This window comes from Parambassis ranga, chromosome 1 (assembly GCF_900634625.1).
Source record: "Parambassis ranga chromosome 1, fParRan2.1, whole genome shotgun sequence".
Lineage (NCBI taxonomy): Eukaryota > Metazoa > Chordata > Actinopteri > Ambassidae > Parambassis > Parambassis ranga.
Window position 1 is genome coordinate 2,345,974 of NC_041022.1, and position 71,396 is coordinate 2,417,369.

A 71,396-nucleotide genomic window follows, 5' to 3' on the forward strand; every position below is an offset into this window, starting at 1 on the left:
CAGCTCCAACACCCAATCAAAAACAACACAGCAGAGCCCTCTAAGTATTTGTGGAGAACTTAGACCCTGTTTCCACACAGGTGGGTATCTGTACAAATTTTCCCTTCGTTTGTGTATTTACACATAAACGGAGTTTTCGCCTCTGAAAATGAATCTTTCTAAAAAAAACTCCGGCAAAAGTGGAGATTCTGGAAAACCCTGCATTGTGTTTGAATGTGAACTGAGAAGAACGGAGTTTGCGGCAGTCTGCGCGTCAGTTGGTGCGACCTTTTTTGTGTAGTACGGCTGCCAGAGCAGCTGTAATCTAGTAATGGAAGTATTCCGGATAGTGTTTGCATTTCTGCTGGTGTCAGCACTTTTTACGTGTTTGCATTTGATACAGCTCCTCCTCTGTAGAGGAGCAGAGAGAACCTGGAGACATGTCAGGTCTCCAGGTTCAGCAACTTTGGAACAACTTCTGACTCAAAGACCGCATCGATGAGGCTTCTGATTGGCTTGCACGGCTTTCTCCTTCTGCCTACACTGCCACCCACAGGCCTGGCGTAGTTATGACGGCTCTTGGGAGCGTATTTAAGCGGGTTAATGTAAACGGAAACTTTTTTGAAAACTATGATGGTGCACGATGTTATTTTGGAAAACGGAGGGAAGGAAATATTCGTTTTTCAAAACACCCGGCTATGTATGAACATAGCCTTAATGTGCTGTTGTCTAAAAGCTGCACAAAGCGAGCAGGACGAGCTCCCCCCTTTAATCAGGACCTTAGCCGCCTCACCAACATGTTACTGATGATAATTCCAGCCACAAGTATGACGATCATGATTACGAGCGTCAGACCGCGCCGCACCACCAGCTGTGCACCTGAGAGGACCTCCCCCACCGTGGCAGTGCTGAACTCACGTGCCTGGCCTGGATCAGGGTCACGCTCCTGGTCTCCGAATGTGTTTGAATCTGGACGTTAGAGAAGAAAGCGTTCAGCATTCATGTGTTGGAGGATTTAATCAGGTAAAAAAACAGCAACCACCTGTGCTCACCTGTCTGTTCCAACTCAACCATGTGTTTGTCTTCTGTGTGATGGACGCCCGCTCTCACCAGAGCCTGATCAGACACAGAGTGAGGATTGCTGGATTTAACCTCAGGTATGTTCAAAAACACAGAGGAACCTGCGACCACTCACCTCCTCTACGGCCTTTTTCCAATCAAGTTTACACAAACATATGATAAAAGCTAACGCTTGAAGGGACACAAATATGGTGAGCCCTGTCCAGAGTCCTGTCATGTGGGAAAAGATGAGCTTTAATGGCATTCTGGGATCAATAACAGAAGCACAAGGCTCATAGTTAATAGTCTGACTTTACCCACAATCCCCATGTTAGCTGCAAACATGAGGGAAGCACCGATGGGGAAGCCGATGACGTACAGTCCCACCAAATTACACAGAGCACCAATCAGCTGCTTTCCTGCTCCTCTGAGGACGCCTGCAGCCGCACCCTGAGGGCATCAAACACACACACCATCAGATTCACCGTCCGTTAACGGGTCTGGAAGCTTTATGGGAAGAATAGTTATTATCTCACCGCAGCGGCATCACCGACATGCATGAAGCAGAATATCGCCATGACATCAGCAACCCTCTGAATGATCTCTCTGTGAAGGTAGAGACACAGATTGTAAGAAGCTTTTTAAAATATAGACTTGTCTGCAGACCATATTTGACATCAAGTACAACAAGGCAAAGTGGTAACAAGTTAATCTCTGTATGTGTCAGCAAGTGGCAACATCCAGGGCTCAGAACCGTTATAAAAATCGCAGTTCCCCCTGCTGCCTCTAGGGGCTGCAGGGCTGTGCAGAGAGAAGATGTGAAACTAGGGTCTGTGCAGTAGAAGTTAAAAGGTGAGTGCCCAAACATTCATCCACTTCTATGTCGACCATGTAGCTGCTCCACAACAAAAGTACAAATTCACTTCCTTTGTTTTTTAGCCAACAATAACGAATAACTTAAAAGAATGAAAAAATAAACACTTGGGCACAGATCAAAGTGATAAAGCTGTGGTTAAAATACTTTAAGTTTTTAGTTTGGTGGCAAAATGTATCGCTCACATTGTGAGCACATGTAAAGAACCAGCAAGGGTTAATTTGGAGTCTTTACTGCTTAAAAAGCCTCATAATAGTCTATATAAATATATATGATGCCCCCAAAGACAGTTCTGTTTCTCTGAGAATCAGATGTTACACCTGCTGTCAAAGCATGTTGGTGTAGCCTTAACACAGTGTCTGCACTGTCCTCTATTCCTTCATGTCTAATCATGTCCCTGCATATTTCTCTTGGTGGGTGTATTGTTTGTATTTTTGGCTCAGAGAACATTTGGAGACACCGTAAGTGATATGATGTCGATGAAGATTCTCCGTCATCCTTGCTATTCTCCATCAAGGTTGAAGTGAGGCAGCTGGGCTTGTAGAGTTTTCATGAGGTCCAGTTGCCTCACTTCAACCTATTTATAAATTTTAACTAATCTTACACACAGAATTAAGAATCCACACATTCCAGAGGTCGAACGGTGTCTGACAGACCTATTGATCCGTCTATTGTCATGCTATGAGCCCTGACACACCCACCTCCCTGAACATTATCACCTTGTTATCATGGCCCATTCAGAAAACAGATATTTGGGACTGCACTATATATATATATATATATATATATATATATATATATATATATATATATATATATATATATATATATATATATATATATATATATATATATATATATATTTAAATAATGCTACAAATATCTATCAATCCATCCTCAAATAGATAAATTAAACATTCCATTTTGACTCAAAATTGTAACAGAGGAGACATTTAAGACCTGATGAATAATCAAAATCAAAACAGAAAGTTTTCTTTCTGTATTTTCCTAACAAGCAGGTAAAAAGTAAAGAATGGTCAGAATGAGCTGCCGACAGGGAAAATCTGTTGCCACCCAATGTTGTAAGTTCATGGCCATGTGACCACCCTGTTTACACAATCTATCATTAAACGACATTGTAAACATGAACAATAGAATTCATTAGTGGTGTTAAAGTGGTTTTAAAAGAGGAAACAATATGTTTTATGAGGGTACATGTGATGTAATACAGCCGGCCTGTGGGGGTTCAAACTCACTGCGGCCTGGTTAAATGGTCACACTTCGCTGTAAATGATGATCTCAGTTAATGTCTGACCGTCGGTATACTCACTGATCTGAGGTGAAAATGCGTCCGATGACGTGTCTGGAGATGCCGAGAGCAGCGCCGACACAGCAGGCGACTGTGACTGTGTCAAACAGAGACAAACAGAGAAGATGTTGGCAACAAACCTGAGGAAGGTAAAGCCCCTCTCAGACCATTTATTCAGACATACTGCAGGTCTCTGCCCATGATATTCCTGGCTTTGATACTGAGAGGGAGAATATGAGAACAATATCTGGGGGAAGCCTGATACTGAAGTTTGTCCAAAGCCTCCTTTATCCTCCTCCTCTCCTCTGTCTGCCTCACTGTGAACTCTCCTCCTGCATTCCCACAGACTCTCTTCTGCTGTTTTTAATAAAGTTTTTATCCAGGGTCCTCATCAACCTTCTGATTCTGGGATTGTTTTTTAATCTGTTTGTAATCTGCTGTGATGAACATGTACAGACTGCATCAAACCCATTGACAATAAAAACTATGGACAGAGCTTCCATGATGTCACCTGTTTGTTTCTGAAGAGCCGTTCTGAGGCTCGGTGGGAGGTTCCAGGATGTTGATGACCGCCGCCATGTTGGCAGCGTCACGTCCACCAAAACTCCAAATATGGACAAAGAGGGGGAGCACGAGCGGGGTTTAGGGGGGCGGGCGATCGTGGAAGCAGGAAACTCACGCTGTGATACGTCAACTGTCTGTCACTCAAGCGGCAACGCCCATAATTAGGCGTAATTTTAAGTCCGAATACAATTGAAACGAGTGAGTTGTAAAAAAAATTCACCCCCTGTACAATTGACACTAGAAGAGTGAAGAGAGAGATCATCTGAGACCAGAGTGGTTTTTTGTACCAGGCTGGACACAATTTCTGCTGTGAAGTCGGCCATTTTAACATGGGAGTCTATGGGAAATTACTCGCTTTTGGAGCCAGCCCCCAGCAGTTGCGGCGTGAATTACAAGTTTTGACACTTCCACATGGGCTTCAACTTTGAGCCCCGAAGGTTGCCGCTTGGTCAAACCACTAAGGTCAAACTGTATAAAGAGATGGACAATATGACAGTGAGGCCAAACATGTGGGTAGCCCCTGGTGGCTGGCTGCGGCATAGGTCATAAACCCCGCCTCCTCCATGTCAGTGGAAAGGACTTGTTGGCTAGTTCTTATTACACTGACTGTAGACAGATGCATTATCCATCTAAAAATAACATTATCAGTAAAGCAGGAGGGAGCTGTGTCTGACGTCAGAGTCATCAGAGTGATTTCCAACCCACCTATCCACACTATGCTTATTTACACTGCCCAGATAACAAAACAGGTGTGGCCCAAACCCGGCTCACTTTAACATTCTTATCGGGCCCACTTATGGCATGGAGCGACGGCATTCGAGTGATCCACATCTGTTTGCCACAAGCAGGCCAGACCAGAGCCACAGCTCCACTAACTCATGAACCAAATATTTCATGTTGGCCACTTTAGGGCCACATACAGAACCCAGTGTAAACACATGTTATACATCTTAGCCAAGAGAGGCCCACAGTAAATGTGAGCCACATTTGTAATTTTACATGTGGGCCTCTAAAGGCTCACATGCATTTTATCGGGGCCAGCTGAAGCCACCAGTGCTGTATCATTCCAGAACTTGGCCACATTGGCTTGCTTGGAGTGCTAAGCTAACACCAGCTACTGGCAGGCTTCCACACCCAACAGGATCACTGTCTTCACAAGGACAAGATGGCGTTTACACATGTTGGGAAATGTGTAAAGGAAACCGTGCTTATTTTGATCCTGCCTTACTGACAGTAGTGAACTCCATCATCACCGAGCTGGAAGCCAACAGGACCGCATCATTTAACACCCACGGCTCTCCGTCTGTCCCTCTAAAGCTTGTGTCTGTGCTATTAAACCACGACTATGGTTATGTGTGTGTTCTTACATGCACACATGATGGGGACTTTGCAGGACAGCTTGGCCTGTTCTATGTTTCCTGCACCAAGAGCATTCCCAACTCGAACGCTGGCAGCAACGGAGAATCCCAGAGGACTCTGTGGATGAAAACAACATCATGATATGGATCAGTACTGAGGAACTATGTTCAGAACTAATGGCTTCATGGCCCGTTTTATTTCACACATGTGTTTTTCAGACTCCTGTTGATCCCGCTGATCATTAAGATACAATTACATGAAATAAATCATAAAGTTTAAAAACTTGGAGTGAAGACAGAGAACTTCAAAGGCCTTTAGTACGTAATCTTAATCAGCTTATCAGATTATTCGTTCTTTGTACTCATTAGTACAATAGCAGATTAGAGGTCATATTCTTTTTCTATTTTTGAAATACAGGTGGAGACAAAATTATTAGCCACCTTTGAAAATGTCATTCTTTCTGACTATTTCCCACGTTTTAATACAGAAACTCAGTTTTTCGTTTGGACAGACACTGACTTCCAGTCTGTGTGCTCTGTCTCCAGGTGGTCTCTAGCAGACTTCAGTCTGTGTGCTCTGTCTCCAGGTGGTCTCAAGCAGACTTCAGTCTGTGTGCTCTGTCACCAGGTGGTCTCTAGCAGTCTTCAGTCTGTGTGCTCTGTCTCCAGGTGGTCTCTAGCAGACCTCAGTCTGGTTTGAAGGTGTTTCCTCTGCAGTCTGGCAGTCCATTCCTGTGCAGGACTCTAGTGACGGTCTTCTCTGACTCTTCAGGTCCAGATCTGGTTAAATCCTTCACTAGTGTCTCTGCAGCTGTTCTCGGCTCTTCCGACTCATCTCTCACTGGTTTTCTTTCCAGAACCTTCCACGTGTTTCTCTTCCTGTCTCTGTCTGGTTCTGTTGGACTCTCTGTGAACTTCTTGATGAACAGCTGCTCTTCAGACTTGAATCTCTCTGATGAACTTGTAGACATTCTTCTACTTTATAGACGTTAACAATCCTCACCTTCACATTTGGGAGATATTTAAAAAAAAGAATGGAATTTCATAGGGGGGCTAATAATTTAGTCTCCGTCTTCTTTCAAACCACGTGAGCAATGATGAACACAACATCACCATTAAGCCAGGAGACGTGCAGTTACCATGTAAGCTATGATGCACAGCTGGTACGCTATGGACTGAGCTCCCAGCTCCACCTCACTGATCAAACCGGCCAGGAAGCCTCCGATTTCAAATACCCACCACGACAGGCAGATCATCAACATACTGGGGACGGCCAGCTTGACGAAGGGACCCCACTCCTGCAGGCAGTCCATGGACCAGCCTGTGGGTTGAAGTCAGGAGTGAACATGCTGTCCGCCTGATGTGAATCAAACTCATGTCGAGCTCTGAGAGGAGAACTGACCTCCCCAGGTGGCTTTGTGCAGACCCCTGCAGCAGATGTACACACACAGGAACACGGCCAGCAAGTACTGAGAGATGGCATTGGCTGCTGCTGATCCACTTCAGTGTCGTCATGACAACAGCGGGAAAAACAGAAATACAAGGATTTTAAGTTGTCGTTTTCGGCATCAGAGGATAATTAGAATATTCATTACCCAGATTAATGTTTTAAAATCAAACAGTTAACAGGACAGCCAACCCTTTGTGTGCATGCATTATGAGTCATGAGTGTGAGAGCATGCAGGAGGGCTTCTGCTTTGAACGCCAATCACACTCTTGCACAAATGTGCAAGTGATAGAGTTACTCTGTGTGCATGCTTCTCAGGTATCCTTGTGCAAGCAGCCAAGTCACCCTTATGCAACTGTCTCACTGTTGGAGACAAAATGATTAACCCCCATCTGAACACATTTCCCAAATGATGTTTGGTCTGGTGAGAGATGAGTCTGAAGAGCCAAGAACACCTGCAGAGACACTAGTGAAGGATTCAACCAGGTCTGGACCTGAAGAGTCAGAGACCGTCACTAGAGTCCTGCACAGGAATGGACTGCCAGACTGCAGAGAAGACACCTCCAAACCAGACTGGAGTCTGCTAGAGACCACCTGGAGACAGAGCACCCAGACTGAAGTCTGCTAGAGACCACCTGGAGACAGAGCACACAGACTGAAGTCTGCTAGAGACCACCTGGAGACAGAGCACACAGACTGAAGTCTGCTAGAGACCACCTGGAGACAGAGCACCCAGACTGAAGTCTGCTAGAGACCACCTGGAGACAGAGCACACAGACTGAAGTCTGCTAGAGACCACCTGGAGACAGAGCACCCAGACTGAAGTCTGCTAGAGACCACCTGGAGACAGAGCACACAGACTGAAGTCTGCTAGAGACCACCTGGAGACAGAGCACACAGACTGAAGTCTGCTAGAGACCACCTGGAGACAGAGCACACAGACTGAAGTCTGCTAGAGACCACCTGGAGACAGAGCACACAGACTAAAGTCTGTGTCTGTCCAAACAAAAAACTGAGTTTCTGTATTAAAACGTGGGAAATAGTCAGAAAGCCTAAAGACTAAAGCTGGATCCATACTCCACGAGAACAGAGAACTCACTCCTCGCTGCCGACGTTACGCCCACAAAATGACGTCATTTTTCTCTTGGAGAGCCTGCTCTGCAGCTCTCTTGGACACATGGCCCGGGAGAACTTTTTCTCTCAGTGGTGTGCGAGAACAATTCTGTGATTGGTCGGAATTTAGTGGGCGTGATGAATGTGGAGAAGTGCAAGAGCTTCTTCAGGTGCAGAACACACAGACAGAAGGAGGAAGCACAGCGACGATGGACAGGTTAGATGAGCAGCTGGCAAACTCCTCTGGAAGGAGAAACACGGCGCACAGAAGAGAGCGTCTGTCCAAAAGGTGGCGATAAAAACTAATCCCAGTATTGATCACGGCTGGACACGCACATTAAACACCGGCAGACAGTCATCCACACATTCACAGAATTAAGACCAGGGTCCATGCGAGAAGACCATCACATCTGGAGGAGCGTCAGAGATTCACCCCAGAAATATGAGCTATGGACTCCTCAGGAGTCGAGACTCATACTTATTGAAAAATAACTACACCAGGTGACTCCACTCCAAGAAACACTACTGAGTGTTAACATCATCTACTTATTGTTAGGATTTACGAAATCATTTTGTTAAATAATGTAAGCTCCTACACACAGGGGGTAATCATTTTGTCTCCAACTGTAACTTTGTGCACACAGTTACTTGTGTTGATGCCAATGACGGCCTCTGTTTTTCCTCAAAGCGTATCCAGACCTCACCTGGAGATTACTGCTTAGTTTAGTGACTAAAGGGAGCCAGCTTCCAGAGCAGGCAGTGATCGACCGACAAACTAAAACTGTGACTACAACTGAAACTACATAATAAACTCACGCAACTCCCATGTCCAGGGCATAGAGGAAGACGTAGTTGATGACGGCATTGAGGACATTTCCGATGGCTGCTGTTATAACTTGAGGCCACATGATTCCCTAAATAAAAAAAAAAACAAGAAACCACACAGCAGGTTATTGTGCGATTCTTAAACTCTGCTTCAGGTTACACACCACCAGTCTGATGTTCAAGCACTCAGCACCTGGTTCTGTAGATACTTCCCCTGCAGCTGGTACATAAAGGCCGCCTGGAGGCACAGAACAAACAGTTGGTCTCAATATAAACTGTACGTCTTAAACAAAAAAGTTAAATCCAGAATACAGGTTGCATTAAACTCACTGGTAGAGCAGGCATGAAGATCTTCACATACAGCTGAGAGAGGCTACAGGACGGACAGACAGACGGCCTGTGTTATGGATTTGTAGCAGGGCTCATAATCAATAGTTGCAAACATAAGTATGAAAATCTGCTAATAGAGATCCAGAGCTGGATGTTAAAATACCTGTGAGAGCAGGTTATGAGTATAAATATTTAGCCATACTAGCAGAAAATAAAAGCACATCGTTTCCCCCTTCTGGCCGGGAGAAGAATTGCAGTCAATGATGATTTAGCTGCTATAAACGGACCTGGCGACCTCTGGACTCTGTCTGACAGCCAGCAGCAGGGGCTCTGTGTTGATGAGGACGGCCCAGCAGGGGAAACAGGCCAGCAGCAGGATCAGAACCCCCCTCTGGAGGATCACGCCCACACGCTTCAGGTTACCGCTCCCATACGTCTGTGTGAAACAGGCGGGTGGACCGTTACTGATCACACCGATCAAACTAACACAACAAAACAAAGCTCATTGTTGAGCTGTTTGTAGAGTAAACTTTGCCGAGGGCAGCACCTGAGATATGAGGGTATCACAAGCTGACGACAAACCAGTGCCAATGGAAATCCCGCTGATGTTCACCACCTGGGAATGAAAACATTTAAAAAAAAACACACACACACACAAATGATAGAAACCTGATGTGTCTCCTCACCGCAGCGGCCAGTGAAACTCCTGCTAGTTCCGTTTTCCCCAGGTGACCACAGAACATCACGCTGACGGTGCTGATCATGAAGACCATCAGCTGGCTGATGAACTGGGGAAACAACAACAACCATTAGGTTTCAGAGTTAAACTTTATTCATGACACGAAGAGTCAAAAGTCAGATACAATTCAGAACCTGCCTAAGAGTTAACAGATGATTCAGCACACTTCATTTTCTAAAGTAAAAACAAACATATAAACAAATATCATACTCTATGTACCTCACTGTTCACATGCCCTGGGAGATACGGGGATGTTTCAGTACTTGCCTAAAAACTATGAATATTTCTTTGATATCGAAGCATTTTCACGAGAGGTTTCAGTTCATCCCTTAAAGGTAGGAGAGTTCATTCTGATGCACTTTTTGTTAAATTAGTGTAACTTCTCTTTACAATCCGATAGCAACCGATTAGTTCGGCAGTTTCGCTTTAAAACGAAGAATATGAATCATCTGAAGCTATAAAACACTAAAAACATCAGCCAATCCTCCGGGTGGACCCTGTAGGAGTATTGGCTGGTTGTCACTCTCTTCCTGCTCTGTGCACCAGAGAGGTACGTGCATGATGGCCGAAGTCACAGACCGCAGCTCGTCTTCAGGTGATGCGCGTCCATGTGATTGGGAGGCGTGGCTTCAGGGTGAGCTCAGAGAGAAAGGGGCGTGTGTTTACTTTCAACATCTGGCTGACTCTCACTGAGTTTTTTTTTAAAATCTCCTATCCTACCTTTAAAGCAAAGAAAATAAAAATAATTCATTTTCCAAACCAACACAGAGCCACACATGCTGTAGGCTGTAAAAGGAAACACTTCAGAACTCTGGGGCAGGAGTCCAATAACCAGAGGGTCGGTGGTTCGGTCCCAGCTCCTCCCTAGTCATTGTTGTGTGTCCTTGGGCAAGGGACTTTACCTGCACTGCCTCCAGTTCACTCACTGGTCCCAGAATCCTTCTGGGATTATTAAAGTGTAAAAAAAGCTTCAGATTTTTACAGATTTCTTTAGTTTTTAAGTAATAAACTCAAAGATATTACGTTTAAATTGTGACTTATTAATGAACTCGGCGCATTTCCTTTTCTAAAGTATGGACAAACTAAAATAAGGCTCTCAGGCAGTCCGGGGGCAGCAGGGGGGTCCTTCAGACTTCAGAATAATGACGTTTGTAGTTTTTCTTCATTATCACAGTAACAGTGACGTGTGTGAGGAAATGTAACCGCACACAGTCACAGTTATGTTCCGCTTCCTTAATTTAAACAAATAAACACAATATAACACTTTCTATTCCAGGGAGGACGCGCTCGGTCTTACCACCGGCCCGGCGAGATTAACGACCTGCAGCAGCTCTCCCCGGTACTCCGGGGGGACGAACCGGCGGCGGACGCTCCGCAGACAGGCGGGGGTCTGAACGCCTTCACCGGGGGTCTGAACAGCGGCGGCGGCGGACGCTTCCTCCACCTCCAGGTCTCCGTCCTCGTCTGTTGGTGCCAGTAAAGGAGTCTCCATGACCGGGGAAACTAAACCGGTGCTTTACATGAAGCAGAGCCCGTCCTCCATGGACACGCGTCCCCTGCAGTCACACACAGAGGACACACAGGTTTGGTCTTCGGGGACACTAAAGTGCGCGGGGACCGGGTCCACAAAAACCTCCTGGCGTCCTCCGACCGTCCGGGGTGTCATGTGATACTCTGACGTCATAAGGAAATTGAACAAAATAAAGTAAAAACTGCTCAAGTAAAAAAAAAATTAAAGAAAACAAACAAAAAAATAATAAAAAAAAAACTGCTCACGTGATCAATCACGTGCTGTGGTTATTTTTACTACTAAATTCTAAACGTTATTTCTGTATTTTAAAGAGGAACGAGATTATTGATACCCAAATATCAATAACCAGACGTAGTTTTGATCTTTAAAATAATATAAATATCTGATGTGCCTCACTCCAGATGATAGCAGTGGAGTTTCTATTTTCCATTCATTCTGATTGTTGCAGCTTTAGAGCATATAATGAGGATGCTTCTGAAGAGTGCAGGCACTTTGCTGCTCTTGCCAGCCTTACTGTGCTTTTTTTTTAGTCACTGAATGTTTGGATGGGAACGGACCTGCTGCACCTCAGTTTATTCTTCAGCCAGGTGGAGAAATGTCTGGAGTAAACACCACAACAAACCCACGCTGCAGAAGAAGCTGCTGGAGACATCTTAAAGAAATCACCGAGCTCCAGCCAAAGAGTTTTTGCTCTGGAAGCTGAAAAGGGACATTACAAGACTCTCCTGATCACCCACCTGGTGGTAAGAAGGAGAAATCTACATGTTAATTATCATGCTGCTGATAAGCTAAACCTGGATGTCCTTTACAAAATGTATGAAAGTGCCAAGCCAGAGAGACGCAGAAAAAGACAAATAAATGCTGATATCAGTGGAGTATGTGCTGCATCACCAGGCATACAGCTCAGACACAAATACCAACCACTGTCTGAGCTGACTGTAAACAAGCCAGTACACACTGAAGAAGATAAGAAACAGGACAAGTGAGGAAGAAACATCGGGCACACAGACATGAGGAATCTGTGCCAAAAGTGAAGGACAGAGATATTTTGCTGCTTGGGGACGGCGCTGTCAGTGATGTAGCCTAAAGAATGAACGAATCCTCACATGCAGCTATCCAACCCCTGACCCCTGACCCCTGACCCCCGCCACAACACCTCCGTCCTTCAACTGGAAGAACTGCTGGCAAAGCAGGCAATTTCCAGGGTTCTGCGGGGACAGGAAACTCTGGGTTTTTACTCCCGTTATTTCCTGGTTCCGAAGAAGACAGGGGGGATGAGGCCCATTCTCAACCTGTCATACTTCAACAAATCAATAATAAAAAGACAGTTTCACATGCTGACTGTGAATCAGGTGCTGGAATGTGTGCGTCAGGGAGACTGGCTCACATCCATAGACCTGAAAGACGCGTCCCCGTTGTTCCCAAACACAGGAGATACCTGCGTTTCTCTTTTCTGGGGATCCAGTACGAGTACAATCGCCTTCCATTCGGCTATTCTCTGGCTCCCCGGGCTTTTTCAAAGTGTGTGGAGACGGCTCAGACGATGGGCGTGTCAGACAGGTGTACGCCCGCTTTCAGAGCGTTACTCAGAGTGTTCCCTGGACAGATGGATGGACAGGCTGATCAGCAGAAGTAAAATCATTCATCAGCGGGCCGCTCCCAATCATTGATAGGAGAAATACATGGCTCTCTAAGTGTGAGAAGCAAGAAATTAACAGAAAAGTATGGTGCCTAATTAGAAAACAAGATAAAAAAAAACATATTGGGTAATTGTGAATAAATATTTGCAGCTGTCATAGTTATTTTTAAATAAAAATAATAATTACAACTACTTGTTTTTAGTTTGAGGCTCTGAAAGGGTCAGTGCTTTTTGTTTTGAAATGTTTCCGCCCTCTAGTGGTAAAATCATTTAATGCAGCAGTGATCAGTGAGATCAGTGGCTTTAAACACTGATCTATTCTGCAACAAAGGAATCCAGAAGTTTCTGATGTTTTTTTTTTAATGGTGGGAGTTTGAGCATTACAAAGCGAGAGCAGACATCATCATTCAGTCATTCACAGATAAAATCCCTGATGAAACAACAATGCATTTTATGGCTTATAACAGCATGCTTGGTGAGCACAGAAGATGATTCAAAAAAGAAGGTTTGTTTCTCCGCTGCAAACTGGGAATAAAATACAGGAAATTATAATGATGTGAATAAATAAAGTGTTTCGACGGCCTTTATAAATATAGATAGAAACACTGTCTGCGATGCATGGTGTTCCCTGTACTGACGTGGGGAGGTTACTCCTGACCATATCGATTTCTGCAGTGAACATGCAGGTCTTTTTAAACATTTCAGGTGAAAACGCCACACAAACATGGTGGCTTATCCACAATAAGCAAATCAGTGTTGAGTACAGTGACTGTAATCCTGTCACTGGATTCCTTCCATCGGAACAATAATGCACTTAGTGTCAGAGGACGGGGTTAATCAGTCTTTAAACAGAGGTGTGCAGGTTTTCATTTACCATAAATATATAATGGTAAGCATCATTTTGTAGTAAAAAGAAAAATAATTAAATGTATGAGAGGGGGGAAATAAACAGGGCTGACCATGCACCAGGCTTTTTAACTGCAAGTGGAGACAAAGAAACGTGCTGCATTTCCATATTAAACCATAACATCTGTGCAAAACGAAGGTGTAACGGCCTCATCCAAACTGTTGTTGTTTCATAAAACCAGTCTCTAAATACGCATACGTCAGCATTCCACTACTATAAAATGGCTTCAGGCTGGATTTCATCACATCACTTCTCACAGCAGCTTTTTTTTTTTTTTTGGTTTTTGTAAACTTAAAAAAGTCAGCCATGGACAGCCTGGAGAGAGAGAGAGTGTAGATACAGGATAAAAGTATCAGTCAGACACTGAAGCTGAATTAAAGACCCGTGTATCTCTCTGATGTGTGTGTGTGTGTAAAGGCCGGCTACTCCTGTATAAAGCTACGCCTGTAAACATTCCCAAACTTCCTCTTCCTTCCTTGACATTCCTTGCTTCTTCAGACACACATTATTTAAATAAATCAATAATCAATAGTTAATACATTCATCAGTTCTCCTGCTTCTGCAGCTTGCACCACTTTGTGCACAAAAAAAGTGCAAAAACTCCCGTACTAAAACATGCCGACTGTTCCGGGCCGCTTCCACTTCTATCAGCAGCTGTGGGACCTGACGGATGTAGCTCCGCCCACCACATGTTGGTTTAAAAAGTCACCCGAGGTTGGGGGGTCAAAGTGCAGTCAGGGTGCGGAACAGCTGAGTGAGGCAGAAGACGGAGGCGGTGAGCGCCGTGCACTGCTTGGCCAGCAGCTTGGTGCTCAGGTCCTGGCAGCTGCGCTTGCTGCTGGCGCGCTCCGCCGCCAGACAGAAGTCCCTGAACGACCGCGCCACGTCCGCCAGACCTGCCACCGCCTCTGCGTTCCTCCGGTCACACCGGTCACAGCCGGAGAACCAGAGGCAGATACCTGCCAGCTCCACCAGGGTCCGGAAACTGTCAGCCAGAGAGTGAAGCATCTCCTCCGGGCTCTGTCCGATCCCCACCACTTTCTGGCAGCCAGACATCAGCCGCCGGGCCTCTATCTGTAGCACCCTCTTGTTTTCTGTGAAGTGGGCGGGGCAGGTGTCCCTCAGGTGGCGACCTCCGTGGCTTGCCACAGATCGGTCAGTACTTTCCAGGATGGAGAGCAGCTGGTCTATGTCCACACGGAGCACCTGAAAACCTGCAGGAGGTTCTGGGTAGCGCTGCTGCCCGAGCCGGCTGATGGTGTCCTTCTGTGTCTGTGCCACAAAAGAGTCCGTGGTGTCCGACAGCGGTGAGAGGAGGGGGCTGAGCTCAGAGGTGGAGGTGGAGAAGAGGATGGAGCGTGGAAAGGAGGGAGAGTGGGAGGAGGAGGTGGAGAGGAAGGATGGGACAGGTGGGGAGGTGATAAGAGGAAGAGCAGCTCCTGACATCTGGGTGACGCCGCTGCTTTGCGTCCGGCAGGAGAACTCGTAGACCGTCAGCTCATCGTCAAAGCTGTCCCCGCCGCTGAAGCAGTTTGTGTAAACCGCCGGACAGTCGCAGGCGTCCAGCGGCGCCTGCATGCCCTCTACCACCGACTCACACCCAGAAGCAAGCACAGAGCCGCAGCCAAACTCTGACTTCAAGGGCGGAGTTGAGGACACCTCAGCTGGTGTTTCAGTCTGATCCTCACAGATGGTGAACACTCTGCAGCCTGAGGACAGTGTGTTTGGTGAATTAGTCTCTGATGGCTGGCAAAGACCCACCAGAGGCCTGTCACTGCTGGTCCTTACTTTCTGTGACGGCCCATGAAAAGGAAGTCCAGGACCATTTAGATTCTGCGTGGTCACGACTATCGGAGCTGGATTTACTCTATAACCTGGAACATCTTCATCTGGATTCATGGCTTTGATTTTTGGTTCTGGAGGTTCTTTGACCGGACCAGGAGTGTCTGTGCTAAAACCTGTGGTGTTTCTTTGGAGGTGGCTCACAATGGAGGCCGGCGGCTCAGTGATTGGCCCTGGGGAGTTTGATCCAGACAGCAGCTGAGTTCGTTGTTGGGGTTTGGGTTCAGTCTGGACTGGCAAAGGAGAGGTCACTTCCTTTACCTCTGACCCTGAGGGAAGACACTTCGTAGAGGTCACGTCCACAAAAAACTCTCTGTCCACCTCTGATCCGGTGATCGTTGTGTCCGAATCATCTGACTCCACAAATTCAGCTGTCAGCTCCATTTCTAAGTTGATCGTCTGCGTGACATCATGAACGTCCGTAACTTTGATGGTGATCTCTGTGTTGTCCTTGCTGTTGCCCTCAGCAGGACTCTGGGCGACGGTTCCAGCTCCAGCTTGATGCAGAGTCTCCTGCGACCGCGATAAATAAAGGGGCAACTTTTGTATCTTCCCTCTGAGTGTTGAGGCAGACAGTCGGCCCATGAAGTTCGGGGAACAGCTTTGAAAGAGGAAGTGAGTCGGAGATGGAGGCTTTTTGGAAAGATTGTGGACTTTCGGACCAACTAAACTTTCCTTAGCTTCAGCTGTTGGCACGGTGGAATCACTTTCTGGTTTGTCTTGAAGCGTGACGTCACTTTTCAAACCTGAAGTGAAAGTGGGAGACGTGATGCTCGTTGCAGCTCCGAGTTTTGCTGTGATCGAGTTTATCGCCCGTGTATAATCAGAACTGACCGAATGACTTCTCGGAGGAGACATAGCGCTGATTTTGGAGTCACCATTAGCATCGATGCTAGCTTTTCTATCCAACGTCCTGTCAGCAAAACTCTGAGAATTACTGACTTCATCAACTTCGTCGTCAAAAACGTTGTCTGAGTTGGTGCTGTCTGTGACTTCATCGCTGGCGTTCGCGGTGGAAGCAGCTTCATCGTCATCGATGACGGGCGATGTGTCTGCTTTGTGAGTGTGATTGCCAGCTTCTGGATCATGATCCTTAAAATGTAAACCACTGATCATGTCTGAGGTTTTTTCACCTTCCTCCTGGGACTTCTGAGGAGCTGGAGGAAGAGGGGATGAAGGTGGAGGTGGAGGTGGTGAAAATATCGGAAAGTTTGACTTTTCAAGCACATCTTCGACCACGTATTCATCTACATATGTGTTTATATGAGACAGAAGGCCGTTGCTCCCCTTTTTGCTCCCCTCTGTCAGACTCGCTTGCAGGGTGTGTCTTGTGACTCCTTTATCCTCCTCTGGTAAAAACATGTGACTGGTGAACGGCCCATTTCCCGTCACAACGGTCGGCTCCTCCGTCTCCTTGTTACACTCCCCTTCCTCCTTTCCGTCTCCCCTTCGATCGGCGCTCTCCTTCCCATCCGGATCCACCCTGCAGCGGATGACAGTGATGGTCGGAGATGCCGCCTTCACCAGATCTGTGACCGATTTGGATTCCATGGCGTCGGGCTCCATCTCCATGTCCTGCTTCTGGGCTCTGGAAGGAGACTTTATGTTTCTAGCCTGCTCGTGAGAGCCTCCTGGTCCAAGTGAACACATTTTGGACAGGATGGGTTTGGACTCAAGTTGAGATGGCTCCCCTTCAGAGTGAGTGAGCGAGGAGACGGTAGGACTGGGATTCCGGGTTTGCTCTGAAGGTTCTGGATCTGAGCTCAGCATCTGTGCGTCACTGCCTTCTGTCAGGAGGATTTTATGAAGCCTGATAGAGGTCTGGTCTGGTTTTGGTTCTAAATCAGGTCCTGGGTACGACACCCTGGAGGTGTGATCCGTTTCCAGGAAGGAGCGACGTTTCCGGGATCTTTTCCTGAGCTGGAACAACGTCTCTCGGCCTCCTCCTTCGCTGACTTCTCCTCGTCTGTCCGCCTCTGATTTTCCACTGCTGTCTGAGTCCGGCACGGAGACGCTGATGTCACTGAGGCTAAGGAAGTCCAGCCTCATCTCTGTGCACATATCTGCAACATAAAACACACGATCACTAGACGATCATTGAGTAAATAAAACTAACAAATAATCATGTCTCAGTAAAGCTACACATGATTTTGAAGTAAATAATTTTAGAAAACAAAAAGCTGCTTTGACACCCTTATTTGTTTGCTCTGGTCTGAATCGTTTTACACAATCGCTACGGTAACACACAGTGTTAGTGAGAATGTCCTCTCTGCTTATTGATCATTGGTCAGATGAGTTGACATGGAAACAAAGAAAGTAAACGCAGGAAGAAGATCCTGGTTGAGGACTACTGCAAGTTTCTGTGATTTACAATTCGTTTGTCTGCGATTCATCCTGAAATAAAAACCAAACCAAATTTAACTTTAAACCCAATCCAAAGCTCTCACGTCATATAGATTCATAGTTTTTGATACTGCTTGGTTTAGGGCTGTGTTCAAGTCCTCCTTGATTAACATTTGTGAATAAGAAGATGTTATTACAGTAATGTATACACTAGGGATGTCCTGATCCGATCACGTGATTGGAAATTGGGCCCGATTACGTGATTACAGACTCGATCGGAATCGGACGTTACCTCCCGATCAGGACTCGGATATATATTTATTAGGGCTGTCAAAGTTAGTGCCTTCTGTGCAGGGTGGCTCTGTGTCTTGTAGTGTAGGGGTATGACAGTTGCCTTTGGTGCGAGAGGTCCTGGGTTTGAGACCTCGATGAGCTGCTGCTTGTGTGAAATCTCCCAGCTTGGGAAGCCTGAAGCAATTTAAAGTTGCCACACTGCCCGCAACACATTGCATTCATGTGGCGAAGCAGTGCACATGTGGAAATCCACAGTTGATGTGACAGCGATTAACAGTCAGCGTGAAGTGCTCTGGACACACACACACACACACACAAGGGTTTTGCTGCAACGGGTGACTTGCTATTTGCCTTTATAGAGAACCCTAAAAGTATCGGATCGGGTCGGGACTCGGCAGATACTCAAAATCAAATGACTCTGACTTTGACTCGAGGGCAAAAAAATCGGGATTGGGACATCCCTACTATACACTGCTTTTAACTTTTATAGGTGATGGAGGGGAAAATAACTGAAACTACTTAAATGTAATTAAATTTAAACACACTTGGATCACATTCAATCCCTTTCTGGGCCTGTTAGGTGTGGTCCATACTTAAAATGTATCACTTGTGTGAAGTTATTGCTTCAGCCACTAGATGGCAGTAAAGAAAGAACACACAGTCTTGGTAATGGCAGTGAACTTCACCTCTTGGCACGGCCCCTGCCGTCGGGTCGTCAGGGGACGTGAAGCGATCCCTGGCATCAAAGAACTCCTCATCAGAGCTGCTGTCTCCAAAGCCGGGTGGAGGCTGGAGGATGGGGATCGGCTCCAGGTCTTCAGCCGTGGGCTCACCTCGCTCCGCCTCCTCAAAGTGTTCTTCATCATTGTGGTGCATCGGCTGTAGAAGGCTGCGTGCGCTGTCGGGGGTGATGTTGGAGCAGATGTTGTAGTAGCAGCGGGCGTCGCTTTGGTCGAAGTTAAACACAAAGGAGGGGGAGGACATGGAGGGAGACAGTGAGTGTTCTTTGGTTCCTCCCTCTCCTACCTTCCTCATGGCCTCATCTATTTCTTCCAGCATCTTCCTCCTCCTCCTCCTCAGCTCGTCTTCATCATCATCTTCCTCGCTGGCCTCTGGAGGGCTCGGCAGGAAGTCCACGAGGCGGGAGAGATCAGCAAAACACAGCGAGCTTTCATCAGAGCAGAGGTCACCTGAGTATTTCCGGCTCGGGGAGAAGGTGGAGTCGGGCTGGGGATCAGCGCCGTCACCTGACCCCCTGCGACACCGCCCTTCTCTTCCTCCTCCTCCTTTTCTGTCCTGAGCCTCAAGGTGGATGAGAGGATGGGAGTGAGCTGGTGGAGGAGTGAGGAGGTGAGATTGAGCGAGGTGGTAGGAGAAGGGGTGGAGCTGTAGGTGAGTGTGTGAAGGATGGACGGAGGAGGAGGAACAAGAAATCAGGTCATCTTCCTCGAGGGCGTCCAAGGAGTCACTGGAGGGGCTGGTGAGGACACGAGAGTCAGTCTGATATGAATCGGATGCTTCGGACACTGACGGCTGCTCCTCGGCCGCCCGCACCTCCTCCCCCCCTGCTGAGTTTGTGATCTGGATTTGTACCTGTCCACCGTCCGCCGCTGCCTCCTCATTGTGCTCTTCACTCCTTTTTTCCTTCTCTGTGTCTGCATCCTTCTCTTCTCCCATTTTTTTATCCTCCCACAGTTTATCCACCTTTTCTTTCCCATCCTTACTCCTCCTTCTGTCTTTCCTTTTCCTTCCATCTGGGTCTGATGAGGATCGAATACGAGGGCGGGGCTTCTCATCCACAGACACCAGGCTGACCAGCGGCTCCATGTCCAAGTCTGAAGAGTCGTCTGAGTCGCTGCCACGTCGCGACACGTAACCTGTGAACAAAACGCTGTGTCAAACATACAGCTGTGATGCACACTGACGTGTTTTTCAGTCTTCTCTGTACCTTCCTCTGCAGAGACTCGGTGCTTCTTGGAGTCTTCTATCCAGGGAAAGATGTTGAGGTTGGGGTCGACGAACACTCGACAGTAGCCTGCTATCAGGCAGGACATGTCCTTAGCTGCTGCTGACTCCAGTAATAACGTGATGGGCTGTGAGAGAAGATGAGACGCTGTGAGATGAGAGCCGCAGAAAAGAAACATATAGCTCTGAACACCTGTGGGTAAAAATGGCGGCCATGTTAACTTTGGAACCTAATCAAAACAGAAGTTCAGCACTTATAATTTAGTTTTTAACACCACAGAAGAGACTGAGGCCAAAGATGCTAACCTTTAGCCTTAATTATGGTTTTTTATTCAGGACTGTGTTTGGATGTAGAGCCACGCTGATATCGGAGGCAGTGTGACGTGTTTGCTTGTGTAGCATGTCCTGGCTTGTGTCATCTCACCTTGATGTCCTGCAGGTAGATCTTCACCAGGCTGACTTTCTCTGATTCTGGCAGCAGCTCGATGCGTGTGATACTGCTGAACTCTGTGAGCGAGGACAGGATGCTCAGTTTGTAGTTGACCACCTGACTCACGCCGTAACGCGCCCCCACCAGCAGGGTCACCATCGACTCCCGGTCCTGGAGCTGAAAGAGGAGCAGGGGGTTAAAAAAACACCATCAATCAAATCTGGACTGAACACGACGCTGTGCAGAGGAAGCCGCACCATCATGGTGGCACCGAAGGATTTTCCTCCAAAGGACTTGAGGTCGCTCAGCTCCTCCAGGTAGTTGATGCGTGCCTGATCCGCGGACAGGCCGCGCTGTGATTGGCTCTTCTTCATGTGGTAGCCGATGGCCTTCCTCAGATCTTTCTCCCTCATGTTCCTCAGCAAAGTGGACGACACAAAGTTCTCAATTCCCCAAGTCTTCCTGGAGAAAACCACGCATACACAGAATCACGGTGTGTGTTTGTTTGTTTGTGTATATGTGTGTGTGTGTGTGTGTGTTTGTCGTACGTGATCATCTTCAGGTTGGTCTTGGGCGACTGTCCACAGCTCGCCAGCCTCTCCTGGATGTGCAGCGCGGCGAGTCTCAAGGCAGTGTTACACCTCATCTCCACCGCAAAGCGCTCCTGCAGCACATCGTTCACCCCCTAACGCACACACACACACACACAAAACACATTTACTGTAGTATATTATGATTATGTTTATGATTATGTATGATGTAAAATAACATTTTATTCATCTATTTTTTAGCTCATATCTCTTTTTAACTTCTTTTTTTAGTGTTACCATGTAGTATTTTAGCCTTTGCCTTTATCACTGTTTCAAAAAATGTTTACACTGTTGTGTGTGTGTGCATACATAGACATGTGTTTAGGGGCACAATCTCTGGAAAGCTCTGGAAAGGTTTCTTATATAAAAGTGTTATGTACAGACCGATCGAGTGATTGATTTACAGGTAAAAATGGAACACAGCTGATCTACCTGCAGGTAGAGGTACTCGAACGCAGTGGGATCCTCCTGCAGCAGCGTCTGGAAGTTTTTGGGCATGAAGCAAACACGGAACAGACACCTGAAGCTGTGGGCCTCTTTCTTCTGGACCACCTACAGACATACACACATTTGCACTGTGGGAATATTCTGTAGGATTAAACGTACATATAGAGAGAGTGTGTGTGTGTGTACCTGCTGGATCCTCTCCTCTTCATGGAGCAGCAGCAGTTTGCTGATGCTGTGCTGCTGCTCCAGCACCAGGGAAAAGTGTTCAATGCGGCTCAGAGAGAGTTTTTCCTTCAGTGTCATCACAATGTCCTGATGTGCACAGAAATCACATTGTTAGAGACGATATTTTACAACATCAGGAAACAGCGTGCTGAGGCCAGCCGACGCTTGGAGGTCGACAAATCAGAGCACGTGATGCACGGGTGTGATTGAGAAGTGTGTGGCCTGAGGTAGAAGGTGGTGCTGCTACCCGAGGCCACAAACTTATCAATCATACTCAGTTTAATCATCAGAGGTGAGGCTGAGATATATGGTTGGACTACAAGTGGCATCCAAGCCTGAAGTTCCTCCAGTGGCCACTAGGCGCTGGCTCCAAAAGTGAGTCATTCCTCACAGAGCACAGGGCAGACCCTGTTATGTCTCTCAGCCGGCCTCAGAACACTTTATTATCCCCATGAAGCAGGTGGAGGAGGTGGAGAAGGTGCCTAGGGAGAGGGAGGTCTGGGATTCCCTGCTTAGGCTTTTGACCCTAAACACATGGAACCACTTTGGGTCCACGTCTTTGCCTGCATTGGGACTTTAGGTGGACTATGACATCACACTGACAACCTCCCATCCTACGGTACCTTCACTGTGGTGTTAGGCTCAAATTTGAAGGCCTTGGTCTGCCCGTTCTCCAGGTACACCTTCAGAACATTCGGCAAGAAGAGCAGCGAGTTCCCCTGTAAGAAATAAAGAAAGTGAGCATTTAATCTGGAATCAGGACTTTTATTCTGCACACATGCACACAGGCTGAGGACGAGCATCCCGGCCTGCTCCTCACTGAGCGTCTCTTTGCATCGTCTGGCCTGTTTCTGTCTGCCTGCGGTGAGTCATCTTTCCTCATCTCTGTGCTCTTATGGTTTCAGAAAGTGTTTTTCTGTATTGACACTGTGATGTAATGCAACATTGATGTTTCCAAGTTTTACACAGCTCCTCCCATGTCACTCTCCATTCTTCCTTTTCTCATTTTCTCCTGCTTTCTAAGTGACGTCAGCCCGTCTCCCATCCTCTGTCTCCCTGTCTGTGTCTCACTCTGCTTCTCTCTGCCTAATCTGTAGCTTATTGTCTCGTAATCACAGACATTAGGAGTGGAGGAAGGGGCCGTTATTGATCCGTGTTTTCTCTGTGTTTCATAATGGGTGCCTCAGCCTCTGTGGTTTTCCTCATGCAGCTAATTTCACATCCGCTTGTAAAATGGGAGTCAACCAGTCAGGAAAAATACTGTCCCTTTTCTGTGAACATTTTGGTTACAGCTAAGCTTCCAGGTAAATAAACATATTTAATGTTCAGTTTCATTCTGATAAAAAGATTTTGTGGATGATTAAAGTCATAAATGTGTCCATGGATCACAAAACCTTCTTGGTTCTCAAAGAAGAAGAAGGAGAAGAAACGATTCCAACTTGATAAAGAAGCAGCTATAGTCATGTGTGCACCGTCAGACTCGCCTGAGAGTGTCCGTTGACCTCCACCTCCTCAGCAAAGTGGACTTTGACAGGGTTGGATCGGAGCTTGGCCCTCTTCTCCGGTGTGATAAAAGATGACTTTGGGCCCTGTGACGGATCGACACAAGTTAATATTTTCTCTAACTGCATGCAAACTGATTTAAAACATAATTAAGCAAACTTTTTTTTGGATGGGTTCATAGCTGTAATCCAGAAATAACAGAAAATCTTAATGTTAGATCTGTAACTGATGAATATTTGGATTATTGATTGATTGTTCTTTTTTTTTTAGATACTGTATTAATCCCAGAGGGAAATTCTTTACAGCTGCTGCCAAGCAGTGTCATACAATGACTAGCATGGCGCGCCACAGGCTAGGGTGAAGTGTCTTGCCCAAGAACACACAACAGTGACTAGGGAGGAGTTGGGATCAAACCACCAACCTTCCGGTTACTAGACAACCCTGCTATTCCACTGCGCCACTGTTGTCCCCACGATTGATCAATCAAGGTATTCAAACATCTTATGGACAAAGCAGTGCAAAATGTGCTGAAAATGTTCCTGTTTCCAAACCTCTATTCACTGACTCAGCTTCACAGCTTATAATGAGGATCCAGATGACGACTGTGTGTGTTTGTCGGCACAAAGACGCTCTAAAGAAACGACTTTTTAGGTTGATCTGGGAGAACATGTCTGTCCCGACCTCAAAGACACCCGACGCCTGACTTCATCACCCTTCACAAGACTTTATAAATGCTTAATGAGTTGGGCAGGAAACCAGAACCATGGAGGCCAACGGACACACATGGTGCTTGGCTGTCCACATACATTTGTCCACACAGATGTAATAAACATCTTCATCACATCTCTTGTTTCTGTTTCATTACAATCAACAAGACAGAGATGGATATTTTCTGAGAAACGCCAATAATGCTTTAAAGCTCCTTAATGATTTTATCGGAGGAGCTGTGAGCTATGAATCACTTGGTGGAGGTGCCTCCGTCAGCAGAGCCGCTGATGAGAATCACGGCGAAGCGGCCATTTATTTACCCATCTACTCCACCTCGCGCATACATCAGCTCCGCGGCTGCAGACTGTGACGTGCGGGTGGATAAACGTCTCAGAGTTACAACCAGGAGGCCTCAGAGGTCTCACTTCAGCCATGTTCATGTGATTCAGTTGGATGATGATCAGCTGATGCTACTGATGATGATGAAGAGAAGGAAGGAGGCAAACATGGCACATGGCCCTCTCTCCAGGCTGAATATGGAAGTCAACACACACACACACACACACACACCTGCAGATTGAGTCGTAACATGTTGAATGTGATGGAGTGTTTGAACCTTGGTGACAGGGTTATTGTCAGAAACGACCTTGAGCTTTAGGGGCGTGCTGATTAACGGGTTTCCTGTGTGTATGAAGACGCTGCACATGTGTGGTTATGTGTGTGTGTTTGTGTGTTTCTACAGCGAGGCATTGTGTACTCACCAGCATTATTCTGAGCACCGTCATCGTTAGCGTATCTTGACATTCTCTGAAAAAAAAACAAGAAGTTGTTCAGGTCATTTCTCCATGTAAATATGTGTGTGTGTGTGTGTGTGTGTGTGTTTGTGTGTGTGTGTGTTGCAGACCTGATTATTTCAGCAGCTTGCTCCGGGGTCAGGTCATCGACAGCGACGTTATTGATCTTCACAAGCTGGTCGCCGGGGACGAGCCGACCATCTGCGGGACCACCTGCACACACACACACACACACACACACACAGAACGTCCTTGTGTTGTCATGTTTGATGGGGTGGGGGTGGGGTGGGGGGGTTGTATTTTACTGATTTCCTTTCATCTCACACCAATGCATAAATATTCACAGCGTACCTGAGTGTCGCAGCATTGTGCGTTTTGTCCCGTTTGGGGTGAATCCTACAAACAGCCGTGTATATCTCTCCATCTCATTTCAATCATTTTATATTATCCAGAACTGAGGCGCTGCTGATAACATCTGTGTGTCTCTCTTCTGCACTGGATTGACATGTAAATGTGCTGAAGAGCTGTAGCCAGAAGCTACAAGGAGTGTGGACATGCTGCAACCACACGCATGTTTGGTAACCCTGACTGTAAGTCAACAGGAAGGACTGTGCAGACACTGAGAGTGACAATGTTAGCAATAAATACAGCCAGGCCAGGCGATACTCTGATATAAGAACGACTATACTATATTGTTGGCATCGTTTTCACCATATAATAATAAATATGTGACTGATTTGCAGCCTCTGCTTCCTTTAAATAGCTCTGAGATACCAAAACTACAATCAGAAATTGAGCATCATATTAATTAATGCATGAGTTGAGGAGTTGAACCATGACTCCATCAACAAAGAGAAACTAGCACTGAGTGTAAACACAGCAGCCACCGCCGTGAGCCTCACTGCCTTCTACCGTGGCATGAAGGGAAGCATCCAGAGCTACAGTGAAGAAGCAGCCTCTGAGCTGCTGATGTATCTGCTCCACTTAATTTAACGTTCAAGGTAAAAAGACACAGATTCATGACATCAAATGTATGTATTTTACAAAGAAAAACATCCCTCTGCTCCCAATATCCTGCTGGAAATCATAAACATGATTATGTGTCATAATCCAGCTGGAAAAAAAGCAGAATTAATGATTGTTTCCCTTTAATTAGAGTTTTCCTGGCTAGGACGGCCCACTCCTCACCGTGCTGTTGTTCGGCCATTTTAAGGGTTTATTATTATATATATCACCTCTATCACAGCATCCCTGTACTCCATAAACATCCTCCGACATATTTGTTTCTGTCCAGCATCAGTGAAGCAGTAATTGTCACATAGCCTATGATCTTATATTTCATCCAAACGGAACAGGAGCAGATGCAGGCGACACTGATCAGTCTGAAAAGGCTGCTAAATAGAAAGGTTCATATTTCACTGTCAAGATGCTGCAGCACGTGCTGCAGACAGAGGGAGGGAGGACCGAGCCAAGGCTCAGCGGGGCCACTGGAGACACAAGCAACAGTGTGTGTGTGTGTGTGTGTGAGGCAGGCAGAAACAGATGGTGACACACTCGAGCCAGACAGGAGAAAGAGAGGTAATCTGGCCCAGGACCTCGGGGGGATTCAGATCCTTGTGCCTCTGCTGCACCTCAGCAGCAAAGTGGAGCATTTCAGACAACAAATATAGGCAAGAAATGACGAACAGTGTGCAGCTCATGACCTCTAAAGTCAGCAATACAAATATAAACTCCAACATTTCTGAATCTTTGATTTTTAAAAGGTCTCTCCTTGCTTGAGTTTCACTTCACAAGCAGATCTTCAGAACTGTACGACTGTATGTTTCACACTAAATGATGGTTATGGTCGGGTCTGAAAGTGTCACAGACATGAAGGTAAAGTGAACAAAACGTAGCCTGGTATACAATCAATGAGAGCGCTCTAGTCGCAGGAATAGACACCATGAGACAGTATCAGTCGCTCCTTTTCGGGCAGTGATGGGAGTGGTTACCATGGTAACCAAGACCCAAAGCTAAGTTTTATCCCTAAACCGAACCAGAGTAAAGACCTGATCTAAAATAACGAGGCAAATCAAAAGTAAATAGTGTGAATGAAAATGAAGTGTGCGCTTAGACGACCTCGGGGGAGAAAAGGCTCTAATGAAGGACGTGTGTCTCTTTAAAACAGAGCACTTAGTCATCAGAAGTTTTCCCATGGATGCAGCTTTTGCTTCTGTCTTGTTTGTTTTATGACTTCATTATCATTTTGCACATGATGAACTATGTCCCAGGTCCGGGGCTACATCCTTCCAGGGACAGGGTCCATGGAGGACTGAGGTCCGTTTAAGGTCACACATATATGGTTGTTTACTGGAACAGGCCAGTCTGTGGAAGACTTCCTGTTCATTGTGACACCTTCCTTCCCTTCCTTCCTTCCTTCCTTCCTTCCCTCCTTCCTTTATCAATATCTTGCGCATTATGTCTTTCAGAATCTTCCATTGTATTTCCATCACTGTCTTCTCCATCACCATATTGATTAACCAATTTTCTGCTATACTACCAATTTTCATTATCAGCCTCTGGCACAAGACAAACAAAATAACGAAAAACCAGGACCGACTTTTTTAAACGGTCGCTTTCATCTGCTCAAATTAATAAAGTATTGATATTGCATCTGCTGAGAAGCAAATCAATACCTCTAGATGATGTTTAAAAACTGAAGTTAGACCGTCCTCTTTATTCGAGGCGATTTATTGCCAATCAATGGAAATGCTGACATACTCTTACTTCAAGTTTACCCTGAGTAAAGGCTACCAGGCACACCTCACACTGTGCACAGGCCACCCTCACTGCTCAGACACACTCCTAACCCCAGTCCATCTACAGTGTTACATAATGGAACATCACTCATCTCCCTGGAGGAGGTTCTCTGGCGCCCGAGAGCCTCAATTATGGGTGACAAAGCCCATCTTTCTTGGTTCCTTCTTAATTTGTTTTGCTCATTATACTAAGCATGCTTTATAGCGCTACAGAACGTTTCCTCTCATAATGCAATTGTGTATGTATGTATGCAGAATCAGCCTCCCTCGCTGCTGTCAGTCCGTTTTGTTCTGCCTGCAGAGGCTGCAGTGGTCTGGCACTGCTCCACTCCTTCATCTACTGAGGAGACTTCACTTTATGCAAACTAAGTGCACCGCTCTGGACACAACAAAAAGCTCTGTCACTGAAAGAACAGGATTTATTTGACTGTAAAACTCCTTCAGGAAACAAGAAATCATTTAGTATGTGTTGTGTCTTTTTCATATTTGCTGCATGGACTCCTCAGAGCTGAAACAGTGATTCATACTGTGGCTAAGCAGACAGGTCTCCTCACCAGTCTGGGACAGGCTAATCCAGTCCTGATGCAAAGTGAATGATAGCAGTGGTGTTTTTGGCCTCAAGGCATCGACAAACTATTGACTAAATTGACTCCTGGCAGGTAGACGGTGATCTCTGCGGGAGGAGAAGCCTGATCTGCTGGAGAGGTAAGCTGAGAACAACATGCAGCGTCAGCACTGAAACTAACAGAGATAAAGTAATGCTGCACTCCTTCCACTCCTGCTTCACAAGTGCTGCATTGTTGTAAGGGACAATAGCTAAAATCAGTTATAGAGCTCTTTTAACAGTGCCACCTGTGGCTGGTAAGTGAACTGCAGTCAGCGCATTTACATTATTGTACATTAAAGTCACATTAAAGTAATTTCCAAACACCAACATAGCTAAGTTAGCATTGCAGATTTGGTCAGACACTACACAGCTCAAGAAGATAACTTTAGCAAGCAACTAAGCTAAGCTTAGCCAGCTAGCTGTAACACATGAATGTTGTTGATGTGGTGACCATTTGTAACAGCAGATCAATTAGCCCTAGGAGCAGATTTGCCATTATTCACTAATTTATCTAATAATACCGAACAAGGTAAACCAACAGGCTGCTTAGCTGATCAATAAGATAGATCAGTCCTCCATGTTTGCTCGAAAAAAGTTAACATTAGCACTCAACTAAGCTAAGCTTAGCCTGTTAGCTGTAGCACATGGACGTTGTTGGCAAATGTCCAACAAACATGCAAGCAAGCAAGCTAAGCTAAGCTAAGCTAAGCTAAGCTAAGACTGTTGATGGCTTTGTAACGTTAGCTGATAAAATAGCCACATCTAGACACATGATCAGAAAACGATGCATCCAATTTAACATGAATAATTTGTTTCGAAAGTTCAGTGAGTGTTTTCTACTGAGTCAACATTTTGAGTTTACAGATAGCACTGTCCTACCTGGAATGACGTCCTGCACCACAATGGGGGTCTGGGCGGACAGAGTGAGGCCATGAGAGCTGAGGTTTGGGTCCCGCTGGATCTGAACATTGAAGCGGAAGGGGTAATTCCTCTGATCAGAGCCGCTGTTCTCTGCCGCCTTCCCATCCGCTGCGGTCCGATCTCTGCAGGAGGATCGTTCACAGTTATACATCAATGCGCTCACACAGTCGTGTCTTTGTTTTCCACCCATCTTCACCTGCTCAGAGAATGAGACCTGCTGCCCAGGTCTCTGGACCGCCTGAGCCATCGTCCCACCACTTGCTCCACCCGGCTGGTCCTGCGGGATGGGGAGCGACTCCTGTCCTGCGCCTCCATTTACCTGGCGAAGGTCAAAGGTTAAAGCAGTTATTCATACAGTAAAAATGAGCTGAAGCTAAAAGCAGGAGCTGAAACAAAGAAGCACACACACAACATGCTTTGCAATGGGACTTCTGGGTATTACGGAGACCTGGGCTGAGGCCAACCATGATGTCACTCATAGGCTCTTACAGGTTATGAGCCAACTGCTCCTCTGTTTCCTTCAGGCCTCAATAAACATCAATATCAGCCTCCAATAATGATGTTTCTTTGAATGGGTCTCTGCCGTGCTGCGGTGAGGCAGGTGGTGTTCATGACCGACTGCTGGCAGGCAGCAGCAGTCAGGGAGGTGCATGTAATGGACGGGGGTCATCTCTGGTATCTGCAGGGTTAAGTGAGTCTAATGAATGAGCCTAAAAGGATACAGGAGAGGGTTAATGGGCCCCAGGGGAACCTCATGGTATTTTAGGTAATGTTACAACACGAGGCTACATGTTCAGTTTCTAGATGAAATTAGTTTGATAAACTTGTGTTTAAAGATGGTGGAAAGCATCCATCCATCCATCCATCCACCCACACATCCATCCATCCATCCATCCAAACACCAATCCAGCCACCCACCCAGCCACCCATCCAACCACCCGCCCATCCACCCATCCATCCATCCAACCATCCTTCCATCCATCCATCCATCCACCCATCCATCCATCCAACCATCCTTCCATCCATCCATCCATCCACTTTATTCTGCCTTTTTCAACATTACGCTGCCTCCGTCTACACAGGTTGGCGTTGTTGTGCCAGCTCACCCTTTCACACAGTGGTCAAATCTCTGAGGTGTAAAAATGCTCCACTGTCCTGCCTCTTTGCATTTCACACAGCACAGTGTATCATCTGGCCCACTGACAAGTGAACAACTAAACAAAAGGGAACCCAAGAAGATGGACCCCTGTGGAACCCCACATATCATGGCCACTTGTTTTGAAGGATTAAAGGCCAGGTGTAGAAACTATCCAGTCCTCCACTTGTAGGATTGTGTGGTTAGATCTAACACAGAGCATTTCATTATTATCAGCTAAACACAATCTTGTTGTAATCTTGTGTGTCTGTGTGTGTGTGTTGTACTATCATAGGAACTCTCTGTACATGTATCTGTTCATTCTCACCACACACACGCACAGTTCCTCCCAGATGACTGAGACAGTCAGACAAAGAGTTGGTCATTAGCCGACACCGGACACCTGCTTCACATCATCAAAGGCTGAATGACTGCGAAACAGATACTCTGAGCATTCATACAGACCCACCTCACTATGAATGATAGCAGGACAAGAGAGTGAATGAACACATGAGTGGATGATAAATAAATACGTCAAAAGATGGACGAGAAACCCAGAAGGAACTGTAAACTGATGGATGAATGAGTGAATGAGCTCAGCTGTGTCCCTCAGCGAGCAGCTGCAGGAAGGAATTTCCCCCAGATGGTGATGGACATTAGCACCATCCATTAGAGGAAACAAAAAGGAAGGATGGAGGAGAGGAGACAGAAGACAGACATGTGTGAGAGAAGGTGAGACAGGAGCAGGGCGTAGTGATGAAAGTGTTGAGTGACGCGCTCAGACAGCAGCGTCTCCGGGGGGGATCTTGAGTCATAAGCACATTATCAATCCATCTGTCCATGAGCACCCCCCCCCCCCCCCATCTCTCTCTCTTTCTTCCTCTTTTCATCCTCACTTCTCGCTGTCTTCCTTCCAGCTGCGCTCGCAGTGTCTCAGGTTGCAGAGACATAATACGGACCTGTTCTTAGGTTTGTTAGCTGACGAACCAATGCTCCAAACGGAGACAAATATGAAGGAAAGACTCTGATATCCTGGATTTCGCAACACATCTGATCCCCTCTAATCCCACAAACATCTTTCCTGCCTAAGTGGCTTTGATTGGCTTCACCGATGAGGCCCAGCAAATCAAATCCATGCATCCTGCATCCACAGAGCTCATGAGATGGAGTCAGGAATATAAGCTGATTTTTTTCTTTGTGACGTTGGAGGCTGCTGGAAACCTTATACTGCACTTCCCTTAACATCAATCACAGGACACGCTGCCATTTCCCAACACTTCCACTGCTCAACCCGCCAGACCACAACACTAACTTCAATAAAAAGATTTCATTTAGAAAGTTTATGAACATTTTCAGATGTTTCTCTATTTTTTACAGCACATTTAGTTTATTTATGTTTTCTACTAGATCAATGAAACAGCAGTTTCTTTAATGACCAGATGGCTACACATTATCCCACCTATTACACGGTTACCAGGTAACGCTCTGTTCTATGTTCAGTCAGAGGATTGAGCACGTGAGCAAGTCTGCTTTTTAGCTGATGACACCACGTTTAATGTGGACATGATTCCCCACAGCGATCAGGAAAATCTATGAGTCCAGATGCCTGAATATAAACTCTTGGACATAACTTGACTTGGATGAATGAGTCCTCGCAAACATAGCAAGAAACAACAGAGGACAAAATGCTGTGATTGACCTCTAAGATCATTCAGTTCAGTTTACACATCTCTGGAACAAAACTCTTCTGGAATCTTGAGATGGTTTTAAATCAAAGCTAAAAAACGTTTCCACTACATTTCGCTAAACACTTACACTGCAATGCAAAATGTAACTGTTCTGTTTGTTTTATTTGACAACTCCAAAGACAATGATAAATCATACCAGGGAAGAAGCTTAGATAGCAAACCTTACGCTGGACATTTAGCAAAGTGTTCTTGTTTGTCTTTTTGCCAGAAAATCTATGACAATTCAGTTTCTGTATGTCCAAACAGAGACATGTCTGCTGGAGGAAAGAAGACGAAGAAAAAATGTCAGGTGGTTGTTTAGAAGCAGCTCTAAATCCATCTCCAGATTATTTCATACCTATGTTAAATACAATGATAAAGGTGTGATCACTGCTGTCTGTCAGCCCCCCCCCCTCTCTATTTCTATTAGATTATTGTTTATGTGGGTGGAATCAGTACACTGTTTATTTTCTCTGAGCCTCAACACAACAGCAGATCTCACTATTCACCCATCAATATTTAAAATATTCATTAAAATCTATCAATTATTTTGAAAATAAGAGGCAGACACTTGTGTGTTTTATATGTATAGCCGGTGTGTTTTTATGGGTGTGTTCTAATGTCGTCGCCCACACAGGTCTGCAGCTGCACAGTGATGTCAGGAAGTGATCTGAAGGATTTATTAAGTTACATTAAATTACATTAAATTAAACCCACTGGCTGCTTGATAGTCTGTTTAAGAAGTGTTGCACATAATGATTGGACTTTATTTCACTTTTTGTGAAATCAAAATTAAAAGAAATGCACATTTTTCCTGTTTAATGACATATGGCTCACAGTCTCTCTGCACACAGCCATGTTTGAGTCCTCCCCACATGTAGTTATGATCGTGCTGTGTTTCCACAGAGGTGCTGAACTTTGAATTGCTGTAAAAAATGAGTGACTGGAAGTGTGGCGGCAGTGAAATAAGGCCCAGGAATGGCAGGAAGTCTAGAGGTTTACACTGAATACAACATGATTCAGAGTCTGCTCTGATTGGTTGATGCTGACTGAAGCTGTTCTCTTTCAGTCTATAGATGATATAATGTAATGCAGTAATCAGATTACAGTTTCTTCACATAATAACTCAGGCTTTATTTCAGGCAGCTACTAAAACAAAAAAACAAACTGCAGCAGGGAAACACTGATCTCTGCCAGAAACATTGGCTTTCTCCTTAATGCTGAGACCGAAGCTCGGCAGCAAATGCTGCAGAGAAACACACACACACACTCAAATACACAAGCTGACTAATGGGGCTGCAGCTGCACTTATAGTTTATTCCCCGCTGCCCATATACTGGTGCTCTCTCTCTCATGTACATTTATTCATTCACTCTGTCATCTGTTCAGCTTGTCCATACTCTCTCTCTCTCTCTCTCTCTCTCTCTCTCTCTCTCTCGTGCACTTCTTTGAGTGGAGTTTAGTGGAGCTGATGGTTGTTTAGTGTCTTCTAACCTCTCCCTGTCCCCAGCCACCTTTATGTAATCAGAACAGCAGCAACAACTCTCAGTGTAAAGCAGAGCTGGCCGCTTAACAACGGAAAGGCTCTAATCAAATTTAAAGTCACTTATTTCAAATATGTAGACATTAAGTTTGGATGCTTCATACGGTACCTGGAAGATGTCAACATGTTAGCAGGCTAATGCTAATGCATTTAGCCTAAAGATATATTAACTGTGGCTAGATTCAGTGGCTTCAAAAGCAAAATTTGACGACTGACTTCATCACAAGAAAAGTTAATTATGTTTTGATGAACGACATGACGGCTCCCTAAAAGTAGCAGCAGTATATACGATCCACGGCTTGAACTACCTCAATATTCCTTGAGCACCATTTTTTTCTTCTAGAAGCAGAACTACTTCAGAAATGTACCAACTGTGGCTACAGGAGCAATGTTATGTAATCCTCTGTAGGCCAGACCGTCTCATCTAACAGTGCCTGGTATGACCTTTTGAAGTTCACAAAGGTAGACCGCGCTCTTCAAAGAATGCAGCCCCCTGAACTGTGGCTTAACACGGCCTCACAGAGACACTAGCAGTGCTGAAGGCTTCTACAGATCACGCCTTGTTTATAAGAACATGGATCGCCTGAAAAACATTGACTGCAAATGATGGTCAAAACCCGACAAAGGTTTGACATCGACTACCCTGTGGTCAAACAGTGATGGAAAGCAGGGGTGAGTGGGACTCAGGCTGGCCCGTCCTGCCTCGTCTCATCAGACTCTCTTGTCTTTCTCTCTCTGATCTCTCTTTCTGCCGACACCCAGGCCTGTGTGTCTGCTGACTATGTCATGGTCTATCCATAGTAGAGTTGTATAGACTTCAAAGTGTTTAGACAACAAGAATTGACGCTATGATTGTATGTTTGTATGTACACTGCTGAAAAAATAAAGGGAACACTGATTGTGGATCAATTCCAGCTGCTGTTGTGCAATTGGGACAGACAACAGGTGGAAATGAGAGGCAGTTATCAAGATGTTCTCATCCTTTCTGCCTGACATCTGCTGCCTGTAACATCCTCCAGCATGAGGACCCATTTGCTGATGGGTCAGTAATGATGTGGGGAGGCATTTCTTTGGAGGGCCGCACAGCCCTCCATGTTCTAGTCAGAGGTACCCTGACTGCCATCAGGTACCAGGATGAGATCCTCAGACCCACTGTGAGACCATATGCTGGTGCAGTGGGCCCTGGGTTGGCCTGACTGGCCTGCCCATTCCCCAGACCTGAATCCAATCCAGCACATCTGGGACATCATGTCTCGTTTCATCCACCAACACCACGTTGCACCACAGACTGTCCAGGTGTTGACTGATGCTTTGATCCAGGTCTGGGACGAGATCCCTCAGGACAACACCGCCGCCTCATCAGGAACATGCCCAGGCGTTTGTAGCTTAATGTTTGAGTCTCATCAGGCATCAGGTTTTGTGTTTTTTTTTTTTACCTTTTTTGCTGTTTTAAGATGCATTAATTGTGTTTAGTTGGGTTTAGGGTTCAAATTAGAGTTAGCGTTAGCCACAGATCGAATGTACAAATGTGGTTCTGCCGCCGCCTGTCATATAAAAACAAGACCAAAATGTCTCTCTTACAGCTGCTGCCATGTTAGAAAAAGATGCCATGTCGAAGCCTATCCTGTCCGAGGACTCTGTGGTGGTCTTTGCACGATGTCCTGTTACAGAAAGACATGCTAGACTGCACACTAAAGGCTTGTCTGTGGCAGGGAAACCTGACCATTGGTCCACAATGTTGGGGGAGGAACAGCACGATCCATCCACCCAAACTTCCACCCTCTGACCTCTCTGTAGTTCGGGGCCACCACGCAAATTAGCTGCATGAATTCATATTTCGTCAGGCTGCTGAAACATTCAGTGCTCACTCACAGACACATACAGACACACAGTAGGCAAATGGGATTACAGAGTGTGTCTGCAGGCTGTGGCAGGCAGCTTGTGCGTCACTCCCACTGAGCCAGATTAGACTGAGCTTCACCTCCACCTTACAGGTCTGTTTAGGATAAGACTGGCTAACACTGTAAGACAGACACCAGTCCACCATTCACTTCCCTCTCACTGTCTGTCTACCTCATCCCACACTCTGTTAATCCTGTAATCTCCTCATATTTCTGTTTTACAATGTGCTTCATATTAGGACACACACACACACACACACCTGCTCTCCGCCCTGCGTATCAGGGCTCCATGAAGGCGCCGCTTACTGTCCCGCTCTGTGCTCTGTCCGTCCATCAGGACCCAGTCGTTGTGTCTTCATCTCCTGGGGACAAAGCGGAGTTAGTTAGTTTCATATTTATAAAATAAAGGACTGAACATGTCACATGAGATGGAGGAAAATTAGCAAAGACACACTTTCACATCAGGAGGAGGAGGAGGAGGACAAGAGAGACAGACGAGATGAGGCAGGACTCCATCACGGCAGGATGGGCCGGCCTTCCTGCCTGGCTGCCTGGGCTGCTTGTGCTGTTTGTGGAGTCCCACTTACCCCCGCTCTGCTCCAAACACCATCCATATTTAATGAAGCCCTTACAAAGCCCTGGGAAAAGAGATGCTAGGAACTCTTCTGTCCCTCCCATCTCCACCTCCTCCTCCTCGCTCACTCAGATTCACAGTACTTTTCTCTTACTCTTAATTCTCAGTTTCTCAGTTTCCTCCAGCTCTTTAAAGATTGAATCTTCCACCAACGTGATGTGGAGTGATGTGGAGTGATGTGGAGTGGAGTGAACATAGGACAGCAACCTAAACGCTGTGTGACTGAGGAAGAAGTGCCTCCTTAGTTTTATGTCTGGAATCAGCTGTGTTCCCTCAGCTGTAGAGAAACAGCGTGCAGCTTCTTTCCCCTCTCTTGTACACACAGCCAACAAATCGAGGCACTCTTTGCTCTTTGAGTGCGTGTGTGTGTGACAATGTGTTTAACTTTATGAGTGTATGTATGTTTTTATTATATGAGCCAGCCAGTCTTTGTGTGTGTGTGTGTTGAGAGTGCTGTGTGCATCAATAATGTATCTAGATAATGCAGCCGCTTCGCTCTACCAACAACTAACAGGCATACCGACGCACAGAGGAAGACAGAATGAGGGGGAAACAGAGGAGGAGGAAGAGGAGGAGGAGGAGGAGAGAGGGAAAACACATGAGGCTGCAAAAGACGAGAAAGATGAGAAAGGGAAATGTGAGCGATACAATACAGGTTCATGACGGTGGCTGTGGAAGCCACTGTGTTACAGATATTTCTGTAGTATTTGTGCTTTTTAGCTCTCTAGTATCTGATCTTAAACCTTTTCATATGAAGCAGATTTGAATGATTGGAACATTCCCAGCGCTCCCCATTCATTTAGTAAAAGTCCACCAGATGATGTAAAAAGCATCGCCTGGTGGACAACTACCCTCATTCTCCACATGGTTGTTGACTGTACCCCTTACTACACGGATACATGTACTGTACAAGCAGTGCGGAGAAATTAACCATGAGTAGGCGGAAGAGGGTACCGGGCAGGGGCAGCTGGTGGAGTCGCTGTCTGCAGCGGCCAGTTACTGCCGACCAGCTGCCTGAAATAAATGGATGTATAGAAAAGAGAAAAACATGGCCAACAGAAAGAGACAAGCATTTTTACACCTGGATCACTGGCGCACTGACAGGTCCAGCCGGATCGAGTCCTGTACACATACTTTTCCTTTTTTTGGGGGATTACAAAAGAATCTTTCACTCTAGAGAGTCAGCTGTTGTTTTATTTTTGTGGCGCATGCTGGCACAACTGATGCTCATTCAGCAAAATGATGTCACCCAGAGCCTCACAGATGCACTTATATTCATAGATGTGCAAATGATCTATGCAGGAATGGAAGAAAAAGTGCATGTCAATGATAAGCTTCGATACAACACTAACAGGAATTCAAGGTAAAAAAATCACGACATCATCCCCTGACCTCAACCTGACAGAGAACCTGAGCGTCCTCCTGAAAACAAAGATCTGCTGTATGTGGATGGAAACCAGGCTCTAAACCCCACCAGCACTCCATCTTTAAGCACAAAGTTTGACACATGTGACCTGTCAGTGGCTCCACAGTAATGTCTTTGATACTTTAAAACCCTGCAGACCCACACAGGTGTTTTTAATCATCCTGCCTGATTGGACATCTTCACAGGCTGCAGGGAGGCTGGACCCACAGTCTGGAACTCACCTGTGAGAGCTTGATGTTTGTGGTGGAGTCTCTGCCTGTTGCTCCCAACACAACGTATTTACAGTAAATCCCCACAATGAGCGGATTGAAACAGACAACAGGACCACCTCAACGTCTGCTACCCCACACAGAGGGCAGGGCAGACCCTGAAGTCTTAACAGGGGTTTCTTCTGAAGCCGATTAGCCTGTTTCTGTTTTGTCGGCATTGATGCTGGGAAACAGGTGACGTCAGGGTAGATGGAGATGAGAACGTTTTATCTTACAGATTTCAGAGCTGATGTATCATCTGTAAAGTGATGATCACCTGTGCAGCTTGTAACAACAGCTTTAGATTTTTTTTGTAGTATCCTAAAGGTAAATAGACACCATATGTGGACTCAGAGTCCATTTGTTTGTAGTGGTACAGGTTGATCGATTGTCTGTGATTATTCAATTGATGAATGCGGACAGTTTTTAGACAAATGTCCTGATAATCTTCCTGTTTCCAGACTAAAGCCTCCAATACACTGTGCGATTTTGGGGAAGTCTGCGTTTAACACCAACTCGCACAATACGAATAAAACGCATGCGATGTCAAGTCAAAGCTCACGATGTACGTGCTCACACTGTACGGTGCAATGGTCAGCTGCGCAGTGGGGGAAAAATACAGACCGGGCCGTATCTCTGCTTAAACTGTGCGATACTCTCACGAGGGCCGACAAAAATATCAAACATCGATCAGTCGATCGCCGTTCGTGCGTTGTTAATCGCCTCTAGTGACCTCCAGTACACTGCCCGATTAAAGACGCACGACAAAGCTGAAATTCGGCCCGACCCCAAAACGTACGACTCAAAATTCGGGTCAAAATCGGACCAAAAAACGTACGACTCAAAATTTGGGTCAAAATCGGACCAAAAAGCGCACAGTGTGTGCCCGGCTTAACAGTTCCGAACTTCCTCTTATTGTTGCAAATTAAAGCAGATAATGAGTATAAGAATGTGCTCGTCTTGATCTTGAGGTCACCTGACGCCTGACCTTCACCCTTCATCAGACTTTTTACAAACACTTAATGGGCTGAAGAGGGAACCAGAACCATGTAAGACAGATAGAATGGCTGGCAAAGGATAGGGTTAGGGGCAAAACACTTGAGGTCAGTCCAAACGTGAGTAAATCAACTCACAGAACACACATCTGTGTCTATCTTTTCCTCCTGTCTCTTTACCCTAAATAGTCCCACTGTATGTTCACTCGTCAAAGAGCAGCACAACAATCCAATTACCACATCACAGACACACACACACACACAATCCTCATGACCTAATGACCTTTTAAGGAAGAGGCTGATCATTTAATTGACGCAGACTGAGGCTGTGTGCACGTGTGTCACAACAAGTGAGCCACAGTAAACACTACGAAACATAAAAATTAAGTTAATCTGCAATAAAAGCTTCTGGGTCATTTCCATCGATGTGTGATGTGGTTAAATCAGCGTTCATGTGCTGTTATAAAGGAAAATGTCACATTACACAGGACGCTAATGTCGACGCTCCCTAACTGTTAGCTCTCTAGCATTAGCAGTCACACTAACAAGCACATAAAGTGCAAATTGTCAATAGTGCAGCAGACCTTTTGTGTTTATTCTCTGCTGAGGTGTCGGTGACTGCGCTGGCTGCAGAGAAAGTCAAGGTATTGATTCTAGAGCCATAACCAACCTGTTTCTTCAGACCCGGCCCTCCTTCAGGACAAAGTTTACAGAGAGACACAGCTTTATTATATTTAATGCCAAACTTAGCGAGCGTTTTCAATGATCTCATCAGCTGATTCATTGCAGTTTATAATCTCTGGGAACAGAACGCTGGCTTTGATTCAGAGGGCACATTTATGTCCATTCTCCGCTCTGTCGATAAACTAAATGGGTGTTTATGGCAAATATGAAAATAGACTAAGAGCTGACCACACGGCGATCTTCTTACAGTTGACGTATTTTTGTCTGTTTCTATGCTTTCAAATGGTCTGATTGATGGTGAGTGTTTTTAGCCTTCCGTCAATAAGACAAACAGTGCCTGACTTTACTGGTGAGAACAACGATTGATCCGCTGACATGTAGGCAGTTAGACTGCTTTTTACAATGGCCTGTTTATTGAGTCAGTGCTCCACCTTTCCAAGTTTAATACAAACCAAATATTTACTTTTCAACTGCGCAGGGAAATTATTGATCCTCCTAAGCTACGTGTAAAACTCCTGCTCTGAAATGAGATTCCTCTTTCCTTTATTGACAGATCTCCGTTCATGCATAAATCATACTTTTAGCCAGGCTAATCAAACTAGAGATTCACAAGACCCAATATTAATACCAGAAATCTATGTGGGGACAGAAATGGTTCCAGATCCATAACAGCTGATACACACATTCTGGATATCAGGACTGGAAAAGCCAGATCAGGACATCCCTGAACAAAAACATTTATTTTTTATAGAAAGGATCATGGTTTGGGTTTTGGTTGCCATAGTGATGGATCCCGCCAACATGACTGAGAAGCAGCAACAGCGATGGAACCAACGCAGCTTCGGTTATGGCCTTATGATCTTATCATATAGATCTTATAGGACTACCTTGCATGGTTCAACACCGACTAGATCATCCAGATCTAATCATGAGCCTTTCAGGCAGTTTGCTGTGGCTTCATACTGTCTGTTCTCAGCCCTGGATGAAGCTCCAGGGTTTTCTGGAGACTACAAATGTGTACAGAGTCTGGAGCAACCAACACAGAAGTGCTGAAACATTGCAGTTCCTCTACTGTCCACTTGACATCACAGATTTTATATTTATCCACTGATACTGATCATGTGGTTTTATTAAATTTTAACCTGAGCCACAGGTGGCCCCTTTCTGTCCCCAGAGTTAGTTCTTAAGACATTGAGTAGAGCTGCTGTCCAGTTGTGGAACATCTGATCCACCGATCAAACTACCAGCCAACAACAAATTAAGCCAAGCATTGGCAGAAACATATGGATTGCCCCCTGGTGGCTGGCTGTAGTATAGGTCATAAACCCCACCTCCTGCATGTTAGTGGAGATGGTTTATGGCTTAATAGCTAGCTTATCCAGGGCTGGGTTGTGGGGCCAGCAGTCTAAGCAGGGGCACCCAGACTTCCCTCGCTTCCTCAAGCTCCTCCGGGGGGATCCCGAGGCGTTCCCAGGCCAGCCGAGAGACCTAGTCTCTCTACCACGTCCTGGGTCTTCTCTGGGGTTTCCCCCCAGTAGGACATGCCCAGAACACCTCACCAGGGAGACGTCCAGGAGGCATCCGAAACAGATGCCTGAGCCACCTCCGCTGACTCCTCTCAATGTGAAGGTGCAGTGTCTCTACTCCGAGCGCCTCTCGGTTGTCCGAGCTCCTCACCCTATCTCTAAGTGAGCACCCAGCCACCCTTCAAAGAAAGCTCATTTCTGGTGCTTGTATTTGCGATCTCATTCTTTTCGGTCACTACCCAAATGATCATGACCATAGGTGAGGGTAGGAACGTAGATTCCCCAGTAAATCGAGTCTTCACCACGACAGACTGATACAGTGACCGCATTACTTTGGAAGCTGCACCAATCCGCCTGTCAATCTCCCACTTTTTCAGTTCATTTGCATTTAATTAGCTATGGTAGTCTAAAAAAGAGGGAAGTAAAACGGTGGTCAGCAACCAATGAAGCAATGAAGCAAGAAAAAATCTGAAGGGAGCGTGGTGCTCAGCACAGAAGTGGGTGGGTGTTTGGACAAAGGAGCGACGTTTGGGGCTTCTCTGCTGCACAGACTGACCTTTCACCAACATGGCGGCACCTGTAGGAGTTTGGGCTTCGCTTCTGTACAACAGGTGGAGGCGGAGCTTCGTCACCCAACTCTACAGTATAAAGGGACGAACTCACACAAACAAGGTATCAGCTTTTTGTTTCCAGATCAGCATGCAGGTATGATTTCATCATCAGTCTCCATCCAATGAGATCGAATGTATCAGGTCTGATGTCCCTGCTGCGCTGAAAGGGCTTAAAGAACTATTTCAGTGGGCATTGGAAAACCCTTTTAATCAGGCGTCTCAGGCTGAAGCCAAACTGGCTGGAAGTACTGTGTGTATCATGGCAAAGGAGATTAGAGTTCACCTAAAACCCTTTGGAACAGTTTCTGATTCATTACCCTGCTATAAAAGGCCTGAGGAAGCTGGAGCTTCATATTCTTAGACGATGAGACGATTCAGCTCAAAACATCAAATTTAACTGAAAGTCTGAGTGTCAGACATTATTACCACAGCGCTGAGGAGCCTTTAAAGGCCTCACATATCATATCTAAACATGAATGTGTGTGTGACAGACACACCCACACGAGTTTTCGCTCAGTATTAAACTTGACAAATACAAAGCATCAAAAATGTAGCCAAGCCTAAAAATAACATCATAAATTAGTAAAGCCTGGGAGGCCCGTCAGAACGCAGCCGGCCTCATATTCTTCTTCTTCTTCTTCTGTTTCAGCTGTGAGTGTCAGCCCTGGCTTTGTATTCTCTGCACACACACACACACACACACACACACACACACACACACACACACACACACACACGTCCACTGACGCTGTGGGACACACAGTGCCACATCACATGCAGACACAGCATCCTGTCAGTGGAGCGTGTCACCATGTGTGAGGCTGAAGCGTGATGCAGCAGAATATGTGGAGCAACATCTCACTGGAAAATGCATGTAGCAGTGTGTGTCTGTGTCTGTGTGTGTGTGTCTGTGTGTGTGTGTGTAGTATCAGTTTGTACCAAGTAACATTCTTAGGACCTCCATCCTGACACCTCCCAGTCCTCACCACTACTCTCTCTCTCTCTCTCTCTCTTACTCTAAGCTTGGAAATCCCTCTTAGCGACCTGCCTCCTCCTCCTCCTCCTCCATCACCTGACAGAGGTGGACTGACACGGGTGGAAACTTTCACCTCTGGACACATTTTGAAGCTAACCCTTGTTTCACTTTTACTCTGAAATAAAACAAACACAGACTTTTGGACCTCTTACTGGTGGAGCTGAAACACCACCCTTTGCTCTGCTGCAGCTTCGAGCGACGGGCTGAAAGAAGACAAATCTATTTCTGGCACTTTGAGTCTGTGTGTTATTCATTGTGCGTGGCTGTGTATCAGTGCGGTGCAGAGATCTCACCGAGCAGCGGGCTTCTCCTCTCTAATCCCCCCACTCAGAGCGCACACAGGGCGGCCAGGCGGCCCGAGCAGACCGTCCTGGATGTGGAAGAACTTCGAGAAGAAGAAGAAAGAAAAAAAACCCGAAGAAGAGCCGCACCTTCCTCAGACAGAGAAGGAGTCAGTTAATCCACATCATCACCGAGAGAAATCACACACGAGTCCAGGAGCAGGTGAGCGCGCGAGGCGGCGAGAGGCACACGCGGCTTAAGAGGCTGTAATCTCATCACTGAACACTCCCATCCCTCCCTCCCTCCCTCCCTCCCTCTCTCTCTCACTCACTCACTCACTCACTCACACGCACGCACGCGCACAAAGTTTTAATAGTGATGTTAGGGTTCCGCTCGTGACCTGAGAAGGAAAACAAACAAACCACGCGAGCTCACGGCTGTTAGCACACCTGCATCTCCGTGTCCGATATTACACGCTGTGCGCGTGCGTCAGTGCACGAGCGTGCCCATTGAATTAAAGTTCAATCAAAACAATCAAATTAAATACACAAATGAAATCTGCTGTGTTTTGTTTGGAGGTGAAACACATTCAGAGCTCAGAGAGAATCACCATCAGACACACGGTCTGTTGTCTTCTGTCGCCTCCTGCTGGCGGCAGTGTTTTACTGCACCATCACTCCATCACTACTATACACCGTCAGGGGTCTCAGACAACAACAGTCCTTTAAAGGTCGGGTAGGAGATTTCCTTCTGATGCACTTTTTGTTAAATTAGTGTAACTTCTCTTTACAATCCGATAGCAACCGATTAGTTCGGCAGTTTCACATTAAAATGAAGAATATGAATCATCTGTGGAAGCTATAAAACGCTAAAAACATCAGCCAATCCTCCGGGTGGACCCTGTAGGAGTATTGGCTGGTTGTCAATCTCAATCTCTTCCTGCTCTGCGCACCAGAGAGGTACGTGCATGATGGCCGAGGTCACAGACCGCAGCCATTGACAGTAAAACTATGGACAGAGCTTCCGTGACGTCACCCATTTGTTTCTGAAGAGCTGCTTTGAGGCTCTGTGGGAGGTTCCAGGACGTGCTGACCGCCGCCATGTTTGCAGCGACACTCCGCAGTGTCACGTCCGCCAAAACTCCACATATGGACAAAGAGGGGGAGCACGAGCGGGGTTTAAGCGATCGTGGAAGCAGGAAACTCACGCTGTGATACGTCAACTGTCGTCACTCAAGCGGCAACGCCCATAATTATGTCAAACACACTGTTCACACTGCTGCCGCCTGGCAGGCGCTTCAGGAGCGACCACACTAAACGACAGTTTCTGACCACAGGCCATCAGGCTGCTGAACCAGCGACTGGAACATTTATCATCATCGACACATCAACAATAAATGAATCCCTGGCTGTCACCTTCCCCTCAATTTAAAGTATTCTAACACACAGTGCCTCAGAAAAGCACAAAACATTAGACATTAGACATCAGTTTCTACACCTACAACCAATTTAGAGGTGACCGTGTTAACGGCTGCATCACCATGCCGCCATATCTCTCATCATTTTATATAAAAGTCTCAGCAGGTAACCGTCTGCAGGACGGTGCAAGTAAACAATCCCTTCTGTCTGTGATGACACAGTCTTGTTTAAAAGGGCAGGGCGGAGTCTTAAAACCTCACACCAACAACAACATAGAACTTTTTCACTATGACATTATTTATTCATAAAAAAAACAGGTGGCCACACGTGAGTGCTAGGTGTCCAGGTCAACCCTAAACCATCACCCCTCCACCGCCGTGCTTTACAGTGGGTATGAGCTTCTGCTGAAATGCTGTGCAGACATGGTGGTGAGCATGAAGACCAAACAACTCCACGCTGGTCTCATGTGTCCATAGGACATTGTCCCACAAGTGTTGTGCTTTGTACAGGTGTGGTTTTGTGAACCTCAGTCCTGCTCCCATGGCAGGAGGCTAGATGTGGCATAAAAATACTAATTCCAAAGTGAATTGATTAGACAAACAGGGTTCATGGTGGATGGATGGTCTTTTAGTACCAGTCTGTACAAACACTGACTTTGCTTTCATCAATAACTAAAAACCATTTAGGACACAAAATCACAACAAACTAGGCTCTACTATTTCTATTTAGACAAATCAATGTCTGACCAGTCTTCATCATACACCAACAAACCTCCATCTCCTCCTTCGAATCTTCACTGAAAGTCACCAGCTCTCCTCCTCTGCTGAGATCAGCTTGGTTGATCCTAGCTCATCATCATCTGTCGCCTCCAGCTGCAGAGATGACACTGCAGATCAAACAGACCTGCTCCAGTTTCTAATCTCAGTGTGACTTCTTCAAGCTCCTCCTAAATCCACAGATTCCTGCACTGAGACGATACGTTGTTGAATCATTTGGCCATAAAACATCAGCTTTTGTTTAGTAAAGGTGTGCCTGAAGGCATGGTGGAGTTTGCAGATGATACCACTGTGAAAGGTCTAGAAGTGGAAGTTCTGGACCACAGCATTCAGGAAAGCTGGAGGTGGAGGTACAGACACACCTCCAGCAGCAGCTCTGCCCCTGCTGGTGGACATCTGATGCTGCAGCTTCCAGAGTGGTTCATCCCATCATCTGCCGAGTCGACAGCGATTGCTTTACAGTGATGAATTCTGACATCAGTTGGCAGACCTGATCAAACATTTACCTGAAAACATAAAAAATAAACACATTTAAGCACTGTAATTAGGATTAAATAGACCATGGTAAGAATAATGGGCCACAAATGAAATATAATCAGGATCCAGCCAGGCCACAGGAGGTCAGTGTTGCACAGCTGCTGCTCCCAGCGTCCATTGTTAATAATATCACAGCAGCTCACTTCCAGTCAGCGCTCCATCTCCTTCATCCTCACCAGGAAGCGCACGCCGGCCCGCACGCCTGTTCTAATTTAACAGAGATTAGGAGAGGAAACCCTTCTTGTTGCCCCCCCACCCTCCTCCTCCTCCTCGTCTTCCCCCCCTTTGCTTTGTGGTCGGTTTGATCTCTGTCCTTGGCCGTCAGCTGGTGGACAGAACTATTCTGGGTGGGTGTGAGGGGGTTTTTGGCCCTGTTCATTGTACTGAGTCATAGGAATTGGCTCTGGGTGCAGTAGTAGTACTTTACAATTCCATCCACATGTAGAGGGAAGGATGAGCACATACAAAGGAGGAGAGATGTCCTTACATGTTCTAATGAAGACATGCTTTTATTTACTTGCTTCGACTTCTTCTTTCTATAAAGCAGGAAGACATTTCTCCTCCTGATCGAAACTTTTTAAAAGCAACGTCCAACAAAGTATTGTATCGCTGCGCACGTTCTCATTGCATCCTTTCCCCTTTTCCTCTCTATAAGGAGATGAAACGATCTTTCATGTTGTTTCCTCTTGTTGCATTATTTATTGCTGTGTGGCGCTTTATTAGCTGGTTTCATCTCAGATTTCGCAGGCTGTTTTTTGGAGGGGGAAGCCTTTGAAATGTGTTTCTGACTCCAAACAATCCATTTCCCGCTTTCTCTCAGTTGCTCTAGTCGCCTCTTCTCTCATGATAAAAAAAAAAAAAAAAAAAACTTTCAAAGCGAGCTGAGCAGAGCAGCCCTCTGAAGCCAAAATCCATTCAATACTGTCCTAAGGAAGCGAGATGTTGTTCTTGTTTCACGGCTGACATGAAAGAAGAACAGAGGATCCTCTTTGTCATTAGCCTTATTAGCATCATTAGCGCAGTATGAATGAACTTCAAATGCCTGGCTCCGAGTTATTTGTGTTACCATAGAAGCAACATAAGTAGTATTTTATGTACTGTGTTGGAGACTGTTGCACTGAGAATGAATTGTGTGTGTGTCTTCACTGGATTCGACCACTAGATGGTGCAGCGACTCCTGATTCAGAATGACTGGAAGGGGAACAGGACTTACTGGAACATGTTAAAGATGTGGGGATTTTTTTTTTTTAAAACCACATAATTACAAATTAAAACATTCATTCCGGTATTAAGAAACATTACCACACCTCATAAAACCCTTTAAAGCATCTACAGGCCTTTATTTACACGTCGCACATCTGTCAGCACGTATTCGTCAGCAGAGAATGTTTAATAAAAAACAAGGACAAAAAAGAAATTAATAAACAGTGAATAAAAATGATTGGCTGTACGTTGTTTGCCTGTATATAGCCTGTAATTTAGAACACATTCCATCAGAGTTTATTGTCTTATTGTTGCATGAAGCACTGTGATGACAACAGAGTGTTGGGTTCCAGCAGAACTGACCAAGACCTTTTATTTTATATAATATAATAATACTAACATAAAAAGATTAAGCTTACTTACTTAAAAAAAGTAACTTTTGATCTTTTCTTTTTATTTTAAATGCTAAATGCTAACTATGCTAGCAAGCTATAATCTGGTTCCTTGCTAAGCCAGTTTACACCACAGAACGGAGCTTAAACATTTGAAAAATTTGTAGAACATTTTAAAAGATAAGTACCTTTTGGTTAGCAAGCTAGCTTCCATGCTATGCTAGGTTATTGATCGCCCATTTCATGCTGTGAGAGAGGATTCTGATTGGTTGCAGGACCGATCCCAGTCCTGCACAGCAGTGATAGACAGTTAGTGTTAATGACAGCATGAACTGATCATTAATAGTAACATTCTCTTATGTGCATATTTTCCCATGCTAACTGCTAGCTTGTTGTGTTTGGCTGAAGGTGGCTCACACTGTAGGTTTTTTTTTTTTAAACACAGATTCAAAAGCAATTCTTCATTATAAATAAAGATGAAAAGGATTCCAGATGAAGATGTTTCTGAAACGGACTGTGTCAGTGGTGTGTCTAATGCATAAATGGATGAAACCGTTTTGTCTCATCGGGGGGGTGAATACAGACAGAGAAATATGTTACTGTAAATTACAATGCGGACAGGAGAATCTCCTTGGGCTGGTTAAGAGCTTAGAGCACCAGCATGACTCTGAATCAAAGGGGCCATCACATCGGGTGAGAGATGAGATGAAGGTAAGAGAAGAAAAAGCAGATTTGGGGCAGCATGTGGACAGTTGGCGGTGGGGGTTGAAACTTATGTAAACTTAATGGTGCAGTATTTTTTTTCTCCTCAACATGGTTCCTTGCATCTTTATCAGGAAGCTCCAACCACTCTGCAGTAGATGGTGGATAAGCCCAGCAGGGCTGATTTGGTTTGAACTCGTCTTTTATTCATTCCATCTCTCCCAGTACCCACACCTCCACCATGGCCCGGTTTCTCCTGGCAGGCCTTAATCTCTCTCCCTAATCGGCTGCAGACGTGAGGCTTTGCCATTCCCCACAGGGCTGCGCATGGGATCCGGCCAAGTTTTCAGAGCGAGCGTGGAGGTGCTTGGTGCAACAATGGCAGAAAGGTTTCAGGTGAAGAGAACTCGGCATGCTGTTTCTGCTGAGACAAAAAAAAAAAAAAGACGGAGCAGGAGTGCTACTGAGTGGAAGCTGAGGTCATGCTTCATCATGCCTAAATGTCAGCAGAATTAATGAACCCACAGCTGATCCCAGGGCTTGAGACCACTCGTAATGCAGCTTCAAACAAACACCAGCACTTTGATTCTCTGAGGGAGTCTTCCTCAGGGTTCCTATTGTGGACCAGAGTCATAATAAACACACATAAACAGCTCTGTCTTTCATGTCGGCCTTATAAAAGAGGAATAAATAAGTACAATCCACTTCAGTGAGGGCCTTTGTGGAGAGGAAGCAGCTGGAGATGGCACACGGCCCTGGTATTGTTTGCCAGCAGCTCCCTAATCGGACCACGGTGCCTTGCTGGCGACTCCTGGACCCAAGTGAACGTGGGCCATTTCGGCCACTGATTCTCCAATTACCTTTGATCATTTCTTCACAGATCAGGGTGGAAATTGCTCTTTTGCTTGTTAAAAAAATCACTTCCCTGTCTTCCTCTTGTATGGGACTTGCATTAGAGGATTTCTGGGCCTGAACGTTGGACAATATTTCTCTGTCTGTCTCCCTTTCCCTGCCCCCGCGTTAATGTTTCTTCCTAATTCCGTCTCTCCCTTAGAAGTGGTTCAAGCTATTTACAAATCCAACTTTTGGAATGAGTGTCCAACTCCCTTTCGTCTGGGATTAGATAGAACGAGCGAGCGGGATGAGGGATAGGGAGGGAGAGAGCTGCTGAGGACAAACTTGAAAGGATTAGGAGGGAAAAATACAAAAAAAACAGCCAGCAAGTAATAAAAGTGCATGATATTTGTTGTCCGCTACAAAGTGAGATCAGTGGAGCTTCAAAGAACATCTGATTAGCGCTGTGAAGTCACCAGAAACTGTCAGAGTGAAAAGGAAAGTGTGGCCAAAGAGCTGTATAGGATATTTACTGATACACAGAGCATGGCTTGGGTTCCCGGGCCAGCTGGCAGCAGATGCTGAGGAGTAGACAGAGAAAGTGTAAAGGAGGCCAGCAGCGAGGATACAGCTGAAAGAAAGGGAGAGGTGTGTTTTAAGTTAAAGCGCTCAGAGGGAAATAAGGTGCTCATTAGTGCAGAGGAAGTGTGTGGAGCTCATGGAGTTCAGATGGCTTCAGATGGTTAAAAGCTGGATCTATCACCTAATCCCTATCATGATTAACATGTTTGGAGAGAAAAGTATATTTACTTGCTTTTCTACCCAAAGTTTTATGAGGACAGATCAATTAGAGTCGTGCAAAGGCTGGACTAAGTTTAGTGTCGTGCTGAAGAGATGCCAACATATGAGCAGTAATTGAGAGATCTGTGGCAATCTAGAGTACAAAAGGAGAGGACCAGCTCTCATTACATGCATATATGCAGATGAACTCCTCAAATGTTTGAAGTCAGACTCCTCAGTGAGGTCCACACAGTCCACATGGTGACAGCGACTTCACTCAGGGTAGTGGATTCAAATGTGGCAGACAGCTTGGAAGATGAGACCTGGACCACCACTCAGGAGATTAGGACACGTTCATTGGCACAGAGCTGGGAACCTGTCCATGCATTCATCCACAACCAACTCCGAATGACCAAGCTCACTGTGTTAGCTTGCTGTGTCCTCGAACTCCTCAGACTCAGCTGCATATTTTGAGGTCGGATCCTAAGAGTTTGTAACCATGGGTGAGACCTGGGTCCACCAAGAACGATCTAAAATGGTGGCAGCAGCCAAAATCTTCAAATCAGTGAGGTCTGCATGAAGGTGAAGGTCTCTGATTTCTAGGGTGCACAGGGAGGGCTCCTCGTCCTCAAGGTTTGGTGTTGAGCCCCTTGGTTGTAGCCTCTAAATGTCTGGAATCCATTTAAGTTCAACTTGTACACCAAACCAGATTCAGCTCATCTACCGTCATTTTCATGCAGGCTCTCCTCGTTCATGTTAAATCCACTCTTTCTAATCCGGACAGAGTCCACCTTCCACCTACCAATGTGACAGTTCTTCCATCTGTCATTGCAAACTAACATCTGCCAAATCTGAAGTGGATCATAAGAGGTCAGTTGTCACCATTGTGACGTCACAGCAGCTGTGGAAATGTTCTGGAAGGATCCATTAAAACTGTGTGTTTTAATGTAGGACGGGGCCTGTGCCAGAATGTCTCGCAAACAAAGGTATCAATCAGCCTGTGACAAACGATCCAAACAATCATCCAATCACATCGAGTTTATTTCAAGTGTTCTGGCCATTTTCACACTAAATGCACAGACGCAACATTACGCAGGGTGAGCCCATTATTGTCAATGGAGAGCAGGTCTGCCAAAGAGTGCTTGAATTGAGCCATAACAGTCCACACCGCCTTGATTTTTCCTCCAGACTTTGTTGCCAAAGTTCAACAAAATTAAACTTGGACACTCAATATGTGCTGACCCTCACAGGTTCGAGCACGTCTGCTGGCACTGCAGCGCTGACAGGAGGCCAGAGGTGGCTCCTCCACCTCCATAATTTTTACTGAGGAGAATATAAAGGGAAAGTACAACATTTGAAATTGTAACTCTGGACATATGAAAGTTGTTTTCTGTTGCTGAAGCAGAAGCGGCATCATCAGACTGATGACGTGGCTGCTGTGCATGCTAGCAAGCTGGACACAAAGCAGTGTGTGGATGCAGCGCGCCAACACATGCTGGCCTCATGTTCAGCAGAACGTCTGTCTTCACTATACATTGTTTGAACGAGAGAGAGAGAGAGAGGCAGACAAAGAGGGAGAAAAACCTTCATTTTCTTTCCATCTGGACCAGATCTAACTGGCATGCAGATGCTTCCCATCAAAAACGCCTGAAGAAGAGAAAACACAGGAAAAGTGAACACCTGAAGTCGGCTTCTAAAGCTCTGTGTCCAAACGCAGCGTGTTTGTGCTCAGCGTGAAATCACAAAAACTCCAAAATGTTCACAACATTGTGTTACACAAGTTTTTACGTGCATTTGTTGGTGTATTAACCAGCTGAGTAACATGAAACAAACGTGTCTGACTGCAGCTCTCATGCCACATGTGAACACAGGAAGCTGATACTAATAGCTCCCAAGTTGCGGTTTGGAAGGACACATGTCGTGACAATTAACCAGGGGCGGGAGGAAGCGGGTTACTGGCGACACAATGCCCCGGAGCGGCCTGATGCATGCCTGCCTGATAAACACTTTGGTCAGAGGAAAAACCAAGTGTCAGCCGGATGTGCTTTTGAAGTCTGCTGGTATTGTTTTTTTGCAGATAAAAGAGACAGGTGCCTTTGTTGTTCAAGGCTGGAGGAATGTGAGAAAAGAAGCTGCCATTTTGTGTCATTATATCCTCTTTCATATTGGCTGCCATTGAAAAAAAGGCACGTACAGTATTTACAGGAAAGGCAAAAGCTTCCATTACCTGCTAGTTTTATGTTACCTTGAGGTAGTGGAGGTTAAAAAGACTAATGGCCTTTGATGAAACGGAGCAACACTTAAGCCCTAGGAACCAAGGGTCTTTGATCACTTAACCTGATCTTCTTATATTTAATAGCAAGTGCCAAGGAGCAAGCATGGGAACAGACGGCAGCGCCTTTGATGATCTGCGCACATGTGCACCTCCAGCAGAGGAAACATCACAATGTACCAGCATGAATGAGTGAGTGTGAACAGGGGTCACCTCAGTGTGTTGTGAGCATTAGAAGTCTTTACTTACAGCTTGTCTGTGAACATTTGTCTCAATCCAATGACTGTGTGAGAGAGGATGAAAAGACGGACTGTTGTTATTATTATTATTATTATTCAAATGATTTAACTCCTATCAGCTCATTTATTTTGGTTTTAATCACTGTGTTTAAAAGCCCTCACACACAAACACAGAACAGGTCAACTGGCTATGAATCCCAAATGAAAAAGCCCTAATCCAATGAGATTAGCTTAATCTGGAGAGGACATTTCTGTAATTTATAGGGGCTGGTAGGTACATGTAAACAGAGTCAAGCTGAGTCAAGTTTGAGTTACTCAAACCCATTCAGAACCCATACAGCTTTCTGCCCATACACATGCTGAGCGTCGTCAGCGTCGACCTGCAGCAGCAGCTGCGTGGTCTCATAAATTTAGTCAAAGTATCCGTATGTGCAGGTTTCAGAGGTCAGAAGTGTTCACATTGAAATCAGGTGCAAGTTTAACACAATCGAGAGAAACCAGAACTAAACACTTTTTTTACCTCGGCCTGGAAGTGTTAGCACGCACACTGATGAGCTGAAGGGAGCAGGCTGGCAGCAGTGATGATCAAACTATAGACAGGTGAGCAGTTTGACCTGAGCCAGGAGACCACACCTCAACCACGTAAACCACATCTTCTTAGTCCACACATCATCCAAACACCTGCACGGGTTCTCGGAAGCCTGCTGAGTCCTCACATCTCGTTTGTATTCAACCATTAACGTGAGTGTTTATTATTTAGGTCTGTGCTGTGACAGTCTTTGATAAATAAAACCAAACAGCTGCAGTTCCTTTAATGGCCACTTGAGGCTGGTGGGCTGAGCCAAAACCTAAAGGGTGACCTCCATCTTTATTTAGGAAGGACTCCCTTTATTGTCTCTTATAAATAACAACAAATATCCAGTAGATGTCAACCTTCGCTGCCCCCATGTGGCCGTGGTTCAATACAGCTTCAACACATTTCGGGCTGCTTCTACTGTTCAGGCTCATTTGGACATCATGATTTTTCATGATACTTCATAGTCCATTCCTTTGTAATGTCACTTGTCCACCTCCTCACTTCATCCCACAAATGCATAAAGATGCGGAGTCTCTGCAGAGTCTCAATGAAATGTAAAGGTGTGAAAACACCTGAGAGTACAAATGCCCACCATTAAATCATTTCTGTGAGTGCTGGCTCAGAGGTGGACCGTCTCCTCAGACCTGTGCCAAACATGCCAGATGGTCAGTCTGGGTCTGGCTGCCGCTCTGCTTTTTTTCCCCTTCGTCTTTCTCCCACTAATGTATGTTACATCTGATCCACTGACAGTGACCTACATGGCAGAGGGAGGAATGAAGGATAAATAAACCTTTTTTCCTTTTAGAGGAAAACGATCTACAGCCAAGTTTAATGATGATGTTTAAAGCGCCCTTTGATGTAAGCCAGCCTTTCTACCATTAAATTTAACACTGAGTACAAGTTGGCAGAAAACTCTTCTCTCTCTCTCTCTTTTTCCTTTTAGCTCTTTGCTGTGCTGAGTTTGATAAACCTCCATCAACATGCACATGCTGCCCCATCAGACGTCTTATATAACCTGCGCTCGTGCTCGTCATTACTGTAAGTTACTCCAACTGGAGAGATCAGCTGGCGGTCGTTATCATTATTCCACTGTAGTTAAATGGACTCCGAAGTGTCCTGATCTGCTGTTTAGGTTGGATGAAAAGGTTCTGTTATGTGAGGTGTGGGTTTAAATAGGACCCAGGCTCAGACAAAACTAGTGCAACAAAAAGGGTGCTTTATTCAAAGCTAAACAACAAAAACCAGTCCAGAGGAGCAGGTGAACTAAAGGAGGGCTACTGAACAGCAGTGCCGGGCAAAATGCAAAAGACAAAAATACAAAAAACACAAAAGAAAGGAGGTCAAAAACAAAACCAAACCTGAGGATGATAAGGGAAACATGAGGAAACACGGAGGAAGAAGAAGGACGACGAGACGGTGGAAGGCAGGATTCACAAGGGGTTCACCAGGGATCACAAGGGGTTCACACGGGGAAGAACTGACAGAGGCAAAGGGAAGGCACAGGGCTTAAAAAGAGGAGAGATGACACAGGTGAACACAATTAGGGAGAAGCAGGTAATCAGGGAGGAGGAGCAGAAGGAGAGAGGGAAGGACTGAGGAGGAGCAGAAAAAGAGGACAAACACTGAAAACTAAATAACAAAAAACAATATAATAACAGACAAGGAGCCAAAACCCTGGCTCATGACAGGTTCGCTCTGACCAACGAGAGGCTGGACCGTGTATGAAACAAGCTCCGGTTGCAGCCAATCAGCCCTCTTTTATTTTGACACTTCATGTACTACAACTTTCCGAAGACTCTCTCATTGTATGTGATTATCATCTGTGCTCTTTCTAAAACAAACAGGGATTAAAGCTGTTTAAAAAAAACTTCATTCTGGATCAAATATTTACATTTATTTGGCTGATTTTTAGCATCTTTCAGCTCATTGTTTTGGTTTGCTGAGAGTTCTCTTGCTGAGAGTGAGAACAAGTTGCGTCAATGTCCGTCGTCTTCCTCGACTGACGACAGTAGGTGGACACAGCAAAGGACTTCTAAGGATTCATTTTGGCATCATCGTGTGTATTTAACGATGAAATATAAAGTGAATCTTCTGCACGGATGTGGAGGGGACTGGAGACAAACTCAAGGTGAAAACTAGACATCCATCGGCTCGGTTTACTCCCAATGAGTTCTCAACTTGTTGTCAAAAAAACACAATGACCAGAAGCTTTAATGTCCGCTCAAAGTTCAGTTTTGTGTGTGATGGAGTTTTGAAAGTATCCTCCATATTTAAAACGGGCACTCTTACAAAGTGCCATTGTGCGATCTTTAAAGACAACATTAAAGGGCACCGGTGGTGGCAGGTGGTGAGTTGGAGGAAGAGGATCTCCCTGTGGTCTCATTCAGGCCTGAGAGAGAGGACGGGGACAGGTGGTCGTCCCCTTTAATGTTGGTAGGCTTTTAATCTGTGCATGTGGCTCCAGACCAGGGCACACTGCACGCTGACCAGCAGCCCTTTACTGCAGGGCTGTGATACAGTTTCTGCTGCTGCTGTGGCCGTTTCATGTGGCTCGGAGGACTTAATCCGCCTGTGACATATGCGTTGCTTTTGGTGGTCTGGTGTTCTTCATCACCTGTCCACTACAGCTGGCAGCTGACCTATAACAGTTTATCTGCTGCTGTTTGTTCTTGGGTTATTCTTGGACGATCCTTTTGTTATTGGAAGAGATGAAAGGGTGGTTCGTGTGATCCTGGAAACAGTTTCAATGAACATTAAAGCAGAAACCTGAGAGTCAGGAGGCCTTCTGAGCCGCCAGAGTTTGGAAACATTCTCGTCTCTACAGCCAAGTCAGAGTTTGGAGCCATTAGCTGAGAAAGAACCAGCAGTTTTCCTGTGTTGTGGAAACAAGCAGGTGCATTCTGAGGGCCTTGAAGCACAGTAGTATCACTTTGCATAGGGGCTGGCCCTTGTTACCGTTTCTGCTTGATGGATTGCATCATTATCCTAACATTGTTTTTCTGTGTGCGCTAACAGGACGAACTGTCAATATGAGCGTTTCGGGTTTCGTGTTCCCAGGATCCCAAGAGGCGGAAAAAAGAGAAGAGAAGAATTTTGTTGTGGTTGTTGAGGCTCCTTTGTAACGAGGCCCCCGGTCTGTTTGATGTTGGCAGGGTCCTGCCTGCATCTCCAGTGGTGATGAATCTGACAATAGTGGCAGGTTCCCAACAGCAAATGAATCACTTCTGGATGCTTAAGAGTACACATGGCTCAGTTTCACTCCAGTCATGTTTAAAGATCCCCTTCAGGCACGTTTGGAGAAAAGACTCGGGCCCGAATCATATTCACTGAATAGCTCAAATAAAAAAAAAATGAAACATGTATATTATTAAGTTTAATTCTTGTATGTAAAATGTCTCAAAGCAGGGGTGATTTTTCCACACCAGTCTTGTGTAGGTTGTAGGTTTGACCAGGATTAGTTTCCAGGCTAGTTTGGATGAGTTCATGGAACCTCTGATGTCTGTACAGTGAAGGTCAAGCTTAACTAAAGCTCTCAAGGGTTTTAATTGTTGCTTAAATTGTAAGTTATAATCCATTTTATATCACCAATTAGACCAAAAACATAACCACTGAGTTAATCCACCGTTCTACCAGTGACAAACTCAAACTGTAAAAACCAGATGACATCATTGTAGCGTCAACGCAGTCATTTCTCAGACCTGACGAGACTCCTCTAAAGCCACAGAAGACACAAGGCTGTTTACACACCATGAGTAAGTCTCTACATGGTGAGTAAAATGATCGTTAAACTTTGGGGAAACACAACATTGACCCTGTTTCATGCTAAAATATTCCAATGCAGGACTTTGGTAACGAAGTGTCTATAACCACAGAAGAAAACACACATTTCCTATGTGTGTGTGTGTGTGTGTGTGTCTGCTCGGATCCTCCTTGTTTTCAGTATCCTTCGCACAACTAAAGTGCTCTGGCTCTTTTCATTAGTGCTTGTTTGCTCATCCTTGGTAATGATCTCATAAGGGGCTTTTTAGTAGAACAGGGTGCTCTGTGATTGAATGGTTTTATGTGGAGTCAAAGCACTCAGGTTTGCACAGCGGGGCGCCACTTCAGATCACTCAACGCAAATCCCCGTGGAGCTCCGGGGGCGGGGGGGGGGGGGCCCATCGATTGCTGCTCAGCCTCCCTCTTTACCCCCCCCCCCTTCTACCCCCATTTCATTTTCTCCATCTTGGAAAATAATCCACTTTAACCGTCCCAGCACGTTCCCTCTCTCCTTTCCCTTGAAACTAGTGATTAAGTGCTTAACCAGTTTACACACAGGAGAGAGAGAGATGTGTTTGAAATGCAAACAAATAAACACCTGGGATCTGTTTTAGGTTGTTTTGTGAGTAGCTGTGGCAGTATTTAGTTCCAATTTACCTCATCGGTATGTAAATGTAAAGGGTTGTAGGCAGCAATGAACGCTTAGTAAAACTCTGGAATAAAATTCTACATGAAGCATGTTATATCAATAAAAAACACATTTTAGGATCACAATGTTAATGCCTGTCATTTCATTCAATGATTTGATTAAGCACTCTTCATAGTATTTATATGTTCACAGCCAAAATGCAGAAAAAAACTGAAAAAACTGGTGTAAGAAACAACTATTGAACACCTTATTGGTTATTGGGAGAGCTCAGCGCTAACCTTAGCATCCCTAGAGTTAGCATATGCTATATGTATCTAAAAAAAAAATATGTATCTAAAAAAACGCACGGTGCCAAAAACCAAGACGAAATGTACTGACACTTTCGTCAACGAATAAAAACGAGACGGAATTATTGATGGAGACGAGATCCAATCAGATCAAATTTTGTTTGTGGAAGGGAGGGACGAATCAGGAGACGGCGGCAGAGAGCCAATCAGAAGTGATCTCTCTCTGCGTAAGGACATTACCCCGTGATGCTGGAAGAAGGCGTCCTCATGCATGGTAACACAACACAGGAGGAGAACAGACACACGGACACGTTTGATGTCAAGACAAACAAGACGGTTCAAACTGTGCGGAGCGACTATCAGCGGTAAAAACACAACAAACCTGAAGCGACGTTTGCAGACGAGTCGTCTTAACTTCCGCTCAAAGATACACGTGACAAAATCTATAAATGAAGACACCGCTGCTGATGGTTTTACAGCATGCGACCTGTTTCTAAGTTGTCACTGAAGTGTTTTGCTGTAGTTATGGAGTATTCATGAAGAAGGTCATGACTGAACAGTGTATTCATGGAGAGCAGCTCACTGTTCACTGTTCTTTTGTGTAAAGGTCATAGCAATTAAATAAAGAGGTGTTTGTTTCAAATAACACAAGTTAAAGCTGTGCCTGTTTTTATTGCACTTCAAACCTTAATTATTTTATGAAAAAATATATATATCATAGAATTTTAGTCGACTAAATCTGCCGTGGATTTAGTCGACTAAAATTCTAAAATTCTTTGATATTTAGTCGACTAAAACTAGACTAAAAGTTAAAAAATGTTGAAGACTAAAATGTGACTAAAATCAAATGACATTTTAGTCACAAGACTAAAATAAAAACTAAATCAGAAATTGCTGCCAAAATTAACACTGGAGAGCAGCATCTTCTAGTGTGCTTACAGAAATGCAGGGAGCAGTGCTGCTCAGCGTGGTGGTTGGTGTGTTTACATTAACTCGTTTTAATTAACATTCATTGCTAGTAGAGTAGCAGATGTGTTTCTGCTTTGTATCCCTCTTCTTGTACACAGATATAATAATAGCACATCCTGATGATTATAGCTTCAGTATCAGAAAAAGTCACTGCGATGTTTTATTTTTTACAAACTGCTCCTTTAAACGACCAACGTTGCCAGAAACAGCTAATCTCTGATCACAACTGAAAGAAGAAAGGACGGAAAACTTTTCTTAGCAGTCCGATGTTTTGGAAATAAACCAACTGATCTGTCCATCTGTTGACATGTCTCATTAACCCCGACTCTCCCACACACACACACACTCAGATGTTATCTGCCTCGGTGTATCAGAGTGCCATCTGCAGGGCTCAGCCAGAGCCTGTGACATCACTTCCTCTCTCACATGCAGGCGCTGGTGGGAAATTGTACCACCATGACATCATGTAATGGTTCCAACATGTGGCGAGACGAGTTGTATCCAACCACCAGAGGATGCTTTAATGCAGGCTCGACTTCACAACAAAACCAGTGTGTGTGTGTGTGTGTGTGTGTGTGTGTGTGTGCACCTGAACGCTGTCCTGATTCGCCCAGACTTAAATTTCATGTCTTCAGTTTGAATTGCATTTTTCCAGCCTGCAGATTAGAGTTAATTTCCACCTCGACTTTTAAGGTGAAACTGCACATTAATCCTCTTTTTAATGATGTCAACGTGACCTCTGCTCCCTCGCTCTCTGCTGTTATTATCATATTGCTCAAAGTCTGAGTCCAATAACTCAATATGACTGCTCGAACTCTTTCATCCTGCTCGAGGATCTTCACACATCTTGTATCCATCATGGGTCCCCTCCCACACAACATACACTCCTCCACTGTTCTCACGTTAATCTGCCTGTTCCTCCCTCGCTCCTTTCCACCCTCCTCTCCGACATGCTACATCAGGAACCATTGAGAACAGTCCGTTTTGTGCACTAGCTGCATTTGTTTTGGCACCGGCTCAGGGTTCTAATATTGCCACTTCAGATTAAGTGTACTAGATGACTGTGGAAGGGGGCGTGCTTCCCATGAGGCTGCAGCAAGAGATCAGAGGATGTGGGAGGGGATGTCCGCTAATCCAGCTATATATATTTTACTCCACCTAAACTGAAAACACCGTCGTGGAAAGATTACTTTTTCCTTTTTTTTGTATTGTACTCCGGATGTAAAAGAAAAAAAAAAAACATAAACCAGGAGCTGTTCCAAAACTTCCGAACCCCCCCCCCCCCCTTTAGTTCACACACACTCTGTCAGAGAGGGTAATAGTTCTGCCACTTGTAATGAACTTCAGAGAAAGCAACCCCAAATATGTAAGCCGATGTTTGTGTATGTGTGGGTGTGTGTAAGCTGCTGTGCAAATGGGTTGGCCTTTGATGTATCGCTGCTCGGATCCTCGAGTACTCAGCCGTTCCCATGGCTGCCTCGGCCCGTCCTTTTCTCCTTTTCAAGGGCGAGGATGCAGACACAGAGACAGGGACAGAGTCAGGGACAGAGACAGAGACAGAGACAGAGACAGAGACAGAGACAGAGACAGAGACAGAGTCAGGGACAGAGACAGAGACAGGGGACAGGGACGGACAGAGAGACAGGGACAGGGACAGGGACAGAGACAGAGACAGAGACAGAGTCAGGGACAGGGACAGACAGACAGGGACAGAGACAGGGACAGGAAAAGGGCAGTGTTTCTCAGTCTTTCAGGTTTTGGTGGATTCTCTTCTCTCATTGTTCAATCAATAAATTATTATAAATCTAAATTGATTATTTATGAAGGGAAAATCCACTCTTTCCAAAATCCTAATATTTGTTTACAGATAACTTACAGGTCACATTTAATATTCTTGCATCCCTCCTATTGCTAAGTACTAACTGTTACTGTGTTTGTTAGCTTGATGAGCTACGCTTGTAGTTAGTGAAAGAGAAAGAGTCATTTAAAGCTGCTGTCGTGGCTAAAACCAGCAAAATGATGCTACAGGTTTGTTGATGACCACATCTGTGCAGGAGGACTTCATTATCCCTTATGCACTGTTCCGGACATTTTTGTCCTCAGAGTAATTTTTCTGTGTATTTTGGCCATAACTTTGTCAATATGTGAGCAAATTGAATAATTTTTGCTCAACAAGCTTAATTTTACATAAATGTTGTTAACATGATTTTAAAATTTTTCATAAGTCAACAGTACACTGTGGGCAAATTTTACCCCCTTTCGTGTTGGTCGGGACAAAAACGTCCCCTAACTTTAACGGTTTTAAAAATATATCAGATTAATATTTTTTGGAAATGTTTTTGCATAGACCTTTTAATTAACTTCAGTTCTAATAAAAAGTAGTGAAAAAATCATTTTCCCCCGGGATTTTAATAGGGTCATTAAGTTGTTAACTGTAAAAATCACAAATTTTACCTCCTACCAACAGGGTAAACCACCAACAATCAAGAAAGCATGATTATGTAGTGCCATGGCTGTGCAGTCAAACAATGTGGTTATAATGGAAGTCTATGGGACAAAAATGGCCACAAACAACACGTAAGGGAGAAAAAATGAAAATCCTGTCAGGAGGTTGTGAGACGGAGAACACAAATGCAGACTTAGCCAGAGGTGAAAGCAAACTCAGTGTTTTATTACAGGCTAGGTTTGGTACACAGGAGTTCAGTCCATGAGGCAAAGGTATCACAAAGGGCGAAGGCAACGAACAGTAGTCAGATCCAAAATAGTTCATTCACCAGAAACTCCAAAACTCACTCAGAAAATTCACTGGGGAAATCACAAGAGCGGACGGCTGTGTCGCAGGATAACTCACAAGACGAACTGACAACAAGGGGCAGGAAACACACAGGCTTTATACACAGGAGGGCGGGAAGACAATTGGACACAGGTGAAGCACATTAGGGCGGAGCAGGTAATCACAGGAGGGGGAAGGGAGCACACATGAGGAAGGGGAAGTAAACGGAACTGAAACACAAGGGGAAGATCAAGTTTCAAAATAAAACAGGAAGTGACTAGTAAAACTAAAACTAATACAAACAGAAAATGAACTACAAAATAAAAGACCTGATGACAAATCCAGTGCTGTGCAAAAACTAATAATGCATTAAAGTCAATGTTGTTACTAATGTTTGACATGACCAAGACTGTAATAAAGGTTAAAGAAAATCCAGTCCACATTCACCTTTACTATTAAAAATGAGCCATTTTGTGTGTTTTTTTCCATTTATTTGCACCACCCCTTATAAAATTGGTGATTAAAGGGTTAAAATCCTGGGGGAAAATGATATTTTACTACTCTGTTGATCAGAACTGAAGTTAATTAAAAGGTCTATGCAAAAAAAATTCATAAAAATATGTATCTGATATATTTTTAAAACCGTTAAAGTTAGGGGACGTTTTTGTCCCGAACGACACATAAGGATAGTGTTTGCGAACGTTGCACAAGGGTTAAACAACATGATTATCTGCTGTTCCATCTCTGAGGTGTCCTGCTGCTTGTCTGGGTTCAAGTTACGTTCATGTTCCAAAGCTGATCTGGCTCCAAGCTTCAGTGGTATCAGACGCAGCAAAGAGGTCAGGGTGTTCTTCTTCAGGGCTTTCTGTTGAATCAAGCAGTCTTCTCAGGTCAAACTGGATGCACACTTGCTGTTGGAGGTGGCCGTTTTTCCAACAACAGGAGGCAGACCTAGCTACCTGGATTATAGCCAAAAATAACAGTAAATAAGTCAAGAACGACCTGTGATGAAACTGGGAGGTGACATGCAGTCAGCTCTGATTGGCTGTTCCACCTCTGACCATAAAGGGAAGACGGATGTAAGTTTTTACTTCCTTGTAACAAGTATATAAGACATGTTCATCACTGCTCTGACGGTACAGACTGACTGTGAGGAGGAAGAGGAGCAGATCATTCTTCATCAGGTCTGTCACAAACATCTCTGTTGAATGAACTGTCAGTCACTGCAGGCCGCCTGTTTCCTGCAGAGACATTAATATGAGAAATACTTTGATTTTTCTAGGAGCCGTCTGAACATTGAAACATCACCATGAAACTGCTGACTGTGTCTGCACTCCTGTGTGCAGTGATGGCTCTGACCACTGCTGCTGGTGAGTATGACACTGTCACTGTCACTGTCACATGACACTTCATCCTCGCTGTGTTTTTTGTCTTTGGAAGACCGTCATAGCATCAATATGTTTGCAGGTTGTACCACTGGATGGACTCAGTTTAATGGCAAATGTTACATCTATGAGCCCAGATCCATGACCTATGCTGAGGCTGAGGTACTAAGAGGCTCTGGACTCACTTTGATCACTGTTACTCTGCTTTGGTGAACTTAAACATGAAGGTCTGTTGATCTCCACTGTAGAAAAACTGTCAGAACAAGGGTGCAAACCTGGCGTCTGTGCACAGTGATGAAGAGTATAAGCACCTTCAGAATGTGGTATATCAGGCCACAAATGCAAATGGACAGGCTTGGATTGGAGGCTCTGATTGCCAGCAGGTACACAACTGATCAGTTACCAGTTTGGTCTGCTGACATAGTCCTGTTATATATAATGTGTGTCTGTTTTCTAGAAGGGGGTCTGGTTCTGGAGTGATGGAACAACTTTTGATTATGCGAAGTGGTGCCGTGGACAGCCTGATAACTTCGGGGGCAACCAGGGCTGTGCATATATGAACTATGGAGGTATATCATTAAAATGTCCTGTGAAAGCCTGAAACATCCATCACTTCATCAATGAATGTATATCTATATATAAAGACTACTTGACATGTTTTTGGCACCTACAGATTACGATTGTCTTGATTGGGATGATGGTATCTGTGCAACTCTGTTCCCATCAGTCTGCATCAAGAGACCCTGATGACCCCTGAGCTGTGAGCTGTGTGTCAGTCTCATCTACAAGCTGAAGAATCTGAGTCTCACTTCATGTCTTCTTTTCTCATCTCTGTCTGTAACGCTGTTTAAAGAATGAAGCAGCAAGTAAACAGGAGCTGGGCTGTCTCTTTAACTAGAACAGGTTGAATGTGTTGTGCAAAGGATGCGTTTAGCAGAACTTTATTTCACAGAGTGAACTCTTCTTTCTCATCTTCTGCATCATTAAAGTCTGAAGCATTGAATGAAGCTGCTCTGTGAGTCGTCTGTCGTCCATCTTACTCTGTCAATGGCCCCAAGCTGTGTATCATGTGACTCAATGGACAATGGACATGTGGACAAAGTCATGATGTGTATTACTGCTGACACAGCAGCACTGATCTTTTCAGCGCTCAATGCACCATGCAGCTTCTGATGTTGACGAGACACTAAACTGTCTGATGAACAAAGCAGGTTCCAACACTCCACTTTAAAACCAGGTTTACACCTATTTCAATCAGGAGAGACTAAATGTTTAGATGAGAAAGAATTTATTGAAATACAATGAATGAATGAATTGTGCTTTGGCCGACATCCAAAGGGGGAAAGGACAGGAGATGAGGCCGCTTAGGCAGGAATCCCCCCGGGTCTAGACCTGGTGGTGGTGAAGGAGCAGAAGAGCAGGGGATAAGGAACTGGTGGAGCTTGGGGTGGAGGAGGGTTGCCGAAATCGATCTGAAAGACAGCTGGAGAGGAGACGGAGAAATTTTAAATGAATTGCTGAGCGGTGATTGGGCAGGAGAGGGACGGCTTGGCCACTGATTGGTGGGGGAGTTGCTCTATATTAACCAGCTGATTAAGTGGGAGGCAGAGAAAGAGAAAGGGGCGAGGGAGAAGGTGGGACGAGTGTGAGGAGGATGTTGAGGGAGAGGTGGTTGGAAGAAGTGATGAAAGAGTGAAGATAGTCTTCCTGATTGAACTTGCGCTAAGAGCTTCATAAAGCTGCAGGAGGAGCAGCGTGAGGCAGCAGACCCTGAATTGGGACACAGCTTTTGAATCCATTTTAACCTTAACCACATTTTACAAGCACTATAGTCAAACCAAACTGCCTTTAGAGGGTGCTAGATATCAGACTGTTTGCATCAGTTGCCTTGAATAATCAATGAGATAACTTTTTAATGGAGGTCCTTGTAAACCAACAGACACACACTGAGGAGCTTCAATGCTTCAGACTTTTAATTTCACAGAAAAAAGAAGACATTTTTTACCTTTTTTTTCTAATTGCCAGTGGGGTCCCTCTTCAGTGTCTCATATGTGGCTGTGTCACTGAGGAGATCTCTCACTTTGGAGTGGTAGTCCTGTGTGTCTAAGGCCCCGTTCACACTGGAGAAAGTCATTCCAGCTAGAGCAGGATTGAGCCCAGACAGCCTTTAAGCTGGATGCGTTCACACCTATTTTCAAATCTGGCTAGCACACACTTGTGTCCGCACTCAATCCGGCTTCATCCAGCATGTTTGCTGTCCTCAAACCACTAGGTGGCGCCTCGTAATATACAGAGTCCGTTCACGCCGCAGTAGGACCGTGTGTGCCCATGCGTCACGTGTTTTTTTTGTCCTGTGTCACGCCCCGTGAACCGGAAGTAGCATATCACTAACCGGAAGTAGCATATCGCTAGCCGGAAGTAGCATGTCGCTAGCCGGATTCACTCACCACATTTTCGTTCACACCTGAGCCACATTTGAGCCAATCCGGCTAGATCCACCTCATCTTTAGTTGAACTCCACTTTGTCCTTGTGTCTGCATTGGTTCCTGTTGAACTCTCACACACAACATACAGACCCTGTGTTGCTCAAAGCATCTCTTGCCAATGATTGTTTTAGTGTGGGTCCAGTTCAGGTTAGTACACAAACATTAATTGTTTAAATACAGCATGAATCAGATGGGCTTTGCGACACTGCACAGCAACCATCCTGATTAAAACATACATTACATATGTTTTATTTTGAAGAACAAGCAGAGATCATATGTTCCTCTTTGACAGGGACTCCTTTTTGTTTTAGAGTAAAAATAAAAATAAAAAGCTGTGTTTAATGTTCACCCACTAACACTAACACCATTTTCCGTTTCAGCTTGAAATCATGATAATACAGAGTCCGTACTTTGCACATGTAAAAGTATTTTTGGCCCTCTGGACGTCTTCTGGCCTGCAATTTTCTTTGACTGTGGCCACAGCTCTAAAAAAAAAAAATCACAGCCCATGCAGCGCTGATCCTGGGGGCTTGCTTTATAGTCCTGTATAAATCACTTCCTGTGGGGTCAAAGGCCACATATTTTTTCCTGCTCACACCTTTCCTGCAGTCTCTCTCTAAAACAGCGCCTTTGGACACATCCAAACGGCTGCTCCTCCTCCTCCTCCTCCTGTGTCTGGGATGTGCTTTTAACATACCAGATAAAGCAACCTGCAGGTGGAGGAACATCCAGTAACCTACAGTATCTCCTGCCTTCAAAAAAAAAAAAAACCTTTATGTTCCACCGCCAGATGTGGAGAGACGTAGGAAACGGTGGCACAGATCCAGAAGAAATTGTGTCAGAGCTGTTCTATCAGGTCGCTGTGTGTTTTTAGATAAACATTATTTATCTTTGGCTGCAGAGAAATGTTCTGTGACCCAGCACACGTCCTCACAAAGCAGCGGCCTCTCCGCCTGAATTCACCCTCTAGGGGTGGAGAGGGGGAACAACAAGCAGCCGAGGGAGAAAATCTTTCAGGACAAAGTCATCTCAGATCCCATCTTATCTGAGAGGCAACACATCTCTGAGATAAAAGCAACATTTACACAGCAGATGGGCCAAGATGATGATGATGAAGATGATGATGATGATGATGATGTGCAGCCTCACACCGACTAAACGGGGGTGTTAGTTCAGCCTGTATGTTGCTATCAATCATTTGAAAGATTTTTAAAGGTAAGAGATGCTTCCTCTGCCTGAAGAGAGTTCCCTCAGGGAGGCTCTGTGTCTGTTATCTCGCACACAGCACAACACAAACATCCAACACACCTCACTTATCTTTGTGTGGAACATCTGCTAAACTATACTCTTCACCCCTTCCACCTGAGCGCGAGTAATCGTCCTTCTATTGATCCCCGATTAGGCCTTTCCACAGGAACAGATGTCGGGTGCGCAGATTGATGTTTTTAATAAAAATGCAATAAGGAGAACGAAGTGAGGAGGAGGAGGAGGAGGAGGAAGAGAGGACACCTCTTGTGGAGGAGAAACCTGGAGGTAGGTGTGTGTGTGTTTTTGTGTTTTATACTTGGCAGCTCTTTGCACAAGTTTCGCCTCTACTGATGTGGTTGGCGAGAAACTTTTTTTAAAAGCGCATTTGAAGAATCTCAGATGTTACAAGACGAAACACCCACATGTGTTTGTGTGTGTGTGTGTGTGTGTGTGCCAGCGAGTGAGCTCAGATTGACTTGACTCTTTCACTTCAATCGCGTCTTTGTAGGTCTGCTTGTGGATCCTATAAGCAAAAGCGCAGGGGGAGAGGTTGCATAGCAGAGCTTCAATGGTTTCTTTGGCTGAGCCATAAGGGATCTATAGCACCAGCAACCTGACTGGCAGGCAGGACGGGTGAGGATGAGAGATGATAAAATATCAGATGAGAATCTGTCACAATTCAAAAACAGTGCCGGTCAGTAATCAATGATTTTACCCGAGCAAACCGGGAGAGCAAAGACAAACAGGAAGTACATGGAGGATTCAAAATGACATCACTTATGGATGCTTGGTCAGGTAGCTTTCGTCTCACTGCACAATGTAGCGGTTTCCCTTTTAGCGTCAGCTTTCAGGGAGATCAGTAGTACAACTTCTCTACCACAAGAGGGCGCGCACACAACACCAACAAGGAAGGAGGTGTAGGCTCACTCACGCTTCATCTCGCCGTTTCAAGGGCAGTGTGGTTCTGTGTTGTTGCGACGCGGAATTTTGGAGCTGTTGTTGCTATTTATAGCCACAAGGTGGCAGCATAAGGAACATTTAAGGACATTGGCATCCTTGTTAACAAGGTTTTTTATCTAATCAGCTTTTGGCCTGCCTCCAGCATCATCTTCCTGTGGGAGCATCCTCATAGTCTGCCTAAACTCCTAATACAGGCAAAGAGGTGGAGCGCAGGTGGAGCTGAGGTGGACAGGCAGGAAGTTTGAGATCTGAATTGGCACCGGGAGCGGACACAGGTCATTCATCACCCTCCAAATTCCAGCGCTGTTGTTGTTTTCCTGGTGAAGAGAGGCAGGAGAGAGAGTGAGAAGAACACACACATGATGGTGTCAGCTGCTATTTACTCAACTGACAAAAACATGTGTCAGCCCATTGATGGATTGAAGAAGATGTGCATATGAATAATAAATCTATGGCAACAGTACGTTTTTAATTGATTATTCCCAAGTACAGACAGCACGGAGATTGTGAGGCTTCCCATGCTCACTGTGGGAGTCCATTTGATTTGCTTTTATCCACTAATGTATTTATTACTATTGAAACTTTAATAAAAAACAAAAATTAGAAAAACGAATGTGATGAATATTTGACTAGCAGCAGTTGTGACGTGCGATTTGTCGGTGAGGTTTTCCTGACAATTTAATCCAGCTGAGCTTGTTTCAGTCGTCCTTTCAGGAGCTGCTCTGCGACCTCTGCCTTATAAACAAATTTGATTTGCAGTCATGTTTTATAACGGCTGGTCACCTGAGAGGCTGCATCAGGAGGATCACTTGCTACACAAACTTTTTACGACCTCTCCCATATTTAGAGAAGATTGAAGCAAGGCATCTGGACTTGTGGAGTTTTCTAGAAGACGTTTCGCTGCTCATCCAAGCAGCTTCATCAGTTCTAACTGTTTGGTGGGGAAACATGGTTTATATGTGGTTACAGACCTATGTGGGTGGGTCTGGGTAAAAACTTAAAAACTGAAAAAACAATAGCACTAAATGTTTCCATACTTACCTGTGATGTTCTGGCTGACTGGGCCAGGTGTGTCTAACGACTGGCTAACGACTATGAAACTGCCGGAGGGGGACTGGTTGACAGCCCTTTGTTCTTACTGTGAGTATGTGCAAACTTCCTGGGAATGGATGGAATCACTGCATTGTATGTGGTAGAAAGATGATGTCTGAGGCCACCACCTCTGTTAAGGGAAGGTTTTTCCAGCTTAACATAGATGCTTCCTTGACTCCTCTTTCAAACCACCTTTCCTCCCTGTCTAAAATGTGAACGTTGTTGTCCTCAAAGGAGTGTCCTCTGTCTTTGAGGTGGAGGTGAACAGCTGAGTCTTGTCCTGAGGAGGTGGCTCTCCTGTGCTGAGCCATTCTTCTGTGGAGTGGTTGTTTCTCCAATGTACAGATCAGAGCATTCCTCACTGCACTGGACTGCATATATCACATTGCTGTGTTTCTCCCTGGGAATCTTGTCCTTCGGGTGAACCAGTCTCTGTCTCAGTGTTGTCATCGGTTTGAAATGGACCGGGATGTCATGGTTGTTGCCCTCTAGTGGTGGAAGTCATCATGACAGGAGCAAATCAGGTGATGTCATTCAGCCACAAATCCCGTCTGGGTGGGAGGAGGTCGGGTTAGATTTTTTTCTTTGGTTCTTTGGTTCTCTCCCTCCAGCAGGACCCAGAATGTCATGAGAAGGTCTGAGAGGGTTCATGAGGCACAAAAATGTCATATTTGGGTGCTGAGCTATTAAGAGATGTATGCAAAAGCAGTGATGTTTTCAAGCCAATTTTTTGGAGCTCAAGGAGTCATGAGGTCATACTTCTGGGTTTTGGTCAGTGGGGTCCTGGATGTACAGAAGCTGTTGTAGAGCTGTGAAGCTAATCTGCTGGTAATGAATGCATGGAGGAGTCTCTCTGTCTCATTTTGACATCATTCCTCTGACTCCAGCAACGTTTTTGTCATCGTAAAAAAAGAACAAAGTTATGGATTTAATGTGGAGTTTCAGGTCTGAGTCCATGGTGACACCAAGACGTCTTATTGGACTCTTAGTTTTCAGGGACAGGGAGACAAAGTGAGACTCAGAAACCCTGTTAAATAAATAAAGTCTTCACTTTTTACTGTAGTGCAGCAGAACCTAAAGCCATTCTGGTTTAATAAAGGTCTCATGAGATGGAGGAGCAGGGGTGTTTTGGACACAAACATTTTTGGAACACACACACACACACGGCATGCAACAGATATGGCAGAAATCATTTCCTCATCTGCATAATGATACAAATATTAGAAGTCATGAGGGTTACGTACTTTTACAAACACATTTTCTTACTTAATCAGTTTGTTATCTATCCAATATTAATGCATATAGAATCACCCACAGTCTGATTATCTGTTCCACTGATGTGCTGTTAATTATCTCCATATTGCAGAACAGATGGTCGCCTCACTTTACTAATGTCCTTCTGGGAGTCTGCGGTAATTCCAGGCGACTCGGTGTGTTTGTCCTCACACGGCGACACTGATAACACACAAGGTCAGCCTGCCTGCAGTGATGGTTTTATTTAAAAAAAGATGATTTTCAGGTCTGAACGGATACATGGGACTGAATTATTTTATAATTCAGGATGTTAAAAATATTATTTGATCAGCAGATGAGGGGCGGACTCCAATAATTACAACACATGTAAAACAAAAAAAGAATGCATTTTTTAATTAAATAAAATAATTGTATTGTGATGATGCAATTTTGATATCAAACAGCAACACTACTAGAACTCAGGTGACTCTGTGCTCACAGGCCGGCTACTTTGTAAAAACAAAACAATCCCGAATGTTGCACAGAGCAGAGCACTGCAGAGCTGCTGGTCCCGGGCAGGGACAGCAGCTGGAGTCTCTGTCTGTGGCGTCCACAAACATTTGACAGGACACCTTTGGTCCACACATGGACAGAGGAGGGCTGGATCCAGACTCCATGATCCCCAAAAGGAACAGGAAGAGACAGACGCAGCACAGACTGAGAGCCACAGACACAGGGTCCGTTACTGTGTTTTGTTGCTATAGTTGAACCTGACGTTAATGCATCTGATCGGCCATTTTAAAGAGCAGCAACAACCAACCCAGTGCATTGTGGGTGTTTTTCTGGTCATTTCAGCCATGGAAGAAGAGGAACGAAGGCTAAACCTAAAGAAACAGGTGGTAAAGGATAACCCAATCAGCAAACTAAACAAGTTCCAGGCACAGAGAGACAAAAGCAGCTCATAAAGACACAGGTGAAACCAATCTGATCAATCAGGGAGGTTCAATCAAAGGTTCAGGTGCTGCGCTGCCAACAAGGCCTTTTTATTTCAAACAAATAATAAGTTTTTGATGTTTGGGCACATGTTTGGGTGGAGTTCATCATCTGTAAGGTTCAATCCCCCGTCCTGCCCGCAGGCCACTGTGTCCTCAGGCAAGACACTTAACCCTTAGTTGGTGGTTGCACCACTGGTGTGTGAATGTGTGTGTGCTTTTGTGCACGAAAGGGTAAATGTGAAGTAGTGTGAAGGGCTCTGAGTGCCTTTCAGGAGGTGGAAAAGTTTACATTCAGAGACCAGTGATGTTTGTCCAGCTCAGCTGATGACACGTTTTGATGGAGGTGAGCTTGTAGCCGATTGGCTACCTCATAATAATGAGACAGAGACGTTTTGTTTCTAAGTAGTTATTGATCCCTGAGGCTTGGATTTGTTGGTCTGTGTGTAGCTTTAACTCATGCAGGCTGTTCAGTTCTAATGATTATAATAATTGAAATAGAAATATAGTGAAGTGTTCCCCTCTCATAAATCAGGATGTACACACATTGTGATCATTATGTGCATCGTTGAATCCCATGTGTCTGTGTTGTTTGAATCTACGTCATAAATGTCAGACTCCAACACTCCAAATGCAAACCGCTACACAAACAGACAGCTAATGAGTGCCAGAAATAAAACATATAAATCTGAGCTGGATGGGCCGTCGTGGTGTCAAATGTGAGGCCTCTGTTTCCAAACTTTCAAATATTCTCCTTGTCCTGAAACATAAGAAAAAACTAATGACCGCTCCCAGTATGAAGGACATTATGAGCAGGAAGGACGAGCCCTGGACTCTGCTGATAAGAACAGATGATCAATGTGATGTAATTTAATAATCCTGTTTGACTTTGCTGGGCAATGTTATCGTCATTCACAGGCAATACAGGAAAATGCCATCAAAGG

General features: G+C 45.2%; 3 protein-coding genes across 4 annotated transcripts; 1 reads left to right on the top strand and 2 right to left on the bottom strand.

Annotated features, from left to right (window-relative positions):
- Nucleotides 1-541: 541 nt before the first annotated feature.
- On the bottom strand, nt 542-11,257 carry LOC114442681 (multidrug and toxin extrusion protein 1-like). 2 transcript variants are annotated; one of them, XM_028416454.1, is made up of 16 exons: nt 10,895-11,257; nt 9,545-9,646; nt 9,406-9,474; nt 9,146-9,294; nt 8,859-8,901; nt 8,722-8,766; nt 8,520-8,617; nt 6,546-6,643; nt 6,283-6,464; nt 5,153-5,261; nt 3,243-3,318; nt 1,575-1,644; nt 1,356-1,488; nt 1,175-1,269; nt 1,032-1,095; nt 542-948 (listed from the first exon to the last, which is right to left on the bottom strand). In XM_028416454.1, the coding sequence occupies exons 1-16, from the start codon at nt 11,087-11,089 to the stop codon at nt 752-754; spliced, it is 1,725 nt and encodes a 574-aa protein (XP_028272255.1). In that variant the 5' UTR covers nt 11,090-11,257; the 3' UTR covers nt 542-751. The 2 variants fall into 2 exon arrangements, 1 of the variants encoding a protein (XP_028272255.1); XR_003671366.1 differs by having other exon boundaries at nt 871-948; nt 1,360-1,488.
- Nucleotides 11,258-14,388: 3,131 nt separating this feature from the next.
- Nucleotides 14,389-42,988, bottom strand: frmpd1a (FERM and PDZ domain containing 1a). The gene is made up of 16 exons (XM_028408167.1): nt 42,901-42,988; nt 35,708-35,809; nt 29,338-29,460; nt 29,100-29,263; nt 24,926-25,028; nt 24,783-24,828; nt 23,295-23,399; nt 22,434-22,529; nt 21,772-21,897; nt 21,571-21,690; nt 21,097-21,233; nt 20,806-21,010; nt 20,543-20,725; nt 20,102-20,246; nt 18,840-20,030; nt 14,389-17,567 (listed from the first exon to the last, which is right to left on the bottom strand). Exons 3-16 carry the CDS (start codon nt 29,454-29,456, stop codon nt 14,398-14,400), a joined length of 5,910 nt encoding a protein of 1,969 aa, XP_028263968.1. The 5' UTR covers nt 29,457-29,460; nt 35,708-35,809; nt 42,901-42,988; the 3' UTR covers nt 14,389-14,397.
- A 19,478-nt stretch (nt 42,989-62,466) lies between these two features.
- On the top strand, nt 62,467-63,341 carry LOC114437267 (ladderlectin-like). Its single transcript, XM_028407864.1, has 4 exons — nt 62,467-62,603; nt 62,690-62,824; nt 62,899-63,010; nt 63,115-63,341. Exons 1-4 carry the CDS (start codon nt 62,514-62,516, stop codon nt 63,186-63,188), a joined length of 411 nt encoding a protein of 136 aa, XP_028263665.1. The 5' UTR covers nt 62,467-62,513; the 3' UTR covers nt 63,189-63,341.
- Nucleotides 63,342-71,396: the final 8,055 nt, after the last annotated feature.

Coding starts and splice junctions, on each gene's coding strand:
- LOC114437267 (XM_028407864.1), top strand. CDS start 62,514: ATGTTTGCAGGTTGTACCACTGGATGGACTCAGTTTAATGGCAAATGT. Junction 62,604..62,689: donor TGACCTATGCTGAGGCTGAG/GTACTAAGAGGC, acceptor TCTCCACTGTAG/AAAAACTGTCAGAACAAGGG. Junction 63,011..63,114: donor TGCATATATGAACTATGGAG/GTATATCATTAA, acceptor TGGCACCTACAG/ATTACGATTGTCTTGATTGG.
- frmpd1a (XM_028408167.1), bottom strand. CDS start 29,456: ATGGAGGCGCAGGACAGGAGTCGCTCCCCATCCCGCAGGACCAGCCGG. Junction 22,530..23,294: donor AGGTCAACGGACACTCTCAG/GCGAGTCTGACG, acceptor TATTTCTTACAG/GGGAACTCGCTGCTCTTCTT. Junction 20,247..20,542: donor TCTACCTGCAGGACATCAAG/GTGAGATGACAC, acceptor CTTCTCTCACAG/CCCATCACGTTATTACTGGA.
- LOC114442681 (XM_028416454.1), bottom strand. CDS start 11,089: ATGGAGACTCCTTTACTGGCACCAACAGACGAGGACGGAGACCTGGAG. Junction 8,902..9,145: donor CAGAGTCCAGAGGTCGCCAG/GTCCGTTTATAG, acceptor TCCGTCCTGTAG/CCTCTCTCAGCTGTATGTGA. Junction 6,465..6,545: donor GCACAAAGCCACCTGGGGAG/GTCAGTTCTCCT, acceptor TTCAACCCACAG/GCTGGTCCATGGACTGCCTG.